Source organism: Leptopilina heterotoma, unplaced genomic scaffold (genome assembly GCF_015476425.1).
Source record: "Leptopilina heterotoma isolate Lh14 unplaced genomic scaffold, ASM1547642v1 Lhet_10, whole genome shotgun sequence".
Taxonomy (NCBI): Eukaryota; Metazoa; Arthropoda; class Insecta; order Hymenoptera; family Figitidae; genus Leptopilina; species Leptopilina heterotoma.
The window spans coordinates 1,617,808-1,689,896 of NW_025110813.1; the positions used below are offsets into that span (position 1 = coordinate 1,617,808).

A 72,089-nucleotide genomic window follows, 5' to 3' on the forward strand; every position below is an offset into this window, starting at 1 on the left:
TATTAGCATTTAAAGAACTAGTTCATAATAATAAAAAACTACAATAACAATGTAAAAGCTTTGGAAAATTTTTTTATTGCACTTTCTACAATTTTTTTGATTCGAATAATATTCTAATCAGGTATTGTTTAAATTTCATTTCGAACAATTAACACAAAAATTATTTTTAGTTTCTTTCTTTTTTGGTAGAATATTGACAAACTCGACGCATATATTATTCGTATTATGCTATTTTGTGTTGAGGGTGAATGAAATATTTCTTTTTCTTTACACGTCATCGCTCCAATTTCCCCTTTTGACATCGTGACAGTTTAACGTCGAAAGTGACGGGAAGGTAGTCGGATCCTTGTTTTTTAGTGAAACCCGATGGGGACTAACTCAAAGTAGGTGGCGCCGGAGAGAAAAAATCAAGACGTCTTTCAATTTCTAAATGTCAGGTTGCCATGTTTTACCATTAGCAAAGCTAATAAATGTTTGCGTTTCATTTCCGTTTTAAAATTCTTTCAAGAAAAAAAAAAGGAATCTGTTTTAAAGTACAGTAATTATTTTCTATTATTTATTTTTACAGTAATTCTTCTCTCGATTATTGAAAAAGAAAATATTTTGCAATTAAGAAAAAAATCTTATTATGAACAATTCTAAGTTTTTGGGGCCAATTCACTAGATTTTTAAATAAATTATATTTTGTCCACAATTTAGAATTCAAAAAATCGCAGAAAAAAATGAATATTATGTAACTTTCAATATTTTAAAAAAAAAATCTAAACTGTCTGTAATCTCTGCGCACTTCTTTTTTTCTAAATTTGATTTAGTGAATTATTAAAATTTACTAACTCAGAAGCAAAAAGTCCGTCACTAATTTCAATTAGTAAACATTTTTACTAATTTAAATTTAAAAAGTAAATCTTTAGTAAAAAAAAAATTAAAATTACTAACCAACTTTCTTAATCGGAATTAGTTAAAAATAACTAATGTTAAGTAAAATCTAGGCAAATTTTTTGCATTAGTAATTTAGAAATGAATTAGTAAAAGAATTCCAATTTAAATTAGTAAACAACAATTAATAAAAAATAAATAAATAAGAAAATAGTCAAATTTGACTAATTGAATAAGTTACAAAAAATTTCAGTTACTTTGATATAATAAAAGTGAATTTAACTAATAATTTGTAATTATTGACTATATTTAAATACCAAAAATATTACATTTAAATTAGTGACTGACTTTTCACTAGCCAATTAGTTATTTTTATTAAATTTGAATTTAGAGAGAATTACTATTTTTTAGTAATATTTTACTACAATTTTAGTGAATATTAAAACTAAACAAAGTAATAAAAGATTACTAAAAATTAGAGAAACCAAAAATAGTCACTTTTATTTTAAATTGGCTCAATTTTCATTAACTCAGATTTACAGTGTCAATTTTTACTATTTCCAAAGTAGTTTTAAAATTCAAATTTATTAAATTTATAAATTAAATTTATTCATTTAATAAATTTACCAAAAATGTATTTTCGAACTAGTAAAATTTACCCTACAAATAGTAAAAATAAAAAAAGCGCAGAAACACAAAAATAATAAAAAGTTACTTTATTCCTTTTCCCCGCGATTTTATCAATTTTTCATAGATTTTTTTTTAAAACACGATGACAAATTACACGCAGAGATTTATTATATCTAAGAATTTATAAAGAAGATTTGCTGGAAATTTTCGAGAATCTTATTTCTTTATTATTTATTTTTCTTTTATTAACATTTTTTTACTTTTGATTATCTATCTTTGATATTCGCGTGTCTCGAGATTCGTGTTCCATTAGGGGAATTGTTGTTTGAACTTGAATTTGGGGTGAATGCAGTGGCGAACACAAAAGTGGATGATAGGGCAGACAATAATACGGGAAACCATTGATGGCTTTATTCGCGGGATGAATTTGTGGTCCCGTGAGATGTCCCGGAATTTGTCCGGAACCACGAAGTGGTAATCCTCTCAAATGCTCGTCCGGATGTACCAACACTCTCACAGCCACACGTCTCGCGGTTCCCGAATTTACCAAAGTTCCAAGTTCCTGCTGTTGTCGTCTCTTGGTTTTATATCTGCGTGTAAAAGAAATTTCAAAATTTATTTTTCATTTTATATTTCGATTCAATTTTTGCAGATTTTTTTTTCACGAAAGTATCAAATTGATACAAAAAATTTAAATCAATTTTTGATTTGATTCACATTTTTGGTATCAATTCGTTTCAATTTGATACTTTTAAGTTAAAAATTTTTAGCTTTTGGTTTAAATTCAGACTTTTTTTCTTTTTAATTTAATATTTTATTTGTATTTTTGGATTTTAAATTTTTAATTAATTTTTTTGGTACAATGAAATGGTATTGGCAAATGGACAAAAATTGAAAAATTACCGTCGATTTTGAAACCAAATTTTGACTTGCGTCTCGGTGAGTTTAAGACCGCGTGCTAGATCCGCTCTTTCTGGTCCGGAAAGATACTTTTGAGCAGCGAATCTTCTTTCGAGCTCGTAAACTTGAGCGTGTGAAAATGCAGCTCTACTTCGCTTTTTTCGTCCCTGAAGACTCGAACCATGAGATTGTGATTCGTAAATGTCCTCCTCTATATCATCTATGCAAATAATATTGAAAATACAAATCGAGTGTCGAAATATTTTTGAATTGCCGAGAGAAATATTTAATAAATAATTTTTGATTTTATTTCAATCTCTTCTAAATTTTATTAAAAGAATTCTTTTATAGTTTTTTTGAACTTGAAAGCATTTTACAAAGAATGTGTATATTACCAATGGACCAATGAATAAAAAAAAATTCTGTACCAGATATTTGAAACTAGCAAACAGTGCCTTTTGATGTCCCGTCGCTAATTTTCTTCCTACATATTTTCTTTTTCACTCGTTTTTTCATCAAACGCACAAATTATAAATCTTTCACTGCATTTTATTTATTTATTTAAAAAATAAAGACCCTTTGAAGAAACATTTTAATTCTATTCTATCCTTTTAAGATAATTTATTACTAAAATATCATAAAAGTGTAAAAAATCAGAGACAACCAAAAACACAAGTTTCCTGAAGTCGAAAAAAATGAATGTGTGAGACATTTTGTAACTTTATGGACTAATTAAGTTTCTAAGTTATTATTAAAAAAATATGTTTATGTTTATCTTCATATAAAATTTTTGAGTGAATAAAAAAGTGTTAAAATACATTTTTAATGGTCTTGAAAAAAATGATGTAAATTTGGTTCACTAGTTTATATAGAAAGTGATAAAAGAGATTTTCCACTTCTGTAAATCTTGACACCGGGTAATATATGTTTAAGGATCATTTTAGGGTCCAGTGCATTAACTCAAAGAAGGGGTTTCACTTCGTCAATGAATGTAATCAAATAACTTTTCCCCTCTAAACACACATACTTATTATGACTTACTCCCCTCGTCGATCTTTTATAATTACAAGTGGCATTATATAGAAATATCGGATTCTGTGAATTATTTAACAATAATAATAATTGATAAATTGGAAAATTTTATCAATTTACTATATAAGAAGTTAGAATTATTCGAATTAAAAATTTTTTTAATGCCAGATTTAGAAAATTAGAATTTACTATTGCACATTTGACAGTTTATTTTTTTTAATTCACTGCAAAACAATCCGTATTTTAAATTAGTTACAATTTTTCCTAACCAACTCTCTAAATCTAAAGTATAGCTAATAAAATTTCAATCCATTTGAATCTGTCACTCTTTGCTTTCAAATCAGTTAAAATTTACTGATTTATCTGTAGAAAATTTTTTACTGATTAATTTATAAATCTGAATTGATTTGAAAAATAAAATGCAAGTGAAATTTATTGATTTATCAGTAGAAATTTTTTTTAATAATAAATCAGAAAATCTTAACTGTTTCAAAAGCAAAAATTCTGTCAGTAAAAAATTCCATGATTTTCCCATGATTTCCAGGTGATAAATGATAAAATTTCCATGACACGTTAAAACAAAATTTTTGTCAGTTAAGTCAGGTAAATGTCATGAAAACAATTTTTTGTCAGGGAAATTAAGAAAATTGAGACTTTTGCGACTTATTTTCAAAAAATTACTACTTTTTCGACTTTCCTTCCAAACATTGCAACAAAATACCACAATTTTTAGGAAAAAAATGCAACTTATTTTGATTTTTATAATGCAAAAAATAACTATAAACAAATCTTTCAAAAATTGTTTTTGAATAGTTAAAATTTTGTAAAATTTAATTGGAAATAATTAATTTATTTCCAGTATTTTGTTACAATTTTTAAAAAGCAGCTTTGGAAGAATTTTAATTGCAAATTTTTAAAGGTAAATTTAAAAATAAAAATTAGCTTCTAATTTTTTAAAATTCAATATTTTCAATTACATATTTCCAAAAATAATAACATTTTAGAATTATTTTTAACATTTTGAAGAAAACAATAATGTTCCAAATTTTTAATTAAAATTCATCAAAAAATTGATTATAGTTTTTTTAAATTACACAAAAATTCTTTTAAAAATATAATTATTTTCGAAAAATTACATTACTAAAATATTTTTAAAAACTAATTATTAGAATTGTTATGTAATAATTTTTTAAGATGTATTTAAATAATTGAATTCTAGAAGAACTTTTGGAAAATTATTTAAATTAATTAATTCAGAGATGAAGTTTAGTTGAAAATTGTAGAAAATAATTAAATTCAGGAAGAGTTATAATTGTAATTTTTAGAAATTATTAAAATTCATAAATTTTACTCATTTTCCGTAAATTGTCAGGGAAATTGAAAAACTAAAACTTGTGACAACCCTGAGTAATAAAGGAGCGCGAATTTCAATCACACACGGGTCCACAACAAAAACTAAAAAAATTCCATGAGATTTCCATGATTCCATGAATCAAAATAAAATCTCATGACAATTCCATGTTTCCCAGGTTTTCCATAAGTTGAAATTTCCACTAATTCCAAGGATCACATTAATTTTTTCATAATTGGCTATTAATAGTTTAAAAAAAAGGATTGCAATTTTATAAAACAGGATTCAATTTTAGAAAGAATTTGTCAAACAATCGAAACAAAAATTAGCCAAATGTCATAATTCTAAACTTCAAAAGAATAAAACAAATTAAATTTTAAGTTCGTTTTGCCCGAAGCCTAAGAATTTAAATTTTAATATTTTAAAAGATATATTTATCATTGACAAAAATTTATTATTTTTATTCAAATAAAAAGCGTTATAAATGTGCACTAAGAAAAGAATTTAAATTATTTCCACAATATAATTTTCTTAATTATAAAAAAGGATAAAATGGTGGTTTAATTTCTCCACTTGAGAACGCCAAGATTGTCACTAGGTGGCGAGAAATCGAGTTTTATCAACTGAACTGACATCTAGCGGTGACTCTGGCGTTCGCAGGTGGAAATTAGTTTTAATTTTTAATTTACTTTAATTTGTGATATTTTAACGCAATTTTTTTAGCTCAGTTTTTCTAAGATTATCAAATTTAGACAAAAACGAATAAAAAATGTTGCGAAGCAAAACGTTTTGATTCGTTTTTTGTCTCAATTTGATATCATTAAAAAGACTGTGATTCCTGAAATTCAAATTCAGAGAGAAGATTTCAAGATTTTCATTTTTTGCAATACTTTATAAATTTTGAGAGAGTAAAATTGTTTCAACATTTGACAAGTGATTGAAAAAAAATTGAAGTAAACAGTTTCGTTGTATCATGGTTTGATTACTAATGCGGCTATATTTGTAACGTCAGTTAACGTCATATTTTCAGAAATAGAATATACTTGACATAATGCATTTATAATTCACATTATCATAGGTACATTTGCAGTTTTATTGGCGGTTCTATTAGTTTCATTGGGGGATATTATATCGACAAAGTATAAATTTAAATCGTGTATGTGCGAATATACGTATATACGTGATAGAGAAGAAGAAAGAAGATTAGAGGAGGATGTAAAAAAGAGGACTAGCAATTTTCCATGAGTGCACCTTTGAATCGGTGCCAGCACGTTCCAACTCACGTACTGCCACAAAAACGCTATTACGTTGTAAACGACAGTGGGTGAGAACGCATTAGTTAATTACAGGTTTAATTTCATTGCTTTCGATTCCTGCCAGTATTCTTTTTTTTCAATTGTAGATTCATTCCTCGTTTTTCGACAAATCTTTATACTTTCCTCTCTGTAATTTTTGACTCTCTAAATCTGAATTGGTTAAACATAACTATTAGTAAAATCCTGTCCGACTTTTTTGCATCAGTAATTAGTAAAAAGTAACTATAACTATTTTGGTAGAGAATAACTAATTATTAGTAAATAAGGAAATAGTCAAATTTGACTAATTGAAGAACATCAGAATAATGATTTAGATAAATAAGAGATCGACATTTTTTAAAAATAAGTTCGAAGTTTTTGCAATAATAAGAATTCGTAAAAATTACTTAAGTAAGCAACGAGATTTTCAATTTTTTCGAAATATATATATGGAGGTATACATGAGAGTCGATCTCCCTTTTCGATTTATTATAGTGTTGTTTAAGTTTAATTGATTTTTGTTGAGATTAGTGAGAAGATTGTGTTTGCTGAAATAGAAGAACTTTACCCGAGAAAAGTAATTCTATATCTTCCCCATATTATACTCATACTTAAGCGGAAGTAGAGCGATCGTAATAGTTAATGACATAAAGGCATAGAAGGTGTAGGAATTTCAAATAGAATTCGTTTTATCAGGGTTGCCAAGCTTTTGCTCTTTTCAAATTCCCTGACTTTTCCAGGTTTTCCAGGTTAAAAAACGGAATATTTCCAGGTTTTTAAAACGAAAATTATTCGAAAATATCAATATTTTATAATAAAATAAATAATCACTATTTTTTCATAGAAATTAAGATTTTCAAAAATTTTTAATTCAATAACATATAATAATTAAAACTTATGCTACTTTGTTACTGTAACTTCTTTAAAAATTATTTTCATCATTACGATTATTTATTACTGGAATTTTCTACTAAAATTCTTCATTAAGTCCATTTTATAAAAATAATTTTTGGAAAAGTTCTTTCAGAATTTTTAAATTCTTTTGTTTACAATTTAATTTTACGAAATTTTGATTATTCTGAACCTCTTCAATTAAATATTTTAGAAATTAAAAACTTTAAATAATCAAATAAAAATTCCATTAAACTTTTTGAAAAAAATTAATTCTACAGAATTCTTAATTAAAAGTATGAAAAGGTCTAAATTTTCAAAGATTTTAATTTGAAACCTTTTGAAAATTTAATTATTTCTAAAAATCCACGCTATGATGCTTTCAATATTCAAAAATAATTATAATATAAAATTTTAACTGAAATTCATTTTTAAATCAATATTTATTAGAAAATTCTACGAGAATTCAATTATTTATAACTATAAAAATAAATATTTTATTAAATAATTGAATGTTTTTTAAAATTTAACTCTCATAAAGAATTTTATCAACAAATTTTTAAATAATTGAATTCTTTTAACAAATTTTAATAAAAGTTTTAAGAATAATTTCATTTTTCGAGAAATTTGATGGAAATTGTATTAAAAATAATTGAAATTCTGCCGAGAATTTTATTAAAATTTTTGAAAATAATTGAATTTCGGAGAAAAATTATATTATTTATAAAGATAATTGAAACTTTGACGAGAATTTTTGGAAATTTCTGAACATAATTGGATTTTTGCGAAGAATTATATTACTTTTAAAAATAATTTAATTCTTGAGACGAATTTTATTAAAATTTCTTTTTAAACAATTGAATTCTTTTGTGAAATTTTTTTCAAATAGTAGACATTGAAAATAATTTAATTTTGACGAATTTTTTAAATTAATTAAATTTCTACGAAGAGCTTTATTAAAATTATTTTGAAAAAAATTGAATTGTTACAAAGAATTTCATTAAAATTTATGAAAATAATTTATTTATTTGAAGAAATGTAATTAAACATGTATTGAAAATAACATTTATATTGTAATAAATAAATTGTAGCAAAGGCTTTTAAAATAATTGAATTTCTTTGATAAATTTTGATAAAATTTTTAAGAATAATTACATTTTTCGAGGAATTTCATTAAAATTGTATTAAAAATAATTAAAAGTCTGCGATTAGTTTTAATATTTATTTATGAAAATAATTGAATCCCTGTAAAAAATGTTATTAATGATAATAATTGAAATTTTGTTCATCTACTTATGAAAATTGTAAACGCAACTTTTTTTAAATAGAATTAATTTGGAAATATTTAAGTAAAATTAAATTTCAAGAATAAACACAACGCTCTAGAAAACAACAATTTTTCAGGATTTTGACCAAAATTCCCTGACTTTTCCAGGTTTTCCGGTTTTCCGGATGCGTGACAACCCTGAAAAACTTAGCTAAATTACTAACCCTAATAATGGAAATATATACTTTCAAAAATTTCTGTACATTAGGGAAGAAATATAGAGGGGTAGAATAGAGAATTATAGGAGAAATAATTCTCTGAAATTGGAAAGTAACTTTTAAGTATAGAAGCTGAATCTGTGTTGAATTCGCATTGAAAATGTGTGAATATCATTTCCGTGCAGAGCTTTTGTGAAACTTTATAAATTATTAAAAGTCGAAGAAGCTTTTGCTGCCAGCAGTCGAACAAGTGCAAGAAGTGGAGTAGCGGGCACTTGTGACGTCTGCCCCGTCAAGTGCCACTTATGCTACTAAAATTACATTCAATTACGTTATCTGTTCTCGGTTTAACTATATAAAACCCTTGAAAATTCAGTCTGTTGTGCCGGATATAATACCCCGAATGACCTATTAATTCAATGTTTTCTTGTTTTTCACGCTCGCACAATATATACTTAAAATTGTCTGCGTTTTATTATCATCATCAAAGTTTCCACTTATCATTTTGTCTCATAAAGTGCGTTTATAATGTCAGAGAAAATTCCAAGTTATTAAACCAAGATGCAATTTTTTTATTTTACCAACGATTATTTTTTAATAATCAAAGTCAAACGAAAATAGATTCAAATAATTTTTAAATAAATTAAAATGTGTAGAATGAATTATATACATGTAATTAAAATAAAAATGCCCTCTAAATCTGAAGTAGTTAAAATTCATCTAACTTATTTTAAATCAGTGTCTGAATTTTTTGCTTTTGAATCAGTTATTCTTATTTACTGATTCATTAGTAGAAAAAATTTATACTGAGAAATCAGCTAATTTTAACTGTTTTGAAAGCGAAAAGTTTGTCACTGATTCAATTCAGTTACAATTTTATCTTATTACGATTTAGAGAGTGAGTTATAAAATAAGAGAGCGTTGAATCTTAATTTTAATAGATCACAATTTTCTTTATTTAGAACTAAATTAATATAATTATGAATTAATATCAAGATTCTATGCTCAAATGTATAAATTCTGACTTATGAGGGTGTTTTCATGTTTTTTTCTAAATTAGAACCAATGTTTTACTTTTAAGACATACAAGACTTAAACCACAATTTACCTTATTCTTATACATTCAGTTCACAAATAGTGTAAAAAAACGGTAACATAAATCTGATTAAAAAATTTTTTAAAAAGGAACAAAATTAAAAGCTAATTTGAAACAGAAAATGCTAAATAGAAACTATGCTGAATTGAAAGAATTTATTTATTGATATTTATGATTATTATTCGTTACTATTATTACTGTATTTATTATTATTTCAATCCAATTACAGCTTCATTTAAACAATTTTGGTAACATTAAAGTAAGATACAACACACTAAAATAAAACACAACAGTAAAAGACAACTTTTAAGTTCATGTGTTTTTACAAAAAATAGAAGAAAACTAAGAACGGAATCTAATGATTCCTTAAAAAATTAAGTCATAGTCTTAAAAATAAGGCTGTTCTTTATTTAAATTCAAACTTGTATGAAAATAAGATATTTACAGGTCTAAATTTAAAACAGTAAAATTCAGATCTTTTTTATTATTATCTTAACAAAACACCTTCTTAAAAGGAGAAGTCAAAGTCAATGTGATTTTCTCATTGAAGCTCAATATAAAAATCGCAACGACTTTGATATCCCCTTAAAAATGCTTCTAAGTACAACTAATATCCTTAAACTCATTACCTACTTGAAGGCTTTGTCAAATAATTATCATAAATTCAGTACATCTAAAATTTTTCCTAAAAATTCAGAGGTCACATTGGATAATTAAATACACACACGCTCTTAAAAGAAAATCTTATTTTAAGATTATACTGAAAGTACTTTAATCTTAAAGGTCAGTTTAGTCTTGATTTAAATATTAATTTGTGAGAAATAAAAATATTTATAATCAAGAACGTGAAATTCAGACATTTGTGACTTAATTTAATAATAGCTTTGAAATTGATATAAAGTTAATGGTTATAAAATAAAATTGTCTTAAATTAAGCACACCAACAGTTCTACCATTCTGCATTGCAATAAATAAATATTACTTTCTGATCATTTTTTGACTAAAATCGCTCACATTAGAACCGTTTTTGACTGAGTTTTAGCCTTGAAAGGTCCTAAAATTGACTTATTCTATAATTTTAAACTCAAAAATAGACTACTTTTCAATAATTTTGATTTTAAGATGCAAAAAACACAGTTTTAGACTTTGTATCGTATCTGCTTATAGAAAATCAATGAAGTTTTAAAAATACAACAAAAAATATAACCAATTGGATTAAAATGTGCTAATCATAAGGCTAAAATTCAGTCAACAATAGGTTTTAGTCAAAGGTAAACTAAAACTAAGATTTATTTTTACAGTGTATTTTAATATCTATAAATCTGAATTTAATAGAAAGTTATACTAATAAAATGATGAAAAGTCGTCCACCAAATAATTTAGTAGTAATTTTATTATGACAATCAGTGATATTTTATACTAATTGTTATACTGAAAAAAAATTTATTTGATTCAAATAACCGATTAATTGATTATTATCAATTAAATATTTAATTGAATCAAATAATATTTATTGGAGTCAATTAATAAATGGTATTTGCTTCAAATATATACTAAAATTATTGGTTCAAATACCATTTAACTGAATTTAGTTGAATCAAATAATATTTATTGGAATCAATTAATAAATGGTATTTGCTTCAAATACTGAAATTATTAGTTCAAATACCATTTAATTGATTTCAATAAATATTACATGATTCAAGTAAATATTTAATTGATAATAGTCACTTAATCGGTTATTTGAATCAAATAAATTTTTTTCCAGTATAGTAGAATTTAAATAATTTTTAGTAGAATTTTACAAACAATCAGTAAAATTTAACTATTTTTTAGTAGAATTCTTCTAATTCAGATTTAGAGAGATAGCTAACAAAATTTTCTGTGATGTTACCACTTAAAAAAAACCTCTTTCTTCCCTCAAAATAAGAGTTTCTTTTAGCATTTATTTGTCTAATAATTTTAACTACTTCAATTTACATTAATCTCAAGTAATTAATTGAAATTGAAAATTAAAATAAATCTCAAATAATTAATTGAAATTAAAATTGAAATGCTACATACCGAGATATTTACTTTTACTCATATCAAGAGCCTCATCCTGCTGCCTCTGTCCAAATCTCGCTTCCTTACTTTCCGTATAAGGTACAACATTACCCATAGTGTCCACGTGTTTAAAATTCGTATGATTAATTTGCGTAGGTAGTGTACCAAAATTCGTTAAATTCGCGTGAACAATATTTCGCCTCAAGATCTCTAATTCTCTAGCCATATTGAGATCAGGACTCGATAGTCGCGATGATGAGAAACGTGAAATATGAACATCTTGCTCACTATTAGCACATTCAATTTGTCTCGTTGTTGTCTCATGTCCATCATCATTTGACTTGAGAAATTCACGATTATTTTCACAGGTGGAGTGTCGTCTTTCTGCAAGACCATTAGTGCTCTTACTTAATATATCCGCTATACTAAACGGAGTCGGTTGAACTGATTGTGAAGCCTTTGCATTATCGGAAATTTCCATCTTCTCTGTTTGATCCATTTTCGTTTGTTAATCCTTGGAGAACATTTATTCATTCACTCACTTTAACATTGTCCGCACACTTATTTTACGAAACGAACGAACACTTTTTTCCTATAGTGTTTGTTTTTTTCCGCTAATTTGTTCTAATTGTTTTGTATCACAGGCGCAAAAACACGATTGGGAAATTATTTTTGGCAAGAGAGTTAACGGTATTTAGCCATTTTTACGATATAGCAAAATACTGAGATGGAAAAATATTGAGGTGGCGGAATATTCAAAGGGTAAAATATTGAGATGTTGAAATATGGAAAGGGTACAATCTGGAGATGGTAGAATATTCAGAGAGTAAAATATTGATATGGAAAAATAATAAAGAGGTAAAATATTAAGATGGTAAAATATAGAGATGGTAAAATATTGGAGGGCAAAATATAGAGATGGTAAAATTTAGAGATGATAAAATATTAAGGACTTAAAACTTAAGGATGGTAAAATATTAAAAACGTAAAATTCTGAGATGGTAAAATGTTCAGGATGTAAAATAAAGATGAGGATAATTTATTGACGAAAAGGGTTTTGTGATTGAAGGTGGTTAATAATTGTGATGTAACAACTCTTTGCCAGTTGGGACCCTTCTGATGAGAAGTGCTTCGGTCAAGTGTGCTTGTCGCGCATCTGAGACTTATTTTTCGAATTAGTGCGCCACTCCGCCCCCGATTCGAGAATATGGTTATAGTTTAGTGTCTTCCTCTGACGCACATGACCCGAAGGGTTTCATGTGTGTCCCCTCTTCCCCAGTCCACCCTCATTGAAAAAGTGTCGATTCCCTCCCGTTTGACGCTCGCGACACTGTCTGCCTCTGGTGGTTGCGCTCTACCCAAAACCCCCCCCCACATCTTCTTTCATCAAATTTTCTCTCCCAACCAATGATGACATCCTCTCGTCTCAAAACTCATCAAGAATTCTCTTTCCGTTCTCTTATTCGTATGGCAAAGAGGGTTATCTAACCTACATACCACTCACTCTCTTCAGCATGAGAGTGCATCTATCTTTGTCATGTGTTTGGGTTTATAAAATAAGAAGCGAGAAGATGTCTCGCTTTATGTGCTTGGACGATTGGGAAGGTAGGAGGAGCTTTGGAGCACTGGTTCTTGGGGTAACCGGCGTTTTGGTAGTTAACGGTGAGCTTTCGGTGATACGCAAGCCTCGCCCTGTAACCAATCCGAATGGAGGTTGATGTCCCTCTTGGCCAATAAGAGTGGGCTTGGTGTGAGCTTTCAAGCACGGAAAGCGTGTCAACTGGCTGAATTCATAGTGAGTGAGAGAGAGTATGAACTTTGGATGTCAGTAGCTTTTAAAGCCCCACTTTATCATCCGATAATAGAACGTGATTCTAGATCGGAAAGGAGTGTATATTGGCGGGGTGTTGACCGCAGATTTTAGACCTCCACAAAGTATGGATTCATTGAATTTTTTTTTTAAACTTCCCACGCTTATCATGATGATGGCTGATTATTTATCTACTTTTTGTATGACGTCTTTTGAGAATGAGAAAACGAGAAAATAAGCGCGATGAAAATAATCACTTTTGCGTTTTCTCTTTCTTAAATAAATTTTTTAAAAAGTTTTCTAAATTGTTTCTTTGAATTATAATTTATTTTCAATTTAAGATCATTTCGGTGAATTAATAAATATTTTAGGGCATGTACAAAATTATTTAAAAGTCGTTTCACGCTTCAGTTTTTTCGATAAAAATTTTTGAGAGTTTAAGCCATTTTGTTTGAGAAATACTCACACCAATAAGTTCATTAAATTCCAAAAGTCAAACATTTCAAAAAAAACTTTCAAATTCTTGAGTTTTAGATATCTGTTCATCTTTGATTCGACTCAAGAATGGAAAACACTTCAAAGTTCTCAAAATTCAAGAATTTGGAAAAAATTAAAGTTTTTTGATTTACTGAATTCTTTAACCCCTTAACAGTCCATGGCCCATATATGGCCACGAAAAGTCGTGCCACCTTCGCGTCTGTGGCCATATATGGCCATCTCAAAAAAAAAATACTAAACATGATTTGATTTTAGTAGCGAAGTACATACTACTGTTTTTGGGGTCGCTGAATCCGAATCTGAAGTCAGATTTAAAAAATTCAAAATGGCGGACTCAAAATGTCGACTTCAAAAAATAAAAAAATTTCAAATTCGCTTTAAACTCGTTACTTGGGGGGTTTTCGGGGTCTCTGATTACAAATATCAGGTCAGATTTTCAAAATTCAAAATGGCGGATCCAATATGGCGGATAATTTCAAGATTGATGCGATTGGATTAAAATTCGTTTCTCAGGGGTTTTTGGGGTCGCTGAATTTGAATTTGATGTTCGTTTTACAAAATTCAAAATGTTAGATCCAATATGGCGGATAGTTTCAAAATTTATGCGTTTCGATCGAAATTCGGTTCCCGGGGTTTTTTGGGGTCACTGTATTCGAATTTGATGTTCGTTTTTCTAAATGCTAAATTGTGGATTCAATATGTCGATCAAATTTTTTGAATGTTGACAAATTTGTCTAAAATGTTTACTCAGGGGTTTTTGAGGTAACTTCATATTTTTTTCGCATCAATCTTGAAATCATCCGCCATATTGGATCCGCCATTTTGAATTTTGAAAATATGACATCATATTTGTAATCAGAGACCCCGAAAACCCCCGAGTAACGAGTTTTAAGAACATCTGAAAAAAAATTTTTTTTTGAAATCGCCATTTTGGGTCCGCCATTTTGAATTTTTTAAATCTGACTTCAGATTTGGATTCAGCGACCTCGAAAACCCCCGAGAAATGAATTTCCCTTAAAACTCTTTAATTTTAAAATTATCCACCATATTTGGTCGCCATATTGGATCCGCCATTTTGAATTTTCAAAAACTAACCTCAAATTCGAATTCAGCGACCCCAAAAACCTTATATATGATGAAATCATATTTTTTTGTAAACTTTTTTTTCGGACCGTTTTTGGACCACAAGCGATTTTCAACTAGACTGCGAAGGGGTTAATTTGTGTAAAGAAACCAAAACGTTCAAGTAATCGAAATTATATATTTAACTAAACAGTTAATAATAAATTAGCCTTCACTATAAAAATATGTTTTTTGTTTTAAACCCAACTTCAGTTCAAATAATTGATATTCATCCAATAGTGGCTTAATTTCAGGCCAGGAAACTGATTTTAATGTCAAAAGTATGGACTTACTTTTCTTTATTGAGCAGAAAAATTGTTTGAATTGTAAATTTAATACATTTTAGTGTTTTAAAATAAAAGAATGACAAATTTTTGTATAATTATATTTAAATCATTTTGCTTAATTTGAATTATTGCAGACAATATTTGAACTCTCGAATAAGTTGTTTTAGCCAGAAATTTTTTTAGCAAAGAAATCGAAGTCTCGAATATTGTTAATAAATTGTCATTAAATAGAGAAATCATTCAAAAAATTTTCATTTTTTTAGTATATAAAAAACTTATTTGTTTTGCAAATCAAAATTAAGCAGCTCTCTTTTCTTATCTTATTTAAAAAAAATTAGAAAATTGTTAAAAAATTAAGATTAGGGCATAGAAAATATTTTCCATATTTTCTGTTTCTCAATCGCAATTATCTTCACAAAATTGCCATTTCTAATCACAATTTTTTAACAAAAGCTGTTTTTCTTTGAAAAATGAAAATAATAATTTGCATCATTTCAGAGAATTTTCAGTTTCCATTGGAAAAATTTTTATTTGTTAATTACGCAATTTTAACGAAATATATTAATTTTTTTTTAAAAAATGAAAAATTTTATAATGTCTATTTAATAATCACAATTGTTGTAAAAAATTTAGAATTCTAGAACTCCATTTTAAAATTTACGAAATCAATTTTTAATTATTTGGGGCCGTTCAAAAAATACGTAACGCTATTTTTCGGAAATTTAGACCCCCCCTCCCCCATGTAACGCAATGTTGTATACATTAGCGCCATTTTTTCTGCTGACCGTAACAAATTACCCCCCCTCCCCCCTAAAGCGTTACGTATTTTTTGAACGGCCCCTTTGGACATTTATCGATTTGAAATCTTATTTTGCTATAACTAATACTAAATGATGAGTTTTTTTTCAGAAAGAGAATAAAAAATTTTGCAATATTCCTATTTCTAATCACGATTTCTTAACAAAGTTCTGTTATTTTTAAAAAGCAAGTAATTTGCACTATTTCTATTCCTCAATTAAAATTTTTTAACAAAATTCGAAGTTTTTTAGAAATGAAGGAAAAAGATTTTTATGAATCACATTTTTTAGAACATATTAAATTTCTTTTCGAAAAAAAGTAAGAGCATTTCCATAATTTCTATTTGTTAATTAAGATTTTAAACGAAATTATTTAAAAAATTTACATAACTTCCATTCATCACAGTTTTTAACAAAATATCAAGTTTCTTTAATAAGTCAAAAAAAATTTGCATAATTCCAATTTTTTAATCACGATTTTAAAAAAATTCTTTATTTGTATATTGCAAAGAGAAAGCAAAATGTTTATGTTATCGTTGGTATAATATACTTCGAGTGTAGCAAAATTTTACTTTGAAAATATAGTAAAATAAGTTGACAAAAATGCGCAGAAGTTTCAGTTTTGGTTTAATTTTGTAAATAGTAAAAATTACTCAATATTTTTCTTTGTGACGTATAGACTTCAGAGCACAAATATTACACCCAGAAAAAAATGTTTGTTGATTTAAAGATATCAGTTTCTTCTTTGTATTTTATAAAAAATAATTTTTTCTTTCAAACACAAAGAGCGTTTTTGATTCAAAGAAAACTTCTTTGATTTAAAAAAATTTTCTTTGAATCCAAGAAATTTTTTCTTTAAATTAAAGATATTTTTATCAGTAGGATCAAAAGAAATAATTCCTTAATTTGAAAAGGAAAATTTCTTTGATATACAAATAAATTATTTTTAAACAATATATATTTTTTTAAGCTAATATAATCTTTCTTTGAATCAAAGAAAAATTAATTTTCAATAGAAGAAACCATATTAGATCCGACATTTTCTTTCTTGCAAAAATAACTCTTTATTTGTATAATAAAAAAATTAAAGTAAACTCTAAACTGTAAATAATAATAATATATAAGCGAAAATAAGTTTCATTACTTTTCTTTCAAGGAAAAACTCTTATCTTAAGAGTTAATAATTTTTAAAAAGCACAATTATGATAATAAATTTTATTCTTAAATTCCATAAAAATTTTATAAATATTTGCAAGATTGAGTTTAATTTGAATTCCAGTCAACATCTGCTTTACCTACAGCAAGCAGCATATTATATCCCTCAGGGATAATACAGAAATCCCAAACTCTACCCACTTATTATTATATTTTAAATTCTAATATATACTAATTAGTTAACACAAAAATTCTAATGATAAAAAATGATATATAAAATAAAAATTCAACTTAATAACATTTCAGAAAATTTTTGAACTGTAAATTTTATTGTTCTACAATGAGGCACAGTAACTTTCTACAAAAAGCTGTGTGAGAAATTGGATTTGCTATAGGAATGGCTCCCGATCGCTTACGAATATCTCCGACAGTGCACGAAAACTCAATGATTTTTGTTATAGTAGGCAGTGTGTGAGTGTGCTGAGCATCAGTTCGTAAACGTGCTAAAACGTGTTGTATATTCTCAAAAAGTTTGACGCTATTATTGTTGCCTTGAAGTGTAGTTAAATAAACAAAAACCAAGTTTAATAAGTTAAACGTCTCCAGTTTATAATTATTCAACATTTTGTTAATAACAAAAGGTAAAGTATTGCAATTCATTTTCAAACCTATATCAAACAAAAAATATACATACTATAGTGGAAAATAACGGATAAAGTAAATTCTAGTACCTTAGTTTAATTTTCTCTCTTTGAATGTTAATAAAAAATAAAAATTATTTGTTGAAATTAACTAATTTCTCTTCTTACAACAACTAAAATCAAAATTTGCAATAAAATGTGTACACAACCTTTACAAATTTCAACAGGAATAGTACCAGGGCCGTAACAAAATTTCTTTATTCACACCGGCCGGTTAATTCATAGATTAGACATTTAAATATTAATTTGTTAATATTATGTAATTGTGTTATTTAATTGTTTTTCAGATTTAAATGTAATTTTTACATTAAACCGCATAAAATGTTTCAAGACGAGGGAACAACGATAAAAAGAGAACTTGAGGTAAATTAAAAAAACAAAAAATTGTAACAAAGAAATTACTAAAATTACTGTAATATTTTAATTTCTTTTTAAAAGTTCATTAGAAAAAAAAATAATTTAAAAATTTTGAATTAAGTACAGTGATGTTTATTAATGCATGTACTTAATTATTCCTAATTAGTAATTCATTAAGTACAATTGCATTGTTTAAAATTATTTTTAAAAAAATTTCTTTTTTTTAGGATGATGAATCAAATGGGGTTTTAGAAGAAAATGAGGTAGCATTAAAAAAACAACGGACTGAAGAGGTTCTCATAAAGGTAAATAAATTATGTTAATACGACTTTACTTGGGAAATAAAATTTAACTGATAAAGTACTAAAATTAATTATTATTTTATAATAATAATAATAATAATAACAAAAATAGTTGTTAAAATTGGATTTGAAAATATAAAATTCATTTAACAAAGTACTAAATAATTACATTTGTTTATTAAAACTATTTTATTTCAGGAAGAAGAAGTCGAAATTGATGAGGACAATTGTATCGAAAAATCAAATGAAAATAATGCAGAAGATAACTGTGAAGCAAATAAAAATACGGGAAACAGCAGCGAAAGAAATCTTCAAAACCAGAATCCTCTGGAGGATGTAAGTTTTCTATAAATAAATAATTTGTTATCTTAATATCAAAGACACTAACAGAAAGAAGAATTTCCTTAATTCAAATTATTTGTTATATTAATTGCCAAAGTAGTAAATAATTTTCTGAACCAAATTAGTTAACAGCATGTGATTGTTCGGTTCTCAATGGTAATTTTTTCGACCACTTTTCTCTTTAAATACTTAAAATAATAAATTGAGTTTAAATTTTGTACGAAAGTCTAAAATACAATAAAGAAGGTCAGTGATGTGCAAAAGTTTTAATATTTTTAAAATTAACTATTACAAATTATTTTAAAATTATTAGTTGTCACGGTAACTTCTAATCAATTTCTCGTCTTTACCTATTTAAAAATGTTTTATTATAATTTATTTTTGAATTATTAAAACTTTTGCACATCACTGCCCTTCTTTATTATATTTTAGACTTTCTTACAAAATTTCTCATCTCAATTTATTAAATATTTAAAGAGAAAAGTGGTCGAAAAGATTGCCATTGAATTTCTAAGAGTCACATGCTGTTAAATTAGAATTATAAAATAAAAAAAGGAGTTTATTTTTTTGAAAATGATTATTTCAAATATTTCAAAATATTCTTGAATCAATTAGTTTGTAGACAGGGTGGCCGCAAGTCAGGGAAAAACTGGAAATCAGGGAAAAGTCAGGGAATTTTTAAAAATTCTTTAAAAGTCAGGGAATTTTGATCGAAAGAAACCACGAATTAAAAAACTTTGATACTTAAATGTCAATTCAGTTTTTATTTAGCCGTTTTTATAATATAGCTCATTATAATGGTGCCGTCACATTTTTTATAAGTTTGGACCTTCTTACGGCTATTTTAATGTAGAATATTAAATAATTCAAAAATTTTTTAGTCAGGGAAAATCAAAAATTAGTCAGGGAAAAGTCAGGGAATTTTGAAAATAAAATTTTGCGACCACCCTGAGTAGAGATTTACAATCCTCTTTTATCTTAAAAAATTATTAGTTTAAAGCATAATATTATTTAAAATTTCAATAAGTGGAAAAAAACAAAATAAAAAGCTAAAAGTATAACAAAATTTCTATATTAAGAAAAAAAAATAGTAAGAGACTAAAACAATTATCCATTTCTGTAAAAAAAACTTTCAAACTATTTGTCCTATTTTTAAAAACATAATTAAATACACATTTTAATTAATCAATTTTCAGTCATTTTGGGTTCAAGATGGTCTGTTCTTTGAGGAACAAGATCCAATTACACTCACAACCAATAACTTTCCATCGATAGCAGAAAAACCCACAACATCAACGGGTGCCTCCACTTGTCAAAGGAATGATAAGGTAAATTTTAACAAGAAAATTTTTATTTTGCCTAAATTTTATTGCAATTTACACTCAGTTACTAGACTGTGTGTGGTATACCCGAAAACTAAAAACTAATCTACATACAGTATAAATAAAAAACAGGAAAAATATCGGGAATTATGTTTTTTCACGTCTTAGCTTAAGTTAATGAATGAATTAATTATTATAATTATAATAAATAATCTTAAGGATTATTACTACATCTCATTACGGAATTGTGAATGTTGAAATGTTACGTTAAAGTGTTGCATACCCAGTCTAGTGACAGTGTGATAAAAAGTGTTTTCAAGTACAAAATATTGCAGGTAAATATTGCTTTAAATTATTTATTCAAACATTTTTTAATTAAACTGATAACATTTTATTAATTTATTAAAAAATATAAATATAATTGTGACGTGCTCCAAAGAAACAAAAAGCAAATAATTTTAAGTTTCTGTTTGTGTCATCTTTACTTTAATTAAAAGTTTCTGATTAATTTAGTCGATAGATCGTATACGGTCATGTAAATTTTTCATGGCTTTTTCCTAACCCTGGAGAATATTCTGATTCACTCCAAAAATTATTAGATACTCAGAAAAATGTTCCGACTAAATTTATTTACGAATTTCTTTAATTGTAAAATTCATTTTTAAATAAATATATTTAATGAATATTATTTTTCCGTACGAATTAAAATTCTTCAAAACATTCAAATTCCTACCTTCTGAAATTCAATAACTTATGAGAATATTATTATAAAACATGAAGAAAATGATCACTTCAAGTCTTCGACTGTTTCTTAAAAACTGAATTTTTCTGAAGAATTTTATCAAAATTTTTGAAAAAAATTAAAATCGTTCGACGAATTTTAAAAAAAAAGTTTAAGAATAAATGTAATTCTCTATCATTTTATTTAAAATTGTATAAAAAATAATTGAAATTCTGCGATAAGTTTTGTTATTTATAAAAATAATTGAATTCTTGCAACGAATTTTATTAAAAATTTTTTTTTAAGAATTCAATTTCAGTAAAGAATTTTATTTGTAAAGATAATTGAATTCCGGAGAAAAATATTATTATTCATGAAAATAATTAATTTCTTGTGACGAATTTTACTCAAATTTTTTTACATAATTGATTTTCTCAGAATTTTTTAAAACTTTTTAAAAATAATTAAATTCCATCGAGAAAGTTCATTAAAATTCTTTTTAATAATTGAATTCCTGTGAAAATGTTTATTTTTGAAAATAATTGAATTCTTGGGAATAAAATTATTAAAATTTCTTAAATAATTGAATTGAATCGAAGAATTTTATTTTTTACAATAATAATTGAATTCTATGATCAATTTTATTATAATTTTTCAAATTTATAAAGCATTTTATAAATTCTCAAGAAAATTGTATTATTTATGAAAATAATTGATTTCTTGCGAAGAATTTTATTCAAATTTAAAAAAAAAAAAATTGGCAATTGAATTCCTATGAAATTTTTATTTAAATTTTGTTTAAATAATTGAATGCTTTTGGAAAATTTTATTAAAATAGTAGATATTAAAAATAATGGAAATGAGGAAAAATTGTGTAATTGATTGGAATTTTGCCAAGAATTTTATTAAATATTTTGAAAATAACTGAATTTCGGAGAAGTTTATATTATTATTTATTAATTTTCTTAATTATAAAGATAATTGAAATTTTGACGAGAATTTTCTTAAGTTTTTTAACATAATTGAATTTATGCGAAGAAGTTTATCACTTTTGAAAATAATTGAATTTCTGTAATTAGTTGTTCTTAAAATTTCTATATTTAAATTCATTAAAAATTGAAATTGTCTAAAATTTCAAATTGAAACCTTTGAAGTTAATCTATTTATGAAGACTGTAAACGCAACTCTTTTGAAATCCAATTAATTTTGAAATTTTCAAGTAAAATTATTCATTAAATAATTTACAAGTAATAATTTTATGATAGTTCTTCAAGAATTGAGTTATTTAAAAAGAAATTATTGGGAGAAATAGAAAAAAAATTGAACGTTTTGTATTAGAATTCTTGGCAGTTTCATAGTTTATGAGGCAAACAAAAAAGACAAAAAAATTCATAATTTTCTTATAAATTCTAATAATATTTTAATAAAAATCTTTGACTTTTCCCTAATTTCCCTGACTAATTTTAATTTCTCTGAATTCCTTAACCTTTAGCAACCCTATTCTTTCAAAAAATTACAAACATAGCCTAAAATTTTTTGCTTCTTTGATACCTTTCTTCGGAGAGCGTTACATTTATTAATATTAATAAAAATTAATTTTGTTGCGAATTCACCTTAATTTATTTAATATTACTTCAGGAGATGTTAGGGTCAGTTGACACTGTTAGGGTTTGGTTGACACTAAAGAAAAACTCAAAAAATGGTTATTTTATTACAAAAAAGTAATAAAAAGATAAATAAAATGGAAAGAAACTTTCATTTAATGCTAAAAGTGCGGTAAAATGACGCTAAATGATAAACAGTTGAGGACTCAGTCTACTACTGTTAAGGAATCATTTTAGTGAACTAAAATAGTTCCTTATTTTAATTAACAAACAATTTTTTCTCACCCTACTAGTATTTTATATACAGTGTATGTGTATGATCGCGATAAAAATATCTTTTTAGATACCTAAAAGTGAGGTTCATTTGGAGACTACTTCACCTGATTCGAAAAATGGTACGTCTCTAGAGAATTTAAGACATTTCAAATAATCCACATGACATAATATATATTTCATGTCTTTTGTAGCTATTGGTTCGTTGGTTGGAGAAAATGTAAATAAAAACACTAAACAAGTTGCCGAAGATAAAAAATCAATTAATAAAGATCAAGCAAATTTAAAAAGTGAGAATGCAGAAAACAGTAGTTCAGAACAAGTTGATATTACCGTAAGTTTTAGAGTTAATTTTCTAAATTAAATTTTCAAATAATAAACATATCTGTTTGATACATACTAAAAATTTATTGTTTATTTTGTGTAGGGATTGAAATCTTATCTTTGTTCCGATTTCGAGGGACTGGCAATTTTAAAAACTTACGAAAAAATGGGAATTTTAATGTCTAAACAAAGAGAATGTCTTGTTCATAAAATAATTAAAAGAGAAGAAGATATTTTATTCAATGCTCACATGAAAGGCAATGTCGATACTAAAAATATCAAACCTCCACTATTTTGGTGTGTAAAAATTAACATTTTTAAACATCCTATTGGGTTTTATTTCATAAATTTAAATTCTATTTGTATTTTAATAGCATAAAAACCAAAAGACTTCGCGATTTAGCGACAGATGTTGTTACGTTATTTCCAACCGAAATATTTGATACATATTTTACTCCTTTCACAACAATCAAAAAGGCAAATGGAACTTCTACTCGAATTAATGCTGCTGGAAAATTGTACCTTCACTTTTCGTACAGAAGAAATTTACTTATGGACGCAGGTGTTATTGAACCATTGAAAAAAGTTAAGGATCCCCTCAATTTCGAAACAGGTTTTAGAAAAGCGACTGGTAAGCAAAATTTTTGTACAACAACTGAGAGTTTTTTTCAATATAAAGGAGAATTTACGAAATCTACTAAATATTCAGACCTTCGAGATTTTTGAGAAAAAAGCTACATTTAAATTTTTTTACAGACAAGGAAGAGAGTTTGTTAGAATTTATTTGCAAAGCTACTGAATTAACTTCTGTTCTTTTGGATTATTGGAAACAAACGTTTGAAATTCGAAGAGCTGAATTTCATGAGGAAGAGAATAGAACTAGCTTAATATATCAGAAATACAAATGTCTACAAAAGGAATTTGGCTATGAATTGGTATGTTAAGAAGAAAAACTAGAATAGAAATGCTACATCTTGAATTTCCTACTTGCAGGAAATGAATTTTCTTTCATGTTTTCTTAAAGTAAACAAAATATCTTAAATAATTTCAGCTGCAAATTGATTTTAAGCTGTTGATTCCCAAAAAGGCAGATAGTTTTCTGAATAGGTGGCCTCTTATTAGAAGTAGAATTATAGAATTACTTCAAGGACCAAGAAAACCCAAAAAAGGACCTTACAGGAAATTAATAGAAGATTTAGAGTATTTTACTTCTGGTAAGTGCAAAATTATTTAAGAATAATTTGTTTTCGATATAATAAATCATGAAATAAATAGATAGAAATTCCTGGAAAATAAACGAAACTACACATTACAGATAAACAAGATTATGTAATTTTCTTCCTTCTTTCGACACTTATAAAACAAAAAAATCCAGGTCGCATAACAAAATCTACAGACGAAGAACTTCGAAGAAAGAAAAAACTTATAACTAAGGATTTATTGAGAACAACACAGAAATCATCTGATTCTGAAGTACGAGACGACTTTTTTTTAATGGTTAAAGTAAGTTGTTTCCATTATACTTTTCATTGTTATATATTTATAGTAATTTAGCATTTTATAATAAAAGTAATATAAATCTAATTTATTAAAATTCATAATAAACTATTGCAAATAATTATAATATCATAAATCAAAAAAATTAAGGTTAAATATAAAATTTTGAATTGTTTTATAGACTGCATCAGATATTGACGAAGCAATAAAGAAGAGGAATAACTTTCTTAAAAAACATGCATTATCAGTTAAAATTTTGCCTGTATTTGTCGGCAGTTTAGAAAAAATTAATGAGTCCTACGTTTATATTGATTCAGGTCTTCCTGACGGTTGTAAATATCGTGTTGAGAGTCCAATGCACGCTATAGATTTTTCTCTAAAAATGTTTTTTATATTTAATTATTCATATCCATTGTATGCTAGTCATATATGGGTGTTCATCCAGAATGTTGGCTTCACTATTGAAAACGCAGGGGATTCATTAAGTTCAAGCGCAAAAACCCTAAAGGGCGATATTGAATTTATTTTTGATGCAAGTTAGATAATATTTCTCAATGAATACATATTTTGTTAATAGAGAATTGAAGAGACTTATTATATCCTAATTGTATGGCGACACGAAAGCATTTAATTAACGATATTTTTAGAATTCCTATAAAGAATATTGACAAAGAAACAAATAAAAAAAATCTGTTAGCGCATAAACAGTACTGCTCCTTCAGTTTTGAAATATTTTCGACAAGATGTAAACTATTTTTATATTAACGCGTACTATTTATTTTGTAGTAATACCGTACGCAGCATTGTAAAAAAAAATAAAACTCTTTATTACTTTTATAAACCTTTGCTATTTATTTATATTTCTAGTTTTGATAATAATGCAATTTCTGTCGTGAATACAAAAAGATTGACTGTAAATTCTTATTTTTCTACTATTGTTACTGTAGAAAATTGATTTCTTTGTAGTTTGGTACTGAGTCCTCTACTAGATCAACTTGATTACTAAGAAATCTATAAAGATTTCAAACTATTATTGAAGATTCTTTAAATGTTCTGCACTGAGTCCTATACCACTCGATCTCTTATAAACTCTTACTTTGAAGATGCTTCACGCCTATTTTGCACGTAATTTTTGATTATTAATTCGCTCTTTTAAAACTCTATTATTCTCACAGGTGAAATATAAGTCTATAGAATTTTCGTGCAAAAAAATTCTTTCCGCGTGAGTATTAATGAGTCAACTAACGCTTTTTTAAAAGAAATTTAATTCCAGGGTGGTCACATGTCAGTAAAGTCAGGGAAATGTCAGTAAAAAAAATTTTAGTCAGTAAAGTCAGGGAAATGTCAGGAAAAAAAATTTTTTGTCAGGGAAATTTAGAAAATTTAGATTTTTTTCACTTATTTTTAAAAATTGCGACTTTCTCGACTGTTTTTTCAAGTATTGCAACAAAATATCATATTTTTTAGTATTAAATGTAACTCATTTCGATTTTTATAGTGCAAAAAATAACTATAGGTAAACAAATCTTTCAAAAATTATTTTTGAATCATTTTTCTATTTAAATTTTCGAAATATACAATTAAAAAGATTTTGAATAATTGAAATTTTGTAAAATTTAATTGAAAATAATTAATTTTTTAAAAGTATTTTGTTGGAATTTTTGAAAATCAACTTTTGAAGAATTTTAATTGTAAATTTTCAAAATAATTGAATTATCAAAACTTTTAATGAAAAATCTTTAAACGTAAATTTAAAAATGAAAATTAATGAAAATTAGGTTCTAATTTTTTCAAATTTAGTATTTTCAGTACTTTCAATTACATATTTCCGAATTCAAATACATACAAAAAATAACAACATTTTAGAATTATTTTTAACATTTTGGAGAGAAAAATCATGTTCAAAATATTTAATTAAAATTTATCAAGAAATTAATTAGTTTTTTTTAAATATTACAGAAACACTTTTGAGAAATTCAATTGGTTTCGAAAAATTACATTAAAATATTTTTAAAAACTACTTAATTCTTCGATTTTTTTTATCATAATTTTTTAAGATGTAATTATCTTTGAATAAAGTAAATAAAAATTTACTTTTTTTGGTTTATTAAAATTTTGGAGAAATCATGGTCATATTTGTAATTAAAATTCTTCTAAAATTTAATTATTTTTTTTTTTTTTTGAAAATATTATACCTTAATAAACTTAAGAAAAAAACATGGACAGTTACAATTATTATAAAAAATTGAATTTTGGTATTTAAATAATTTAATTTTTGAAGAACTTTCAAAATAATTGAATTCAGGAAGGGTTATAACTGTAATTTTTAGAAATTATTAAATTTCATAAATTTTACTCATTTTCCGTAAACTTTCATATTAATTTTCCTGTGAAAAGAATTTTGTCAGAGAAAATAATTTTAATGTCAGTAACAAGAAAAAAAGAGAGAATTCCAATGAAAATGATTCAGCGGCACTAACTACAATGGGTTATACAGCGCACAACAAATTTTTTACCAATTCGCAAGAGAAAAAATTAGTAAAATACTTGATAGCATGTTGGGATATTTATTTCGAACTCTCCACCATGGAAATGAGAAGATTAGCATTTGAATTGACTCTTGCCTATAAGCTAAAGAGGCCAAATTTCTGGAATCAAAATCAAGCAGCTGATTTGAATTGGTCCAGATCTTTTATGATAAGAAATCCTGAATTAACGGAAAGAGTCGCTCAAGCTCAAAGTTTACGAGTTTTGATCGAATATTACATCAAGCTAACATCATTTTTGTTTTACTGAAAATTACAAATAGATAAAAAAAAAAATTATGAGAAATTATTTAACGTTGATTTGAATGATCAGTTTTGCTCCAAATCTTCTAGTTATAATATAAAGGGAAATAGTAATATTATAGAGCTGAAAAAATTTAGGAACTAAATTGCCAAAAATTGATAAATAAAAATGTTGAAAAAACAGTGTCAACTAACCTAAGTCTCCTTCTAGTGTAAATTTTACTGTTATTTTAGTGTTATTTGTTTTTTTTAATGATCTAGAAATTTTCATCGTCTGTTCGTCGAGCCGCCCAATTGACTGAGACATTCGCAGAGCCGGATTATGAATTTGAAGATAACGCAAGTGACTCAGAAGCTGATATCGATGATGTTCTAGAGGAAAACTATACAATGGGTAATTCATCCGAGGATGAAGCTTCCAGTGAAAATGATGATGAGGAAGAAGAAGAGGAAGAGGATGACGTGAAAGACGCCAATGACGAGAATTTCGAACCAAGGAAAAAACGCTCTCTAGCATCATATTTGCGTACAAAACATGGTTACATTTGGTCGAAAAAGCCACCGCATTTAAAAGAAACAAACCTGAACAAACAAAATTACGAGTCATCGCCAAAAGGACCAGCACTCGAAGTAAGATCACCCATTGAAGCCTGGTCACTCTTATTGTCTGATGAAATTTTGAACATTATGGTAAAACACACCAACGAGGAAATCAGTCGTCATCGCGGTAGCACCGACACAAAAGATTTGAGTTACCACAAACAAATTGATTTACTCGAAATGAAAGCTTATATCGGTCTACTCTACTACACTTCACTATTCAATATCAACAACATTCTTGATTTATGGTCCATTCATGGTCTACCATTATTTCGTGCAACCATGTCACGACGTAGATATGAATATCTATCCATGTGCATACGATTCGATGATAAAAACACTCGCGAAGAGCGTCGTCAGAATGATAAATTCACCAACATTCGTGATGTTTGGGAACTTTTTCTAAATAACTGCAATGCATACTATGAGCCAAGCAGTGATTGCATAATAAAGGAGCAATTATTAAAATTTCGTGGAAATTGTGCCTTTAAAACTCACATACCGTCAAGAATGCATAGGTACGGTTTGAAAATTTTTACCATTAATGATTCATTGACTCAGTATATGTTCAACGCAGTTCCTTACATACCAGTAGCAAATCAAGATCCTATCGAGAATGTACCATCACTTTACATGAGTAAATTATGTGAATCCATTTATCATACCGATCGCAATGTCACGACAGACAATTGGTTTACATCTGTTTTACTTGCACGTAAAATGCGAGACGAATATAATTTAACAATGATTGGCAATTTACGTAAAAGTAAACCAGAAGTACCACCTTGCTGCAGAAAAGTTCCAGTCGATAAATCAAATTCGCAATTTTGTTACAACGATAATATGACACTTGTCTCCTATAATCCGAAAAGGAAAAAAATTTCTGTCTACCTCTCGTCATTGCATACAATCGGCAAAATGAATGAGACAGAGAGAAAGCCCGAAATAGTCCTCGCCTATGAAAATGCCAAGAATAATAGTGATAAATTCGATAAAAAATCAACGGAATACAGTGTAACGCGTAAAACCGCAAGATGGTCCATGCGAATATTGTACTTTATTCTCGATCAGAGTAACGTGAATGCTTTTATATTGTATTCTCTATGTTCGGCAAATAGTCTCGTTCAAAGGCGTAATTTCATTTTCAATTTGTCCCTAACACTTGTCAAGCCATTGCTACAACATCGTTTAACACTACCCACACTGAGACTATCATTGAGAAAAACAATTCTCGAATTTTTATCGCCTAATGAGAGACCAGATGATGATTTTGCAAGTGATGAAGTAATTTCCAATGTGTTGGACAAGAGGAAAAATTGTCAAATATGTCCTGCGTCGTATAATCGAAAAACACGATTCTTTTGTATTCGCTGTCGGTCAAATATGTGCAAGGAGCATACAGCGAGAATATGCGTAAAATGTGAAAAACACGTGTAAAATTACTCGACAGATTTTTTGTTCTTAAAAAATAATTTTTCTATAGTTAAACAAAATTTTCTTTTCTATCTAAGTTTTCTTTAAGAAAACACCTGTTCTATAAAAACTTCTATAAAAAATATTACGCGTTACATACTTTATACTTTTGTATTTTGGAAAATTGATACATTAAAAATTTGTAATAACTCAACAAGTCATTTATTTTTTTCGTGTATTTATTTATTTGAATTAACTTTGAAATACTGAAAAACACTGGAAACCGAAGTTGACTGTTCTGTAAATGATGACAGTCTAAATTTCTAAGGTTCGAGTGTATTGACTGTCCCTCCTACCTTTCTGAAATTCCTGTCTTTCCTACCCAAAAGTTTTGACGTAACGGAAATTTTCTATGCAAAAAAAGTAAAAATCTGTTTCTCACCTTACGTATAGCAAATAGTCAGGGCATTTATTTTGTAATTGTAAAACAATTTTGCAATATTTATTAATTAAAAATTCGATTATTTTAAAGAAAACTACCATATTCACTTTTTTACAAAATATTTCTTTGTAAATAAATTATTAAAATTAGGATGCGATCTGACCTCTTGAAAATATCCACAGTCTAGTAACTGAAACTTAATCAACTGTTTAATTATTTTTAATTAATATTTTATTTTATTAAAAAAAATACTTTATTTTTCCATTAAAGATATCTTATCAAGCTACCAGAAATCAAGAACTCACCAAAGGAGAATCAAAGTATGATAAGGTAAATTTTTCTTTAATAATATACCTAATACTATAACACCTATAATATACTCTCTAAATTTGAATTAGTAAAAATGTTAACTAATTTGAATTAGTGACTGACTTTTTGCTTTTGAATCAGTAAATTTTACAAATAAATCAGTCATTATTTATTAGTTAGTTATTGTCTATTATTAATTAGTTAAATTTACTAATTCAAAAGCAAAAAGGCAGTCAGTAATTCAAATTTAGTAAACATTTTTAATAATTCAAATTTAGAGAGTATTATAAATTTTTTTAATATTAATAAAATATAGTAAACAAAAAATTACATTGCTCCAAAAAAGTATTGTACATTTTAAAACTTTGCGCTCAATTTTATACAGTATAAAATTATAACGTAATTTATTATTATTTAAAGGAAACACGAATTTTTTAAAATGCTAAAATTCTTAAAAAGAATAATAAATTATATTTTTAAGAGAAATATTTATAATTAAATAAATAGAGATCATAGTTATGTTTATAGGTAACAAAGGGGATTTTAATTTTTAAAGAGGGGATTCAGTTTTTTTTAAGAATTTTAACTTTTTCTCTGAATTGCAGTTTCTCAGATTTTTTGTTGTATTTTATCCGTTTATTATTGATATTTTTACATTTTTATTCATAGTCTACGATTTTTTTTTTAAAATTTTTCAATCGAATTTTTTGTTAGAACGCTACTTTTACATTAAATTCCATGAATTTTACTACATCCAAAGTAAGTTTCAGTAAAAAGTAGTAAAACTTCCTCCAAAATTAGTAAAATTTGCTATATTATAAATTGTTATTTCCAGAATAACTTTTACTATTTCCAAAGAAAATGTCTTTATAAAAATTAGACAAATTTTCTTCAGAATTAGAGAAATTTACTCTGAAAATAATAGGTAATGTTTATTAACAATTCGCACTACGTTCAAAGAAAATAAAAAAAAAATTTTTTCAATAATTAACTGTGAAAATAGTAAAAGCTATTAAAAATCGTTCTTTCTGAAGTAAATTTCATAATATCCGAAGTAGATACTTTGTAAGAAATAAGTCTTAAAGGAATAATGAAAAAAAGAGAAAAGAATAGGTAGAATGGAAAAAATAAAACAGTAAATAAACTTATTTTATAAATAAAATAAAAATAAATACATATAAAGTAAAATTTAATTTTGTTTAAATTACTAAAATTGCTTTCTATTGGGTGTAATATAAAAATATTTTTACAAACAGGAGCTTTTAACTTATCTTCAAAACGACACTGATGGAAAAGGCATTTTAACGATATACGAAAAGAACAACAGTTTGACACCATCTGCTCGGAGGACACTGGTCCATTTATTAGTACAAAGGGAAAAAGATGAGGCACTAAAATGTGCAAAGCCTGGCGAAGTTCTTAAAGATTGGGAGTAAGTTTCTTTTTAATTACAAAAGAGTCACAAAAAATTCGATAATTAAAAGAATATAAAATATTTTTTTCCATTTATCAATTTACATAAAATTTAAAAAAAAAATAGAATTTTCTAACCAAGAAATTAATGGTAAATTCGAAAATTGGATAAGTAGTGATGCATATCGATACGAGATAGCCTTGCGTAATTTTCGATCTATTTTTATATCATTTCCCGTCTTGCTTCTTCTATTTTTAACTGAATCAAAACTTATCAGACATCTTTCTTATTTTCATTCACAAAAAAATTAAGATGACAACAAACAAATCTGTATCTCTCTAAATCTGAATCAGTAATATTCCACTGAAGATCAGTGAAATCTGACTGATTTTTAGTGACTCATCTTTTCTCACGATTTCAATCAGTGAAATTTCACTGAAAAACAGTTATGATTGAAATATCAGTCATTTTTCCCTGATTGAAATCGCGAGAATATAGTTATTGAAAATCAGACAAATTTCACTGATTTAGTTTTAGAGAGCACGTGAATAAAATTGCATAAAGAAAAAAAATAAGCCAAAAAACAAAGAATCATGCAATTTTCAGTGTATATTAACAATTTATGCATAAAAGTAAAAATATTTTTCAATTTCTCATTAATTTATCCTGAGTTTGTTTCAATAAATATAGAAATTCTCAAGAAGAAACGAAAGTTAATCCCAAAGGTAGAAAACGATTTGGCAGAGAACTTGATGAATCATTTGAATTTAATTTCGATGAATATGGTGTCAAATGGGGCAAATGCAAATTATGCTTAGCACAAAAACCACCAATTAACAAAACATTCAAAATGACTGCGAGTAATACGACCGGAATCAGACGACATCTACGAAAATGTCATCAAACCGAATTTGATGAAACCTATCCATTAGTAAAAAATTCGAAAAAAGTAATTATCAACTTTATTTTTAGTTGACTCTTTAAAAAAGAATATAAATATTTAAATCATATATAGTTTTTGACACTGAAAAAATATCTATTCAATACACGGAAAGACATTTTATTTCAAAACTTGATAAAAATAAGGGAACATTTTCATATAGTCGAATTTAAAAGGAGGCGATTCAGAGTACATTTAGAAATTAATGAAACTTGAAATTTCAATATGAAGACTCACTATAGCAAAAGAAAAGAAAATTTAATATAGTGACTTAGAAATATTAAAATATGTCTCTATTAATATTTAAGACAAGTAATTTATCGTAGTCTGCCTATTTAAATAAATGTAAAACAATTCTATTTAAAAATATTGAAGGGAACATAAAATGAAATAATCGGTGGGAAATACTAACATACCAAATAAGAAAAGGTCCTTAAAATAGCAGCAACAAGTATCGGTGTGAAGAAGTAAAATTTTCGGTTTAGAAATTCAATATCGGACACTATTAATACTTTGCGAACGATAGCTTCGTGGAAGATTGACAATTGCCAAATTCACTCCTACTATTAAAGTGTACGAACGAAAATAAATGTGCTTCAAAATAATTATGTGTCACATAGTGTATGTGGTTTTGTGCAGAAAGGATAATTATATAACTTAAGTAAGTAAAATAAATAAAAATTAGAAGTTTATATGTATCAGACACGTTAGAATTATGTACAAATTTTAATTTATTTTAACTAGATGAAATCAAAATTCAATTATCGAATTTCTTCAGTTTGTCAAAATTACAACGAGGTAAGCCGACAGCTTTCCAAATAAGTTTCGAAATTAAAATATTTACTCTCAATAGAAAGCCATTATATTAATTTAACCATATATTTTAAAGTTTTATTATCTATATATTATAAATTATTTCTAATGATTTATAATATTCAATTAATTTTTAGGAATCAATATGTGGACAACAAAATTCAGTCTCTTCAACTAGTGATGAAACTAACGTCCCTAAAAGTGAAACAAACTTCGAATTTCTTGATGTGAATGAATTTGTGGAGACTTCCGAATATGTCTTCAATAATAAAAATAATAGTACAAATACAACTCAAGATTTACTTGAAAAAGAACCCGAAAAATTTGCCAGTGTAAGTTGTATACAATTTCTGTTGATTCAAAAAGATAATTCAAATGTAATAACATATAATTAGCTTAATTATTTATATTATTTTATATTAACATTATTATGTTTTAGAATTTGATTTCCTTTTTGAAAAATGATCTCGATGGAAAAATAGTATTTGGTCATTTTAAAAGGCACAAGTTTCTGGACAAAGAAACTCGAGGAATTTTAGTCAGGACAATTATTAGAAAATTTAGAGACGATGCTTTAAAAACGATTCAAGTTGGGCAAAAGCTGAATAAATTTTTGTGAGTTAATTTACATGTAATTTTAATATTATTAATTAGAATTAATTTTTAATAAACATATTTTATTTTAATCAGCATTTCGACAAAAATGTTTGGGGAAATTTCGAAAATTATTAAGAAAACTTTCCCAGGAGAAGCGGAGTGTACTTACTTTTCTCCTTATAAATTTGAAAATGGCAAAACATTTCAAACTTGTGGGGCTCTTTGGTGTAATTATCAATACACTGTAAGCGTTTTAAGAAAAAAAGGCATTTTGGAACCTCCTAGACTAAAACAATCATCAACAGAAGGAATTACTTCGCCTTTGACTCCTAGTATGTTTAATATATATTTAATTTTATTTACACTCATTTTTTAGGAATAATTTTATTTTTACTTTATCACAAGGTAAAGTATTTCGAAAATATTTATATAAAAAAATTCTTTGCAGGCGATGAACTTAGGAAAGAAGCTCTAAGCAATCTAGAAAAAGGTTTAAACGAAGATACTCTTCTCCAAGATTGGATTACTTGTTTTATCAATAGAAAGAATTTACTTTCTGAAAATAAACTGTCTGTTAAGGAATATCTTGATAAATTCCCCTGTTTAAAAACACAACATGCCCTAAAATTGGTAAGTGCAAAGTTCAACTATACATTTCCATTTCTGAAATTTTATTCGCTTTTTAAAAAATATTCTTCTTTAATAGATTGAAGAGGATTTTAAACTACTGCAAAGTGAAAGCAAATGTAACACTTTTCGCACAAGATGGTCGACTATAAAAAAAGTCACTATTAACCAATTAAACATGTACGCAAAAAAAAGTATTAAAAAAAGAAAAGATGAGAATGTACTGGCTGATCTGGCTTTAATAAAATTATTGCCTTCTTTACATTCGAGTAAGAAAATTTCTTAAAATGTTAACTTGAAATAAAATTACTTTGATATATAAACTACATAAAATTCCTTTCTTTCAGATCAACAAGACGCGATTGTCCTTCACTTGTTACAACTTTTAGTTAATTGTAATTCTTCAATAGGAAGAAGAAAAAGAGATGGAACTTCAGAGGAATTTAAAAAATACGATTCATGTGAAATCCGAGAGTCATTCATTTATAATGTAAAGGTTGGTTAAATTATGAATGCAAAATAAAAATAATCATTAGAATAATTACTTTTAAAATTAAATGTAATAAATATTTTACAGAAAATTGAGGATTTGGAGAAGGAGATTGAATCCTTAAAAAATAAGTGTTTAGCAAGAGGAGAAATTTTGCTACCAACTGTCTTCATTATTGGTGAATTATCGGCAATATCGGAAGCTTACGTTATTTTAAATAACGAAAAGTACAAGTGTGATTCGATTATAAGTGCGTTTGACTTTGCTTTTAAAACATTTTTTTCGTTCAATTGTACCTTTCCAAAAGTTACCTACAGATTGTGGCAATTCATTCAAGTCGCTGGGTTCGATATTCCTGATGACAAATCGAATAAATCGATTAAGGAACTTGTCGGATTAATAGAAGAGGCTTTAAAAAATCCTGAGCAGTAGACATTTTTTCAAAATAATTTCTTTATAATTCAACGAGACGAAAATTTTTAATATAATTTGATTTTTATTAAACATGTAAAACTTAACATTTTGATTATGTTGGCAAATGAAATATACTATAACATTAACGAAAAATTTTTAAAATCCTACAGGCGAATGTTCATGTTAGTTCTATTTTTGAATGGAATGAATTTTCCGAAAATTTGTTTGACTGTACATTTTCAACTACTGATGAAGATGAATTACTTTTTGAAAAAAACAATTCCAGGTCTCGGATTAACTTTAAGACCCAAAAAAGATAATAGATTTTCAATAATATATAATTAGAAAATTTCTAAACAATTGAATTTTGGTAAAATCGTTTAAAAATAATTGAAATTTGACAAAATCTTTTAAAAATAATTGAATTTTTGAAAAATATAAAATAAATAATGAACTTATTCAAGAATTTTAATTATAAATGTAAACATGATTTTTCCGAAATTTTAATAAGAATCTAAAGAAGTAAATTTAAAAAAAATGTAATTTACTTTATTCGTAGATAAATAAATCTTAAAAAATTATGATAAAACAATTCTAAGAATTAGTGTTTTAAAAATATTTGGTATTATATAATTGAATTTCTTAAGACAATTTTTGTATAATTTTAAAAAAAACTAAGTAATTTTTTGAAGAATTTTAATTAGAAATTTTCACAATGGTTGTTTTCTCCAAAATGTTAAAAATAATTCTAAAAAATATTAATGTTTGTATTATTTTTGTACCTATGTATTTGAATTTTCGGAATTATATTTTTGAAAATAATTGAATTTTAAAAATTTATAATGAAAAAAATTTTAATATTATTTTTTAGAACCTAGTTTTCATTAATTTTCATTTTTATAACTTTTCACTTGAAGATTTTTCATTAAATTTTTTGAGAATTCAATTATTTTTCTAAAATTTGCAATTAAATTTCTTCAAAAGTTGATTTCCAAAAATTGTAATAATAATACTTGAACGAAATCAATTATTTTCAATTAAATTTTACAAAATTTCAATTATTCCAAATCTCTTTAATTGTATATTTCGAAAATTTAATTAGAAAAATTATTGAAAAATAATTTTTAAAAGATTTGTCTGTAGTTATTTTTCACACTAGAAAAATCGAAATAATTTGCAATTTATACTAAAATTGTGGTATTTTGTTGCAATATTTGGAAGAAAAGTCGAAAAAGTCGCAATTTTTGGAAATAAGTCGAAAAAAGTTGCATTTTTGGAAAATAGTCGAAAAAAGTCATAATATCAGAGGCCTGCAATTCTAAACATATAATATAATTCCCGACGAATTTTTACCGATATCTTCATACACTGAAAAAGAATTTATTTGATTTATTTAATTCAAATTATTTGAAGAATATTTACTTGATTAAACTAATTTTTATTTGGATCTAAAAAGTGATTCAAATAACTTGAATTTATTCGAATTACATTAATTTGAACCAAATAAATGATAATTGAATCAAGTAAATAATTAATTGAATCTAATAAATGAACTTATTAAACAGAAATAATACCTAATCAATATTCGACTAAAGTAACTGTTTATTTTATATACGATAAAATAAAATATTTAGGTTCAGTAAATATTTATTTACAAGTAAACCATTTAATTAAGTCAAATAATTTTTATTTGACTCAAATAAATTTTTTTTCAGTGTATATCTAGAAAAAGTAATAGAAAAAATAATATTTTTACAAACTACAGGTATCACCTTAAAACTTCCTACAGGTAAACAAACGATTTACTTTAATTTAGCAGGTGACGTAATGTGCGATAAAATATGTATATTTTATCGTTATTTTTTTTAAATATGAATAAAGTATTTTTAATTTTAGAAAGTCTGAATATTAATTTACATATGTATTTAACAAAGACTATAATTGTTTTAAATTTTTACTTTGAATAGCCCAACTCAATGTTAATTTAAAAGTATCAAATTGCAACGAATTGACACCAAAAATGTAAATCAAATCAAAAGTTAATCCAAATTTTAGACATCAATTTGCTACACTTTAGTATCAATTTGATACTTTCAAAAAACCTCTGTTTTAATATAGAAAAATATTAAATTAAGCTACCATTTTTATCGTTTTTCAACATACAATGTCTTTCCGTGTAAAAAAATTTTTTTTTGTTTTTTTACAACCACTTTTCTAATAAACTAACAAAGATATTTGATTATTATTAAATAAGTTTGTTGGTAAATTTTCTAAAGACTAGAAATTTTTCAGTCTATAATAAAAATAATAGTAGTAGCAGTAAAAATAATATTGTATAAAATTTTGCAGATTTTGGAACAAAAATTATTTGAGGATAGAATAGTTGATTGGGCATCAAAAAAATATTTACCCATGAACTTTTTCGATGACGAGGGAACTAGAGAATTATTTCAACATTTAAATCCAACAGTTGAAATTCCCACGGAAAATAAAATGACAACGATGGTATTAGATAGATTCGAAAAAATGCAAAATAACATTAAACTAATTTTACAGAGCAATAATTCGAAATTATCGTTCAGTTTAGATGGTTCGTTTAAAATTAGAAAAAAAAGTTTTACGAAAATCACTTGTCATTTTATCGACGACAATTGGGAATTACAGTCAATTTTTATTGATTTCGTTCCAAAGGAGACAGCACAATCGTTTCATGACACTATTGAAAAATTTCAAATTAGTGATCAATTTCTAGGACTAACTTTAATGAACACGAATGCGAATTTTTATTTTATAAGAGAATTAGAAAATTTAATGACATTCGACTCTAAAAGTCAACATTTTCCATGTTATCCAAACATTCTAAACTTTTCGATTCAGGAAATGATGAAAAAATTAGGATTTGAAACAAACGATGACGAGGATAATTTTACAAATAAAGACGAAGAAGATGATGATGACGACGACGAAGTAACAAATGATGACAAAGTAAACATAATTTTATCCGATATTGAAACAACAACTCACACATCTCCACTATCAAAATTAAGATATCTATTCAAATTGTTAAAATCATCCAAACAATGGAAAACTAAACTTCAAAAGTGTTGCGATAATTGTGGTATTAAAAGATTATCGACAAATATCGATTTAAAAATGCGATGGAGCGCTACGTGTGCTATGATTAATGTAGCATCGCGAATGCAACAAGCATTAATTTTACTTTGTGGGAATAATAATATTCTTCTGAACAAATTAATTCTCTCTGATAACGAATGGAATCTCATGCAGGAAGTTAATAAATATTTGCGTTACTTCAGAGTGTTTTCAAAAACTCTAGATGGAAAAATGTATCCAACACTTAATTTCTTCATCGTTGGATTTCATACCTTAATTTATAAACTAGAAGTCTCAATTAGTTACTTAAAGGAAAAAGTACGATCAAAAGAGGAAGAAAATGTCAAAACGGCATTGGAAACTGGAATAGAAAGTTTATTAAAATATTATGACAAAACAAATTGGGTCTATTGTGTCGTGTTAATTTTAGATCCACGTTATAAACTAGAGTCATTTGACGCAACTAATTGGGGAAAAGAAATAAAAGCCTCGTCATTTGAAGTTTTTAAAAATATCTTTAAAACTCAATACTTCAAAGCACCTCAATCAACAACACTGGTAAATAAATTTTAATAAACAACAAAATTTCCATAAAAATCACCAGGGTTGCCACAAAACTTTAATTTTATTTTTCCTTGATTTCCAGTCAAAATTTTCATTTTTTCCCTAACCCTGAAGAACATCAATAACTTCTTTTTTATATAAATATTTAATCATTATTATTTCTCTATAGGAATTAAGATTCTCAAATTCAATAACGTATGAAAATATTATTATAAAACATGAGGAAATCGGTCACTACGAGTCTTCGACTCGGAATGATATTTTATAAAAAATTTAAGATGACAGAGTGATAAAATCATTATTTTATATCATAAAAATATTGTAATTATAAATTCAAATTTTTAAAGATTTTTATTTGAATTCTCTTCAAAATTCAATTATTTATAAAAATTTACACAATAACTCTTCTAATATTAAATTATTATCTAAAATTTTACTTGAAATTCATTTTTTAATAAATTTTTGTTAGAAATTTTTTTGAGAATTCAATTATTTACATACAAAAATAAATAATTTATTTAATAATTGAATATTTCTTAAAATTCAATTTTTATAAAGAATTTTATAAAAATTTTTTTAAATAATCCCACATAGCACAATAGTATGAGGTAAGGTTATGTTGAGTACTAATCGTAAGGCACATAAGGTTACACAATATTGCTGCGGTAGACCTGAGGTGAACTAAAAACTTCCGCCATGGAGGTAAGGTTACATGTTAGGGTGTGGTGAGTATATATGATAAGGCCATGGTAACCTTACACGTTAAGGTTAAGGTAACCTTACACGTTAATGTTGATGTAACCTTACACGTTAAGGTTGAGGTAACGTTACATGTTAAGGTTGAGGTAAGGTTACATGTCAAGGTTGAGGTAAGGTAATTATTAAGTTGTAAGGTTGAGGTAAGGCTAAGGTAAGGTTGTGATAAATTTACCAGTTATGGAAAATATTGAAAAAATAATTAATAAATAAATATTCAATTAAAAAGTTAGTTTGTTGCTCCTCTCTATTTTGGAAACCTGACATGAAGCAGAAAATTTTGAAAACAAATTTGGGGGGACTGGGATTTGAACCCGGGATCGACGCGCATAAACCTATCATTCTAACTAACTGAGCTAAGTAGAGAACTGGTAGAAGGAAAATTAATATTGCCTTTAAGGAGTTAATCATCTTCTTGGTTCACCTTAAAGGCAACATTAATTTTCCTTCTGCCAGTTCTCTACTTAGCTCAGTTAGTTAGAATGATAGGTTTATGCGCGTCGATCCCGGGTTCGAATCCCAGTCCCCCCAAATTTGTTTTCAAAATTTTCTGCTTCATGTCAGGTTTCCAAAATAGAGAAGAGCAACAAACTAACTTTTTAATTGAATATTTATTTATTAATTATTTTTTTAATATTTTCCATAACTGGTAAATTTATCACAACCTTACCTTAACCTTACCTCAACCTTACAACTTAATAATTACCTTACCTCAACCTTGACATGTAACCTTACCTCAACCTTAACATGTAACGTTACCTCAACCTTAACGTGTAAGGTTACATCAACCTTAACGTGTAAGGTTACCTTAACCTTAACGTGTAAGGTTACCATGGCCTTATCATATATACTCACCACACCCTAACATGTAACCTTACCTCCATGGCGGAAGTTTTTAGTTCACCTCAGGTCTACCGCAGCAATATTGTGTAACCTTATGTGCCTTACGATTAGTACTCAACATAACCTTACCTCATACTATGGTGCTATGTGGGATTGAATTTTTTCGGTGAATTTAAAATAAAAAAATGTTAAGTGTAAATGCAATTTTCTATCATTATATTTAAAATTGTATAAAGAATAATTGAAATTCCGCGATAAGTTTTGTTATTTATGAAAATTATTGAATTCTTGCAACGAATTTTATTAAAAAATTTTTTTAAAGAATTCAATTCCTGTAAAGAATTTTATTTGTAAAAATAATTGAATTCCGGAGAAAAATATTATTCATGAAAATAATTAATTTCTTGGGAAGAATTTTATTTAAATTTTTTTAAATAATTGAATTTCTCGGAATTTTTTAAAACTTTTTGAAAATAATTAAATTTCATCGAGAAATTTTATTAAAAAATTGAAAATAATTGAAATCTGACAAAGAATTGAAAAAATTCTTTTTTAAATAATTGAATTCCTGTGATAATGTTTATTTTTGCAAAGAATCGAATTCTTGGGAAGAATTTTATTAAAATTTCTTAAATAATTGAATTGCTTTGAAGAATTTTATTTTTTACGAAAATAATTGAATTCGTTCCAAGATTCTTACAAACGTTTTTGACAATAATTGTATTCCTAGGAAGAATTTTATATTTTACGAAAATAATTTTATTCTACGACCAATTGTATTATAATTTATCAAATTTATAAATCATTTGATCAAAATTTTTTTAAATAATTGAATTCTCAAGAAAAATTTTATTATTTATAAAAATAATTTATTTCTAGCAAATAATTTTATTCAAATTTTTTTTAAATAATTGAATTTCCATAAAAAAAAATGTATTATTTGTGAAAAAATTGAATTCTCAAGAAGAATTGTATTGAAAATAATTGAATTGTATAGGGAAATTTTATTAAAATTGCAAGTTTATTAACTAAATCTTGTAAAGAATTTTGTCAACATTTTTTTTGAATAATAGAATTTTAAAAGAATTTTATTTAAATTTTTCGAAATAATTGAATTTCTCAGAACTATTTTTTTCATTTCTCTGAATATATTTCAATTCTTTGGAGAAAATTCATTAAAAAATTAAAAATTATTGAATATTGGTGCGAAGAAATATATAGAAAATTGGTATGCATTTGAATTCCTGTGAAATTTTTATTAAAATTTTGTTTAAATAATAGAATTCTTTTTTAAAATTTTATTTAAATTGTTGAGATAAAAAATAATTGAAGTGAGGAAAATTTTTGAAATTTTGACAAGAATAATTTTATTAAACAAAAAACACAAAAATTCAGAATGTTCTTATAAATTCTAAAAATTTAATTTTTTCCAGTACTTTTAATAAAAATCTCTGATTTTTCCCTGATTTTCCTGACCAATTCTAATTTCCCTGAGTTCCCTGACTTGTGGCAACCCTGATAACGTAACTAAGAAAACTCAAATTTCATCAAAACGAAAAGTAATTTTATTTGATAACTTTTCCTCACTACACTATAAAAAAAGTGCTAAATTAGAGCTAATTTCGGTATTAAAATAGAACCAAATTATACGATTTTGTACCAAAATTGGTACAAAATTGGTACATTTATTGATTTAAAAATAGTTTTTACAATTTAAATAAAGTCGCTTTTTCAGTTCAAGTAAAAATATTTCTTTTAAAAAAAAAAATAAAACAAATGAAAAAAATTTAGTTAAAGAAAAGAATAATAATTTAATAATCTATTATATATAAATAAATTCTAACCATTTCATTCTAAAACTATGTAGGTCGATCCTCTCTCTGTCGAAATCGCCAATCAAATGGAATGTAAAATCGAAGACGATGAGGATTTAGACATTTTTGTCTTATACGAAGGAAACGGAAAAACCTCAACGCCGCCAACGAATAATGATTGGCAAAAGGAATTAAATTTGTACCTCGAAGAAGAGCGAGCCAATGCGTCAGTCGATATTCTAAAATGGTGGAGATTGTATGCAGAAAAATATCCCAATTTGTCACGAATGGCTCGTGATTTTTTACCCATTTCGGCATCATCCGTACCGCTAGAACAATGTTTTCCGCAAAATTCATTGGCAGTTAGAAATTATCGTCACCGCCTTACAGAAAAATCATTCAGATGTTTAATTGGTGTTAACTCATGGATCAATTGTTCTCTTGCACAGAAAATAAATTCTACGTTATAGTCAAGTGTTCATTTTTTCCTTTTTATTAAAAAGTATTATAAATTTGTATTTAATAAGTTTAACATGTTCTGTACAATTAAATTGGCCTTTTTGTTAATAAAATAAAAATACATTTTTCTACAATTCAAAGAACCATTTTTCTCTTACAGTAAAAATCAAAACGTGATTATAATGTTTATTATTTATTTATTATTTATTAATGTATTAATATTATTATTATTATTATATAAATAATATATCATATTATTTATACAGAATTATATAATATTATAAAAATAATAAACCAAATAATTCAATTTAATGTGTTCATTTAGAAATAAAATTCGAAAAGGAAGCGTGACGAGATCTCGACAATCGTGTTGTCTGTGATTTCATTATATTTATCAAATTGCATCACTACGTATGTAATTCGAAGATTTTAACTAATAATTCATTTAACAAAAATTCCAAAATTAATCAATGTATTTTTGAATTAATTAATTATTTTATTCAAATTCAATTTACGTGGCAAATAAAATGTTCGCATTTTTTCCAATTATAATAGAAAGAAAAGAACGATTAATTTTTAATAATTTTTACAGTGTTCCTTCATCGCGCTGGATAAAAGTGGCGCAGGATGTTGAAGATTTATTCAAATCGGAAATAAAAGAAGTCTTTTATTCACCCTTTCGCAAGGAAAGTAAAGTAAAAGTGTTGGCAACTGGAAAATTATTGGATCATTTTTATTACGTAAAACGTGTAATGAGGGAACAAGGCATTCTAGCAGTAAATATGAAACGTAGAAGAAAAAATGAAAATCAACAAACTGGAATTCTTGGTAAGTTGCATTTAGGGTTTTAATCAAATAATCCTAAAGATTCAAAATTAATTTACAGGGTTGCCACAAAAATATATAATTTTATTTTTCCTTGACTTCTCCCTGATTTCCAGACAAAATATTCACTTTTTTCCTGACCCTAAAGAATATTCTGATTCACTCTGAAAATTATTAGATACTCAAAAAAATGTTCTATTACATTTATTTACAAATTTCTTTAATTATAAAATTATTCAAAAACATCAATACCTTCTTTTTTAAATAAATATTTAATTATTATTATTTTTCTGTAGGAATTAAAATTCTCAAAACATGAAGAAAGCGATCACTCCGACTCGGAGTGATCGCTTTCTTCATGTTTTGTAATAATTTAAATTACCATAAAATTTAAAAAAAAAAAGTTAAAAATTGACAAAAATCCTAATAAAATCCTTCGCAAGAATTCAATTATTTTTACAAGTAGTAAAATTTCTCAAAAAAATTCAATTATTAAAAAAAATGTAATTAATTAATATAATATAATAATTAATATAATAATTAATAATTATTTATTTTCATAAATAATAAATCGATTATTCGGTAATTCATTTAGTATTTTTAACTAAAATTCTTCTATCAATCTAGTATTTATGAAAATTGTAAAAATTATTCATTAAATAATTTATTAGTCATAATTTTATGATAGTTCTTAAAAAATTAAGTTATTTAAAAAGAAATTATTGTCAAAAATAGAAAAAATTGAATGTTTTGTATTAAAATTCGTGGTAAATTCATAGTTTACGAGGCAAATAAAAAAACATAAAAATTCAAAGTTTTCTCATAAATTTTAAAAATTCAATTTTTTCCAGTACTTTTAATAAAATTCCCTGACTTCCCTGACCTGTGGCAATCCTGAATTTAATTTGCGATAATAATATTTAAGTTAATTTTCCTAATAATTAAATAATAAAAAAATTATAAAAATTCTTCTGTTGGATACAGCAATTTTAATTTTTATAAATTTATTACTTGAGTTTGTGTAATAATCTAAATATGTATTTAAAAAAAGTAAAGTAGCTAATTTTTAAAACATATAGATCAATCAGAGGAGGGCAATCTAAATTATGATGTGAATAATTTAGATGCATATTCTTTCAATATAGATGAATCGCAAGAAAGAGATCTCGAATATCTTGTAAATAATACTGAGCCTTTCGACGATGTGAAGGAGATTTTTATAAAAACACGAAATTTAAGAAGAAATATTACAAAATGGAAAAATATAAGTATTTCGGAAAATTTAATGAGCGTAAAAGCGCTAAGACTTGACGAGCCAGGGCAAATTTTGGTAAATATTTTTAATAAAAAATTTAATGATACTTAATATAACCAATAGAATAATTAGAAAAGTGTCTCAAATTTGTGTTTTTATTTCTAGATTCATTTGGACTTTGATGACAAGTACAATGACAAAAAACACAAATTGTTTGATAAGTGGCCGAAAATTAGAGAACATCTAATGAACGTTTTGAGGCATGAGACGAAGGGAGTTACTCACAATGAATTTAATTATATTGCTCTACTAAAATCCATGAGTTCTGGTAAAAAACTAAATAAATAATAATTATTTTCGAAATTAAAATTTAATTTTTTTGTATTATTTAGTTGAAATTTCAATTAATAGGTATAATATAATTAATATATTTTACTCAGAGCCAACTAGACTTTTTATTTGTTTCAACTAAATTTTATTTTGTAAAATAAAATTTTATTTGGTTCAAACAAAAGCTTTATTTATGACTAATAAAATTTGTATTTAAAACAAATAAATAACCTAATAGTTGGCTCTAAGACAAATGTACTTTTATTTAACTCAATTTATATTTGGAATTTGGTTTAAATAAAATTTTTCTCTGGGTGTATGTTGATTGTTACTAATAGAAAATAAATATTTCAGAACAACAAGACATTATAATTTTTTATCTCTTGCATTACATCACGACAAATGTGCAATGTAAACGAAAAAAGAAAACTAAAATCTATATAGACATCGAAACACTTCGTAAACTAACCAGTGACGAAAAGCGACAGTCCTATCTTTTACACGTTCAGGTAGAATTTTATTATTCATTTGATTATTTAAATTGCGAAAAATTGTTTATTTCAAATTAAGTGTTTTTCATTGTCAATGTAAGAAAATAAATATTTCAGAACATTGGGTAAGAAAATGTCATTTACTAACGCAAATTGTTTTTGCTTTTGTCTATAGAATAAGGATGAGTTGCATTCGTCAGTAGAAAAATTGAAGGATTATTTGCAACAGAAAGAATTGCCATTCGAACCGATAGTGGCAATTGTTGGGCCCTTATTGAATATCGAATCATTTCATGTGATAGTGGACGATATTGTGTATACGACAAAATCATTTCTTGAAGCAGTTGATTTAAATTTTAAAGTATTTTACGTCTTCGATCGCGATTATCCCCCCTATGTCGATGATTTATGGAAGTTTCTTCAAAATGTTCTTTATGAAATACCTCTAATTGGCGAGAAAATGTCAATGCAGCATAAACTCTTAAGTGGAAAAATTGAAATGCTTTGTAAAACGTAATCAAATTTAAGTTTAGCTACTTTTTTCTTCAATTTCAGAGTTACAGACAATATTCAATTTGTTGTAATTTTTTTTGTTCTTCTAATTTGACTCTAATAAGACTTCTCAAAAATTTTTGTTTATTCCACAATTTATGTAATTTTTATATAAAAATTCATGTATTTAATTCATTTAATTATAGTAAATTTGTTTATATTTGGAACAAATCCACTCTATTCAATCGTTTAGAGATAATTAGAACGAAGTGAAAAACAAATAAAATTATTTTCTATTATCAGATTGCTCTATATAATTGAAAATTAATTTTTCTTTCGTTATTTCTCAAATTTGTAAAGTGATGTGAATTGTATTTTGTATAAAAATTTACGTAAAATAATTGACGTACTCCATTTTACGAAATGCAGAGATAGACGAGTTTGTATTGATATAAAAGTTTATTGTAACTAATACTTTTTCTAACAATGCAAAAAGATATTAGATTTAAGAAATAAATTGTTTAATTTATTTAAAAATAAAGAAGTTTCTTAGATAAAAAAATATGTTTATATCAATTATAAAACCCGTCAAAATTATAAATAATTTTTTTTTGAGAACTCCCAAGTAAATTGAAAACTATAATAATTATTTTTTATAATTTGTAGAATTAATTCAATAAAGTAAATGCGAAAATTGTTTTAAAAGTAGAATTTTCACTAAAAAGAAATTGTCAAACTATTATTTTTTTATTCATTTAAAATGTTATTATTTATTTTAATGGATATTTTAAATTTTTGTTCTATATCGATTGTTACAAATAGAAAATAAATATTTCTGAACAATGAGACATAATATTTTATCTCTTGCAACTATTTTTAAATAGTTGATTGGTTCGAAAATAAGAGAATATTTAACGATTCTCTTCTATTAATATTCAACATGATGATGTATTGTTGAAATAAAAACCAAAAACTGGTTTTAGTGGACTTCAACTAGGACATCTACAGTAAACAGTAAAAAGGAAGTTGAAAATTTAAATAGTTTTATTTAAATTCCCAACTATAGGTGTGTATTCTTTACAGAATTATAATTCAATAAATAATTTATATAAATAAAAAAATTTGTAAGAGTTAAAAGTTTTAACAGTTGAGAGTAAGGAAAAAAAATGTACGAATTTTGTATCTTCTCCAGCAATACATAAGTTAAAAAAAAATAAAATAAGTAACAAAATTTTAAAAAACTACCAGCAAAAGAAATATTTTTAGAAAATATTGCTAACGACATTTTTATAGAAATCTGTAAAGAGTACACGACAGTAAAAATTAAATCTTATATTAAGACAAGGCAGAGATTAATTGAATCTTGACAATAAAATTTAGTCGTAATTTAAAATTTAATTTCTGCGAAAATAATTTTAATATAAATAAATATGAAATAAAGTTCAATTTTACGAAGAACGTGAAATTTAGATTTAGTTATAGATTTATTAATTTAACGCAGCCACTGTCTTAAATTCAGCCGAAGGCTAATGATTTTTCTAGATAAATCACATTTAAATTAAATAAAAATCAGCATTAAAAGTCTATTCTGAAAATCAATAAAGAGTGTCTCAAAAATGTTGCAACCTTAAATAAGACTCTTTCTTCCTTAAAATAAGATTTCCTTTTTACAGTAATCACACAAGTACAGTACAATATAACATGATACACAAAATTATCAAAATATCATAAAGGAACATAGTTAACAACATAGTGACAAAAATAAGTTTCATGCAAAGTATTCACCTTATTACTGATAAATCCAGTAATTGCAACTCAAATTATGAGCGAAAAGGATCCATCGATACTGGTAAATTCCAGTAAATTGTGACTCAAATTATGAGCCAAAAAGATCCCTCGGTGCTGGTAAAGTCCAGTAACTGTGGCTCAAATTCTTTGAGCCGAAAGTATTTCCGATTTTTCCTACCTACAACTAGTTCTACCTACCCGATTTCTACCTTCCCGATAATTTTTCGTTTATTTAAGCGTCTATTTATTGGAAATCTATTTCTAATTCACGAACCGCCTGTAAAAAAAGAACTCTCTCAATCACACTTTTAAAAATTACCTCCCACCCTATAAATAAAAATTCCTACATTTTTGATTAAATAAAATGCATTCACTCCACGATTCTCTCTCATACCGCCAAGGTGCAAAAAGCCTACACTAGGGATAAAGGGGCACGTTAGGCTCACCCATACGTCCCGGGACGCATCCGCCACCTTAGCTCAAAAACACTCAAAAAAAGAAAAACAAAATTCCTGAAAGAAAAACACTTAATTGTATCTAATAAATGCCATTTGCCAAGTCTCCAAAGTTCTGAGCGTTCAAATCAATGAACGAAATATTTTTTGTCAAAAATATTTTCATAAATTACAGATTAATTTTCCTTGATACCAATGAATGAAAGTGATAAACTTTACATTTAGAAACTATATAATTAATTTTCTTTATAGTGACGCAAATATATTGTAACAAAAATTTAATTTGAAGAAGAAATTAACAAATTTTGTTCATTTGAACGTTCAGTACTTTTTAATTATTATTTGCGAAAAGTTCAACTTTAAACCAAGAATTGAATAAAATATATATTAATCGAATAAAACTTTAAATAATTGATTAAAACGAAAGAATTGAATAAAGATGGAACGTACTAAGACAAATTTTAATTGCAATGAATTTGAAAATTACTAAAATATTACTTGAGATAAAAAATGAAAAATAGAAATCTACTTTTAATAATTCTTAATAATAGAAAAAAGTTACTTGTTACAATAGAAAAATTGGCAAAGCATTGCAAATTAAACAATCGAAAAGTCATAGATAGCAAATAATATAATAAACATTGACAAAAATATTATTTACGTTGTATCAGAAAATACTACGAAATAATAAAAATTGGCAATGGTGTCACTATGTTGTTTTTGTTCTTTCCCTGTTTTAAGAAAGTTTCTAAATTTAATTCAATTTAATTTACTTTAATTTAAGTTTCAAATCGAGCAATATAAAAATTTTAATTTAGTTTTTAAAAATATAAATTTTTTGAAAAGTTTATAATTTTAAAGCAATATTTAAAAAATTGATTTTTGACTCTCAAAATTAATTTACTCTACTAATTTTAATAGCAAAAAATCAATTCAAAAAGCGTAATAAACAGGGAAAAAACATTGAAAAAGAAAGTTTGCAATATTGAGTCGATCGTTTAATCGACTCACTTGTTTAGTGGTATCACAGTTTGTGATAAACCACTTTGGGATTCCCACGGTGGATGATGAGCCCACGTTGTGGCGATGGGTTCCCTACATCACCCCTTCTGGGCCACCCCTGAAGATCCCTGGGTCTTGATCGCACTTCTGCGCCAGGTCAAGGGCCACACGGAACCGTGAAATTAAAATTTAAACAAAAATAAATAAAAAATAGACTAAATACACTACTTTAAAAAAATAAAAAAATAGACTAAGTAAACTACAAAAAAAAAGAAAAAAAAAACGGCAGTGTGCAGGGACCACTTTTCTTCTCCACATCTTTCGAATTAGACACTGAAAGAGAAAACTGATTAGAAAATTAAACAACTTCAACCTTCTACCTACTTAGTTGACCGTTACCAAAAACAAGAAAAAAAATACAAAAACTTTAGGGGAATTACATTCAAAAGCACCAGAATGGGGATCAGTCAGCGTAGGTAGAGGGTTAAATTAAAACTAAAAAGGATTGAAATTAAAAAAATGTTCTTCATCAGCTTTTGAAAAGCCATATTTCACTTACAACAGGTGCCTATTACTAAATTCACAAAAAGAAACAAATATTAAAAACTTCTCAAAAGTATTAAAATATTAAAGAGTTTTGTATTTTTATCCATAATTTTAAAACTATAATTTTTAAATTTTAATTTTACCAATAAAAAAAATACTCACTATTTCGAATTATAGGCGTCGTAGTGGAAGATCTGCATATTTTTTCCATGAGTAAAAAGAATTTCCTTTTTTGCAGCCCAGCTAAAAGAAAATAAGCAAAATTAATTCATTGTAAATAAAATAAGAATTTAAAATTCTAAATGAAAAATATTTTCTTTTTTTGTTGCGTTATTTGACACTTGATTAAAATGTTCATTAACTGTCATACCTATACCGCAAAGTTACCAAACCTTTGCGCGGTTTTACCGCATTGTGATAAAAATACCTTCTTCTGAGCCATTTTCATATTGATGACATTTTCTTCCTTGAAAAAAAATCCACTAAACTACACTCAGCTGTATCTGATCTCCTCAAAAGAGCAACTCCACAAAAAATTTTCATCCTTCAAGAAATTGACTCATGTAAATTGAAAGAAAAAACTATTTAAATATAACATCTCAAGCAATGTTTTAATTCGTTTTTACTCGTCAAAATGGAACTGAATTTTGATGGGTAAAAACAAGTTAAATTATCAATCTCAAGATTAGTGTTACTGTCAATAATTTTTTTAAGTAACAGAACAGAAAAACAATTTCTATATCTACAGGGTGTCTAACCAGGATTGAGAAAAAAATTCCTAATCTCCCTGACCGTTAGACACTCTGAAATTATTTTGTATGTTTAGAAAATTAATTCTTAGTTTAATTATGATTAAAATCTATAAATAAAATCTATACTCCTTTTGATTTAAAATAAATTGCAATAAAAAAGTATTCAGGGTTGTCATAAGTTTCAGTTTATCAATTTCCCTGACAATTTACTGACAATAAAATTATTTTCTCTGACAAAATTCTTTCTACAGAAAAATATGAAAGTTTACGAAAAATAAGTAAAATAATGAAATTTAATAATTTCTAAAAATTACAATTATAAAACTTCTTGAATTCAATTATTTTTTATAATTTTCAACTAAACTTCATCTCCAAATCAACTATTTTGAATAATTTTCTAAAAGTTCTTCAAAAATTCAAATATTTAAATAAAAGAATTCCATTTTTTTTAATAATTGTAGCTGTTCATGTTTTTTTCTTAAGTTTTTTAAGGTATAACATTTCCAAAAAATTATAATAATAAAATTCTTACAATTAATTTTTTAAAAATATTTCTAAACAATTTTTAAAAGATAATAGTTTTTCAATTATACACAGTTAAAAAATTTCCAAACAATTGAAATTTGGTAAAATCTGTGAAAAATAATTGAATTTTTGAGAAATATAAATAAAAATAATCGAATTTTTAAAGAATTTTAATAATAAATATGACCATGATTTCTTCAAAATTTTAATAAGTCTTAAAAAGTAAATTTTCATAAAATTTTATTTACTTTGTACGAAGATAATTGAATCTTAAAAAATTATGAAAAAACAATTCTAAGAATTAGTTTTTAAAAATATTTGAATGTAATTTTTCGAAAATAATTGAATTTTAATTAAAATGTTTGAACATGATTTTTTTCTCCAAAATGTTAAAAATTATTATTGTTTTTTGGATGTAATTGAATTTTTGATAATTCAATTATTTTCAAAATTTGAAATTGAAATTCTGACAAAAATTTTGTTTTACTGACATTTACCTGACTTCACTGACATGTGGCCACCCTGAGTAATTTGTATATTAAGTAGATTAATTTTCAATTTAACTAAAAATTTTATAATTTATATTATTCTCTATTTTATATTAAACAGTAATTTTTGAAAATATTTAAACAAATAAATTAGATTAATTTAATGTTCAAAACTTTGAAAATAAAAAGCTGAAAATTCTGTTTCAATTACTTATTTCAAGAAAGAAAGAAAATTATAAATTATGTAACTTAAATAACAAACATGCATACAATATATAATATAAAAACATTGACAAAAATATTTATTTTCATAGTAATAATCGATACTAGGAAACAATATATTTTGTCAATGGATCACTGTTGCGGTTCCTTCCCTGTTAAAAAAATTTTTTTGTATAAATAAAATCAATACGGTATAATAAATTTTTCTTTTTTTTTAAATTAAAAAAAACTTATTTGAACATTAATTGGAAAACGTGTGCAAAATATTTAAAAAATGACAACTGAGAAAGTCAACTTTTAATTTTTGCTATTAAATGAACTAAAGAAACTGAAACAGTATTTAAAACAGAGAAGGAATTAGAAGAAATAAATTGAAAAAAATAGGATTAAAGAAAATAGAAATAAAAAAATTAATGCGTCACAGAGCGGTGAACCCCACGTTGGTCGATGGATGCTATGCCATCGCGCCTCCTCTAGGAAAACAAAAATTTTGTCTTCCACGTCCTTGCTTGCTTCCGGTTCTTTCTTCAGGAATTTTCTGCTTCCATATTTTTACTAAGTCTCGATTTTTCTTCGTAAATGGAACTGTGAAGCAAATAATTAGCATTTAAAAATGTTGTCGAAGAATTAATTTAATTAACAATTATTTAATGTTCATATCGATCACATTATTAACATTAATTATTAAAATTGAGGATTTTTTAAATTGTAGTTAAAAATAATAAATAAGAAAAGATTTTGATAAGCTAGCAAAAACTAATTATTTGTCATTACTGTAGACAATTTTAGAATAATTTGTTTGTGATTAATTAAAATCATTATTTTACTTTCATTTAAAATCTCAGTAATCGTAACTCAACAAGCAGCAGTACTGAAATGAATGCCTTCTTTTCAGTAAAATTGGATCTGCAAATTGTAAATGAAAAGAATAGGGTAAGATATTTTAATTTCTAATTCAGAAAGCGATCAAATTCTGATTACTCATGCCTGTTGATTAAATTAAACTGAAAATAATGAACACAAGTGTTGTCAATCAAGTAACATATTTAAACAGAGCAAAAATTTGATGAAAATATGTGATAAATAAACTTAAATCAATAATTAATTAAACCTGTTGGTTTAATTAACCTACAAATTTAATAAATTGAATTAAACCAATTAAACTAACCTTGTTTCAAAAGAACACTAACTTGTATACAAAACGATATAAAACTATTAACAATATTAAATATTATTCGTAACGTGTATGTAGGTGTCAATTATTTTTCGAAACTTTAGAATGGGATATCCTTTTTTTAATTTAAATGTTAAAATGTTTATGAAGCCACCAATAAGAATTATCATAGACACAATTAATTCCAATTCAATAGTTGATACTTGAATTCTTTGAACACATTCCAATTAACGACTAAAAACATTACCACCGATCAAATACAAAACAAATTTTTAGGTTAGAAAACCATGAAGAAAATAAACTGCTAATCAAAAATTATAAACTCCACGAGCTCTACGTGAACGAATTTATTACACAGTATAATAAAATTAATTATAAACAGTTGATTACTTCCGTAATAAACAATTGATGTTGATTATTTAACAAAATTAGAAAACACAAATGATCCGACTGAAAAATTTTATTTTTCTGATATTGTCAAACCTGTCTTAGTTATTTTTTCAAATATAATAAAAAGGTAATGATTGATTTGCTTCTTGAACTGTACTTAATTTACTAAAACTGTCTCATTTCTCGTTTTGATATTTGAATATTAATCAGCAATCACAAATGTAGAAGTGGGAGGAAAAATCAATATCGAGAATCAATGCATATAATTATGCCGACAACAGGTAAAAATCAATAATGGAAATCAATGTGCGCATAAGTGTGAATGTCAGTTCATTAACACAATTTAATTGGTAAACAAGTATTAATAATTTTATTCAGAATTATAATATGAATGCAAATTGCAAGGAATAAAGAAAAAAACGATTGACAATTACCGTAAGATCCATTGCTAGAAGTCAAGAGAGCGTAGTCAATCAGCAAGCATTACTGTAAACATGTAAAAAGCTGGTAGAAAGACAAAAAACATTTTCTTCGAGTTGCGCAGATCTTCCGTCGTGAAGCGCTAGTTGCGAAATGCTGCCGCTGGGAAAAAACGCCGTGTATTTATACGTGGCCGGAGAGTGAGAGCGGACAGCCAATGAGAATCTTCCGGCGCTTTCTGATTGGCTGCGCCGTCTTTCTCCCCGGCAACGTAAATACACGGCGTTTTCCCACAGTGGCAGCATTTCGCAACTAGCGCTTCACGACGGAGGATCTGCGCAACTCAAAAAAAATATTCTTTGTCTTTCTACACACGTAATTGAACATGCTTACAGTAATGGTTGCTGATTGGCTGCGCTATCCTGACTCCTAATTGCAGATCTTACGGTAATTGTCAATTGTTTTTCTTTATTCCTTGCAGTTTGCATTCATTATTTTAAACAAGAAGTTCTAAATTAATTAATTAAATGATATATTAAAAAATATGATAAATATTGACGGCATAAAAGATTTTACAAGAAGATTTCTGCTGTTTTTCTCAATGTGGTTAAATATTGTAATATTAATACTTGTTTATCAATGAAATTGAGGTTAATTAACTGACATTTACACATTCGCACGATTCACATTTATACGCACATTGATTCCATTATTGATTTTTCCCTCTTTGTGTGTGTGATTACAGATAAAGAAAATGGCGGCCAAAGAACTGACAGTCTGTTACTATATTCAATCAATCGAAGAAGCGAATCAATATCTGCGCATTTAAACTAGGTAAATATGAAGTGAAAATATATTCTTTATTTTTCAGGATTGATTACATAAAAATTGTGCATAGGTAATTGAGGCAGGGTTGACAATTACTTGAAATAAAATTTAACAATACCGCGGGATTATACCAATTTTGTTTATAGTTGCCACAATCATGGCAATTGTTGTTTATATCTAAAATTATTCACTTCTTTACATTACAATTGGTAATGTTTGATTAATTATAAATAATTTTGCAAAAAAATTAGTTTTTTCGGTAAGTTTTTATGACAGGGTGAAAGAATTTTCTTTGTAACTGCGTATAACCTAAAAATTTGTTTTGTTTTCAATTGGTGTTTGTGCTGAGAATATTTTAGATTCGTAATTTTGCAAAAAATTCAAGTATTTGTTTTATTGGAATCATAATTATGATTCAAAGAAAAATTTCAATATTCTCAATAATAATATTTATAGTTTTCATGATTTTCTAACATAAAAAATTTGTACTGTTTCCTATCAGTGCAATTGATTGTTCGAGTTTCAAATTTCGAAAAAAAATAACAAGAGTAAATTATTTCGCCCGTCATGAAAAATAAGTAAGTGGGGGAAAACGGGCGAAATAGACACTGCGTAAAATTAAAATAAGTTTTGAATCATAAATGTAAATTGTTTCTCATATTTTCTTCACTTTTTACAATTATGAAAACTGATTTTTCTGCATTTTTTTTAATCAGAACTCAAATATTTTTTACTTAATTATATTTATATTTTTTTATTTAAATAAGTTATTTAAAATTTAATTTTATTACACTCTATTTAATTATATTAACCTTATACTTTTTTTGTAGGTTCCATTTATCACGAATCAATTTAGTGAGAGGTTGGAGATAAAGTTTAATTCAAGATGTTTGGAAAAATTAATTATTACTTCCAATGACAATATTACTGTGACCAGAAAAGGAATATAGGTATGTCCATTTCAATGTGAGTAAATCAAATTTTTGTTTTTGTACTATTTCTTTGCATTGTTCTTGTTTTATTTTAACTTCAGCAATACAAAATCATATCACGCTGAGTAAATTCTCTCATTTACGAATCAATCAAATATTTTTATAGATTGGTACTGTTTTTTTCAATTGAAAATTCTTTCGTTAAAACAACTTTTCGCATAAATTATAAGTTGACACAATTTTTCTTTTTTATAAAATTAAATTTTGAATTCAATATTCAATTAATTGGCTTTAGGATCCGTGAAATATTAAGGATCAATTAAAACATCAAAATGTCATTTAATATTTATATATTATTTTTTTTAGTCTTTTTGCGAATAATATTTCAGTTTTTTTTTAAGTAAAAAATAATTAAATTTTTTGAGAAAAAAATTGTTATAAACTACTGTAGGAAATCTATTGCAGAAAATAAATAGCAATCGCCGGATGTGTGTTCGCGTTTCTTTTTACGATCAGTGACATAATCCAAATGTATATTTTCAACATTACATCCGGTTTATCACTCTTCCGTACCATTTTCTGTTAAGTAAATCAATTTTTAATGAACAATAAATTAAAATTTATTGTGCCAATTATTAGTAAACAGTGAAAATGGAAAACATTTAAGCAATTAAACAATTTAACAAAAAATAATTTATTTAAATAATCAATGCTTTTTAATAATTGATTTTTATTAATTTTATAAATAAGAAAAATTGTGGAATAGAATAATTTGAGAAAAATAATTTTGAAGCTATTTGTTTAAAAATGTTAGTGTTAATTAATAAATAATACTATTTAATTTAATAATATATTGTTTAATTGAATAATGTATTATTTAATTAACTATTATCATTATTACTTAATTAATTAATTACTATAATTTAAAAAATATGAAGAACAGAAACTGTTTGACAGAAATTTCTTGTTAGACACTTTAAATTTTCCAAGTTCTTGTCGAGGTTCTTTGCGAAGTTGTTAAAGTAGATTCGCTCAAAGAGCGGAAGTGAAAAGTCATGCGACAATTTCTGAATTGCAACTAATGATTTTTGCAAGTTTCTTTGGTATAAGTTGACATTTATTCGCGTGAATCTGTAACCATTTATACATATATATATGTGCGTATACTTTGTCGGTTCTCGTATCGTAAAACACAGTGTGCCATGCAGAGGGTGTACTTTACATGACAATTGACGCTAAAGACTTGCGCAGCATTGTCCGCCACGTGCGAAACCCCCGAGTTCCTATGGGGATTTAATTAAGTGTGAACCACAGAAGCGTCAGAGTACGCCTCACTTGATCCGATGATGGCCCGTACACGTTCGAGATATCGATGTAAAATAATGTAATTCCTGTTGCTGAGACTCCTTTCGTTATATTAATATATTCGTCATGCTCTTATACGAATTGAGCACCGAATTACAATATTTAACATATATAACATAAATAACTATTTATATAATATAAATGTAATATCCACATACGGATGTGAATATTTCTTTTTCAATTTAATTAATTTTTATTTACACCCAGAGAACAATTTTATTTAAACCAATTATAATTTATTAGAGTTAAATAAAAGTATAATAATTTGTCTCCCAACCAACTATAAATAAATTTAAATAAATTCTCATTTATTTGGAAATTTTTCAATTAAAAATCATTTTATTTTGAAAAAATGAAAATTTATAATAAAAATATATTAAATATATTACAATAAAAATAATTTAAAATATTTTTAAAAATAGTTTTAAGAATTTTTTTATTATAATATTTAAAATTTATTTACTTTCAAGATTTTCGATTATATCACCCAGAAAAAATATATCTGGGTTGCCACAGGTCAGGGAAAGTAAAATTGGTCAGGGAAATCAGGGAAAAGTCAGGGATTTTTATTAAAGTACTCTACTGTCAAAAATTGAATTTTGGAGAAGTTACAAATGATTGCAGAAATTCAATATTATTTTCAAAAGAAATAAAATTCTTTGCAGAAATTCAATTATGTTCAAAAATTTAAAAAAATTCTAATCAAAATTAAAATTATCTTTAAAAAAATAAAAATTTTCTACAACATTTTTTTTTAAATTTTAGGTAATAAAATTCTTGGCAAAACTTCAATTATTTTAAAAAATTTTCTTTAATTCAATAATTTTCAATGTCTACTATTTTAATAAAATTTTCCAAATGAATTCAATGATTTAGAAACTTTTTATAAATATCTTTGCAATAATTCAATTATTTTTCTAAATAATAAAAAATTTTACATATTACATATAGATTCAATTATTTTCATAATTGATAATTGAATTATTTCAAAGAATTTTAATACAATTTTTGAAAATAATTACATTTTTTATTTTTATTATTTCGGAGAATAATTGAATTTTTACAATGAAATTTTATTACATTTTTTTTTAATAATTTAAATCCTGTGAAGATTTTTATTATTTATGAAAATAATTGAATTCCTGCAACGAATTTTATTACCTTTTTTTTAAATAATTGAATTCTTTTGAGAAATTTTATTAAAATAGTAGATTTTGAAAATATTTGAATTTTTGAGATTAATTTCATTATTTATGAAATAAAATTGAATTCTTGCAAAAAATTTTCAAAAACAATTACATATTTCGAGGAATTCATTTTAAATAATTGTACATTAAAAATAATTGAAATCCTATGAAAAATTTTATTATTTATAAAAATAATTGAATTCTTACAACTAATTTTATCGCATTTTTTTAAATAATTGAATTTATGTGAAAAATTTTATTACTTGTAATAATAACTGAATTCTTGCCAAGAATTTTTAAAAAATTTTTGTAAATAATTAAATTTTTTCTGAAAAATGTTATGGAAATTTAAATTATTATAAGTTGTTGAATTTCAAAAAGATTGGAATTTAAATGTTTTGAAGAATTTTAATTCCTAGGTGTGAGAAAATAATAGTGATTAAATATTTATTTAAAAATGAAGTTATTGATTTTTAATTTTCACAGAATTTTTCAACGAAACAATTGTTATTCATTTTTTCATAGTTTAAAATTTATTTTTCGAAGTTATTACATTTTTTTGATGTCTAATAATTTTTAGAGTGAATCAGAATATTCTTTAGGAGGGAAAAAGTGGAAATTTTGTCTGGAAATTAGGGAAAAGTCAGGGAAAAACAAAATTAATTTTTTGTGGCAACCTTGTATATATTTGACTCAGAGCCAACTAGATTTTTTATTTGTTTCAAATGAATTATATTTGATTTAAATAAAAGTTTTCTCAGTATATTTTCATTAACTCACCTTATAATATCTTTAAAGAAAAATCATGAAGCGTTGCAGTGACTATTATTATAAAAAATTGAACTTTTGTATTTAAACAATTGAATTCTCTAAAAACTTTCGGAAAATTAATTAAAAATAATTGATTTAGAGAATAAGTTTGTTTAAAAATACTTGAAAATAATTTAATTTTGGAAGGAGTACAGTTTTAACTTTTAGAAATAATTAAATGTCGGAATGTTTGAAATTAAAATTATTCAAAAATTTCAAATTCTTGCGGAAAAATAAACAAAATAAATAACAAGTGTTTAAATATTTTTATTTAGCAAAATGATTTAATTTTCGAATACTTGGATTTAAAAAACCTAGAGAAAACTTTTATTTAAACTAAATATAATTTAATTGAAGGAAGTGAATTTATCATTCGGTGAAAAGTTTAAGTTTAGGTTTAAGTTTTTTTAATTTTTAAATATAATTTATTTGAGATAAATAAAAGTATATATTTGTCTCAGAGACAACAAGGTTATTTATTTCCTTTAATGAAAAATTTTATTTGACATAAATAATACTTTTATTTGAACCAAAATAAAATTTATTTGAAATAAAATAAATAAAAAGCCTATGTTGGTTCTGAGTCAAATATATAATATATTTATTCTGGGTGTGAGTATTGAAAGCAAATACCATTTAATCATAATAAAAATTAATATGAATAAAACAAATGAAAATACTTTATCAATGAGAAAGCAATTGTTTGGTACAAATAAATATTTATTTGATAATTGGCAAGTAATATGGTTTATCTGAATCAAATAAATTTTTTTCTCATTTTGCAAGTTTATTAATTTAAAGAAATAAATTAACATCTTATGACCTCTTTTCTTTCTGTCCTCACCTCGCAGAGGAAAGTTATCTGAGGCAATCTTTAAAATCCAGGGAAGGAAAAGGCGAGTAGCTGTGTAGCTTTTTTCTCTTCTCTTCTCTTCGATTCGATCTAATCAATAATAAATTATAGGGAGTTGTCGGTACATCTCTCCCCTAAAGCTAAGGTCTGACCCTCCCGCTCAATTGGTCGCAATTCTTAAAGACCTTAATTGGCGCGGAAAATTATACCTTATTTCAGAGACTCAAAACCCAGACCACCAGTTCTTCACATTTTCCCATCCACTCGTTGCTTCTTCTCGTTTATATATATCTTTGATCGAATCCTTCTTAAATGCAGTATTCTGCTTAAACTTTATACAGAAACTTTCCTAGTTCATCTTCTGCTTCTTCTTCGTCTTCATCATCATCTTCTTCTTTCTAAAAGATTACGTCTAAAACTCTAAGTACACCTATTTAACAATAGAACTTTCCAAATTTCAACGTTTATCAAAACTAAAACGAAAAAATAATACAAGATTAGCTACTGCTTCGATACTTATTTTAAATTTGACACTAAAAGCTACTTTTACCTATTTTTGAGAATTTGTATTACTTTAAATCCGCTAATAGTTGGAATAAAGAAATTATTCTTAAGAATTTTAATAAAATTCTTTTTAGAAACAATTAGAAAATTTTTTTTGAGAGAATTAATTTATTTTCACAAATAATGAAATTCAAATATTTTCAATATCTATCATTTTATTTATTTATTTAGATATACATATATTTCAATAAAATATCTCAAAAGAATTCAATTATTTTTATAAAAAATTTAATAAAATTCAGAGCGAAAATTCAAATAATATTAATACTAAAATTTCCACAGTAATATAATTTTAATAAAATTCTTTGAAAGAATTCAATTATTTTAAAAAATTATAAGAAAATCGTTTGTAAGAATTAAATTATTTTCATAAATAATAAAATTCTTCAGTGGAATTCAATTATTTTCAATACAATTTTGACAAAATTTGTTTATAATAGTTTTAAATTATTATTTCCATAAATAATGAAATTCATCGCAAAAATTCAATTATTTTTAATCCAATTGTAATTTGCAATTAAGTTATTCGAAATATTTGAATTATTCTTTTAAATTTTTATAAAATGAAAAAAGAGAATTCAATTTTTTCTACAAATTATAAAATTTTTCCCAGGAATTCAATTGTTTAAAAAAAATTTAATAAAATTCGTTACAACAATTCAATTATTTTCATAAATAATAAAATTCGTTGCAGGAATTCAATTATTTTTATAAATAATAAAATTCGTTGCTAGAATCCAATTATTTTTATAAATAATAAAATTCTTTACAGAATTTGAATTATTTTGAATACAGTTTGTAATGAAATTCTCGAAAAATGTAATTATTTTCTAAAATTTTATTAATATTCAACGAAAGAAATGAATTATTTTCAAAAATTTTGATAAAATTCTTTTTTAGTATTCAATTTTAAGAAACAATCAGTTATTTAGAAAATTTAGAAAAAGGTATAAAAAACCTGGAAATAGTACGGAATTTAAAAAATTTTCTGGAATTTTGCCTGTTTTTGAAGATTTTTGAGAAAATTTTTTTCTTTCCATTGTTTAGGAACAGTACAAAATTTTTTGACCAACAATTGTTAGTGAACAGAAGATAAAGTTCGCTCAAAAAATAATTCTTCATCTTCTGCTGATTATCGGCTGTGGTTACATTTTATGAATTGTGAATTAAATTAATTTTGATGACTCAGATATTAATTGAAATTATCCTAGTAATAGTTTGGGACAAGTAAAAAATTTTTTGACTAACAATATTGTTCGTAAACAAAAGGTAAAGTTCGATCAAAAAATAATGCTACTTTTTGATTCTTTTCTTCCAGTCTTAAAGCTACTTATTGATACTTTTTTAAAACAAACTATTGCATGCGAAGCCTGTGTTCATATAATTGCAATTGTGTTTAATTTTAATTATGTAATTAAATAGTTACATAATTGCAATTAGAAAATTGGAGAAAAAATAGAAAATACATTAAGAAGTGTAACGAGAAGAACTGATTTAACGATTCTGACGCTTTTGATCGTAAATCACTGAGAAAGTGACTTCATTTGACGCAGAAGTGCCTGCATGTGGAGGTACATAAGTTAGGTGTGATGTTTAAACACAAGCAAATACACTCGTATTAGAGTCCACATAGGAATATACATTAAGAAAGAAAAAAAAGCTCAGGGAGACCGGATGACTGTTGAATGTTTGTTAGTCTTGGGCTTTAAAGTCCGTACGTCTGTCAGTTCAGAGTTGTAATATTAGTGCGCTTAGTATAAAAGTCGGCGCTCAATCATTTATTCTTCTTCTGCTTCTTCTTTCTTTCTTTATCTAAGAATTGCTTTTTTGTATACATGGTTTCTTCATCTTTCAAAACTACTCTCCATTTCTCTGTATCTTCTTTAAAGTTACTTTCCACTGACTTTACTTTTGATGTATATATACTTACTCAATAGGCGTTTACTCCAAGTCCTGTGGTTAAAACTGAACGAGTTCTCTTTACCTCGAATTGAAAAGTCAACTTCCTTTTCTGACAAATTTCAGTTTGATTATTCTTGAGTAAATAAAGTGGGAAATTGACGTGAATATTTTTACTTATTTATTTTTTTTTTAATTGAATAGAAGAGGTGAATTACTGAAAATTAAGTTTACCAATGTCTATTAATAGTTGTTTGGTAAACCTGCATGGGAATATTATTTTTTAGAAAGTTTGTTGGACAAGCTTGTATAGAAAACTTTATGTTTTTTATACTCATATATACATTGAAACAAAATTTACTTGATTCAAATAATCGATTACTTGTCTATTATCAAATAAATATTTACTTGAATCAAATGAATTTTATTTAGATCAAATAAATTGTATTTGAAACAATAATTTCAGTATTTGAAACAAATACCATTTAAATTACTCAAATAAAAATTATTTGATTCGAGTAAATATTTAATTGATAATAGTCAAGTAATCGGTTTATTTGAATCAAATAAATTTTTTTTCAGTGTAAATCTGAATTAGTAGTTTTCTACACTGTGAGAAAAGAATAATTGAAGTAATAATTTTTTCCAAGATTATTTTTAGTTAGTAAACTATACTTCTGCTAATAATTGGTTGGGTCTATCATTTTTATTAGAAAATAAACTTAGTTATTTTATTAGTTGATTCAACTATTTTTTTTATTATTCCACATAATTCGTTACGTTACGTTACTCTCAATGTAGTGATTACAAAGAAAAACAATTTATTTGATTTAAATAATCAGTTGCTTGTGTATTATTAAATAAATATTCACTTGAATCAAATAATTTTTATTTAAATCAAATAAATTGTATTTGAACCAATATTCTCAGTCTGTGAAGTAAATACCATTCAATTGATTTAATTAAAAATTATATAATCCAAGTGAGCAAAATACAAAGTATATCTAAAACCAAAAAAAAGATTTATATTTGATTTAGAGCCAACTAAATTACTTATATTTCTTTTAAATAAATTTTATTTGGTTCAAATAAAATTTTATTTTATTCAAATAAAAATTTAAATTTTACCAAATAAAATTTTATTTGTGTCGAATAAAAATTTAAATTTTACCAAATAAAATTTTATTTGTGTCGAATACATTTTTTATATAAAACAAATAAATAATTTAGTAAGCTCTGAAACAAATATTGTTTTATTTTTATTAACATTTTTATTTTTATTAAGCGTGGTAAAAATAAATATTCGTAAAATAGAAATAATTTTTTTAATAAAAGCTAAAGAGAAATGGTTATAAATTATTTTCATATTACTTTTTACATAAAATAATTTATATATTTGTTTATAGAAATTAATTTTTCTAATATTTAATATTTTTCCTTATTATCGACAATATTATCATTTTATGATACAATATGATAATGTAGCTTTCTGTCAGGAATTATATTTACCGAGAGAAACATGTTACCATATGTGATAAATATTGATGGTAATACCCGCTTTTTCTGAGGATTCTTCGTTACCTCGAAACGATAATAAAAGTTTCAGTTTCTAAAAATTACAATTTGAAATGATAATATAAAAAATTTTTAAGTTTTAAAAATTTGAAAATTTATATTATTTTTGACTAATTCGAAATGATAAAATAAAAAATTTTTTTAAGTTTTAAAAATTTGAAAATTTATATTATTTTTGACTGATACAATTAATAAATTGTTTATGTTTACTTGCTGGTAAAATAAAATTTTCTAAAAAAGAAATATGTACGAAGCTAATAATAATTATGATTTGAGGATCAATTATTATTAGTATCAATATTATTTCATTTAACTGTTAAAAAAACTCGAAATGAAATCTTGTTAAATAAGCACATTAAATTTTTATTTAAAGAAAGTTTTTTTAACATTAATTAAATGCTACTGTTATTTTTTTTACTTTGTATATGTAAATTTATATAACAATTAAACAACATTTGTTTTCTGGGGTTGCATCGACATTATCATATAACTTCAATCTTTGCTCATGAGTAAATAAAGTATAGAATTTCAATGTTGATCCAACTGTGATTGATTATGAATAAATGACCTAGTAATGGATATCACAATGAATGTGTACGTTCATCGTAATAAATTTATTTATGTTATAAATCCATTATACATTCCAATTAAACAAATATTTTTAAATTCATTACTTTATATTTTACACATTTGATAAAATCAATTGCAGCTAAAAACTAGAGATATATTTGTCCTAAAATCTACTAACTTATTTATTTGTTTCAAGTAAATTTTATTTAAATTAAATAAAATTTTTATTTGCGCCAAGAAAACAATTTATTTATGTCAAACCAAAAATTAGTTTATTTGAAGCAAATACATTTTTTATTTGAAACAAATAAATTTAGCTATTGTTGGCTTTGAGGTAAATATATACTTTTTTTTAACTCAAATAAATTTTATTTGATTCAGATAAAATATTTCTTTCCAATGTGGATGGAAAGGAATTTAAAATTGCTTGTTTAATTAAATTGTATTTAAATTAAATTAATTATTATTTCGACTTCAATTATCTTATTCGCAGCTAGTATTAATTAATTATTCTCACCCACAAAAACGGTATATTTTACTTACAGTCGACTAGACTTTTTATTTGTTTCAAATAAACTTTATTTGGTTTAAATACAATTTTGTTTGGTTCAAATAAAAGTTTTATTTAAACCAAATAAAATTTCTATTTATTTAAGTGAAATAAAAGTATAATATTTGTCTCAGAGCCTATTAAATTATTAATTTGTTTTAAATAAAATTTGTACTTGAGGCAAATAATTTTTTAATAATCAAATAAAATTTATTTGAAATAAGTAAACAGTTTAGTTGGCTCAAATACATATTTTTCTTGATGTAGTAATTTTTTATTAATTTTAATTACAATAGTAATTCTTATAGTTTAAATTCAATAATTATTTTATGCAGTCAAATTATTTTTTTTAATGCGATCAATTAATTTGTCTGTAAAATTAATTACGAGTATATTGATTTGAACTTGCTTGAACTTCGTAACTCATAAAAACGCCTATGTTTTCACATATCACTTAATTTGAAGTTAAAAGAATCGCGACCCATGAATTAAGAAACAATTTTTTAAAATAGACTGCCAGTTTTATCAGTAAGTTCCCATGGATCTTAATGGCAACGGTAGCACCGTGAGCGCGATAATAATGTATGTATACAGCTTGCAAGAATTCAATACGAATGTATCATGCCTCTTGACTGCCAGATGACCCCCAGTGCTTGCGAGATAACCTAAAAGCCTCTGTGGTTTAACTCAAACTGTCAGAGCTTTACCTATTTATAAATATGATTTGTTTGTATATTTGCAATTTTAAATCCCCCCCATTCCACCATGCATATGTACCTGAAGTTTATTTTTCTTTATGAAAAATATATTTTTAAAACATAAAAGAAAATTTCTAATTAGTTTATGAAGAAATAAATTTTCTTTTAATTTTCAATTAACTTTTTAAAAATTTTAATGTTTGATAACTATTTTTTTATATCCAATAAAAAGTCGAAAAGTCGAATGAATTCGTATATTTTTGAATTAATAAATAGAAGATTGAAAATAATGATTAAAAATGTAAAATTAAATTGTTTAGAAAAAGAATAGGAAAAATAAAAACTATAGCTAACAAGAGGTGGTTACTTTAACACGGTTTTTTTTATAGGTGCATAGGATTAATTTTCAAAATGCAGAATTTATCGCAAATAGAATATATATATTTTTTTTATAATTTGTACAAGTTTTTTAATTTCAATTTCAAAAATATAAAGTACAGGTGTCCTTTACACTGGTTTCTTTTTTATTTCACTGGAACAGCTTCCGTTAAAGCCACTTACAACTCAAGAACGATTTCCGTTTCGAAATTTTCTTGAGCCACTTTAAATTTTCCCAAAAGAAAAAAAAATTAAATTCTACCCCGTAAAGGGACATCTGCTATTTTTTCTTTTTTTCTTTTTTTTAATCTTAAAGTCTGCTTGATAATTTATTCCTAATACTTAACAAATATACACAAAAAAAGACAAAGTATACAAGTATATATAGATTTGCTATGTACAAAAGCTTCTTTGGTTGTAATATTTTATTTGTCGTTTTTTGGCTCACTTTTTTGGTTCATTAATCACTTAATACCCTCGTCCCTCCCTTCGATGAATAAAAGAATGTTAATTTTTACAATCAATTTAAAAATAGTTGAGACATTATAAAACGAAGTTCTAAATTATTTTCGAATGAAATTATCTTAGAAATCGATAGATTGAAATTAAGTCAAATTTTTCTGAAATTTCAATATTATAGGACTTTAAAAAATCTTACTTTCGGTTCACTTTTGATAAATGCCCTTAAAATTAGATCTATTTCTGACTGAATTTTAACCTTTGGTTTTTCTTTAAAACATTAATTAACATTTTCTAACAATTCAAAGAAAAAAAACTTCACTTTTAATATAGCTACAGGTTTCACTGTATTAATAAAATTTTTAATTCTTTAAATTAAAGCTTTCGCTATTCTAGAGCAACATATTGCTTTTTAAGGTGAAGCTGTTTTCCATGCTGAATATAATTTTTTGAAATAATTTTTTGAATTTTGAACAAAAATTTATATTAATTAAAATTTTAGAATCAAAAATAGGCTGAAGTTAAGTCTTTTTTTAGTGTGTAGAGTTTACAGAGGTCCCTGAAGTTAGAGTCGATGTTAAGCATCAAAAACAATTTTTTTCACGAAATCGAAAATTATAAAATAATTTTTTTTCTAAAAATTTTAGGTAGAAAAGTGCCTTGAACATTTTTTTTAACTCTCTAGATTAATAAAACAGGGGAAATTAGTAGCATTTTTGTCTCTAAAAATCCCAAATAATAGCTTTCGACGCTAATTTCAGGGACGCATCTTTACAGTTTAGTAAATTTTTTGAACTTTCAAGTTCAAATTAACAATTAATAATATTATTGTCTGAAAATAAAAATAAATATTAAGAAACATTTTCGATTTAAATTCAGAAAAATTTTGATTTAATATTCAAATCAAGAACTCCCTGAAGTTGGCGTGGACGCAAAGCGTAAAAAAAATTATTTTTCGCAAAAACGAAATGAATCAAATAATTTTTTGAATTTTTCAGATTGAAAAACTGCTTGAAAAAATAATTATGCCTTATAGGTGAATAAACAAATTGAAATTAGTGACATTTTTATCTCTAGAAACTACGAATAGTAATGTTTGCGAGGCTGAGCGTCGATGTTAACTTCAGGGACTTAAATCAAGTGAAGTCAAGAATTAATTACTCGATCATATACCCAGAGAAAAATTTTATTTAAACCAATTATAATTTATTTGAGTTAAATAAAAGTATATCTGTCTTAGAGCCCACAAAATTATTTGTTTTAAATGGAAATTTAATTTGGCACAAATAATTTTTATTTGAATCGAATAAAATTTATTGGAAACGAATAAAAAGTTCAGTAGACTCTGAGTCAAATATATTTTTCTGGGTGTAGATGATTGATTGTTATTCTCGAATCTCGTTTGGACATAATATTGTGTCTATTTTTTTATGTGAATTTTTTTATTGAAAAATAATTTAAAGGATTAACGTGAGCATATTCTTTTTAAAGCATTATATATGTAATAAACCGCGAATAACATCACACAATTGAATTTGTTTTTATCGCACTAAAATTTCATAAATCTCTACCATAGTCTTTGAATATTTTGATCGTTCATTTGATCCATATAGTTGACATATTGCATTTGAAAATTCGATGAACCAAAATAGTTTGGATAATTATAGTCTCCATTAGATGAATCCATCACTGTTCGATTATCAATAGCCGACGATTTGACGTCATTTACTGCTCTTGAATCTGGATACAAGTCACTTGTCAGATAAGATTTATAATCCGTTTTCACAGATTTCATTTCTTCGTGGTCAATTGTTGGACGTAGTTCCGGTGAGAAATTACTCTTGTAATCTGAACCGAGAACAACGTGACGATGAACATTCATATTGATTGTTGATCGATTGACAATTTCTGTATTCATGTCAATTCGATAGTCGGGGGAGAAATTGTTGTCGATTTTTAATTCCGTTGAATTCGAACGAAAATCGGGACTTAGGCGAATGTCGTTTTTTTGATAATCCGTTTGCATTGAAGGGGGATTGTTGATGTCTGTTCGAAAATTTGACCAATAGGGATTGTAGGAGTCTTGAATATTTGGTTTGCCGTCTTTTATTAGAACTGGGATTGAAATTTTCTTTAGTGGTTGACTGGTTTTTTGGGTTTGAATTTTTTCCGCGTCCTCGAGACGTGCCCGTTTATTTTTGTAGCGACGATTTTGAAACCAAATTTTCACCTGTGTGCTTGTTAGTTTTAAATTTTGGGCCAACATCTCGCGTTCTGGAGCACTCAAGTAGCGCTGGTGCTTGAAACGTTGTTCCAGTTCGTAGACTTGTGTCTGGAAAAAACAATTTTTTTAAATTAATTTCTAAAGTACTAGAGGTAATGGAAATAATATTAAGTTAGTAGGACCAAAAAATAGTCGCTGTGCATTTTTGAAAAATGAAATTTTTAAAGATTGTTAAAAAAGAGTAAATTTTCTTTTCTGTATTTACTATGAAATTGGAACCAAATTATATTAATTAATTATTGACTTTATTGATTAGTCATTTACAAATTGTTAATAAATAATTTATTAAGTTTAATGAATCATTCAGTCATTAATTAATTGTTTATTAATTATTCATTAACTTATTTCTTATTTACTATTTATTAATTATTATTCATTAATTATAAATTTTACAACTGCTTTGGTTTTTACAACAAAAATAATATAAGAAAACACATTTTTACTTACTTGTGAAAATAGTACTCGGGGTTTTCTTTTTGTTCGTTTTCCCGACTGACTTTTCCGCAATTCAGTTCTGCTTGAGGTGACAACATTGCCTAAAAATTAAAATTTATTTATTACTAATTGCCAATATAAATCATTTATATTTACTTTATAATATACGCGCGTCTTATCATTATCTGTCCGAATTAAAAAAATAAAATAGAAAAAATGTTAACTTTTTAAAAATGAGGAAAAGAGAAAGAAAAGATAATTTTATAAGTATTAAAGATATGTAATTAAAGAATTATTTTATTATTATCTGACATTTGCAATTGTGAACTTGATAAAAAAATTAAAAGTAAACTAAACAATTAAAAAAATTTTTAAGGAAAGTAAACACAAATTAAACAAATTAAAAATTAAAATGAAATACGAATTAAACAAATTAAAAAATAAAATGAAACACAAATTAAACAAATAAAAAAAACTTAAGCATACATTAAATAAATTACAAAATAAAATCAAAGGCAAATTAAACATATTAACAAATAAAATAAAACACATATTAAACAAATTAAAACTTAAATAAAAACAAATTTTTAAAAAATGAAAAAATTTTAATAAGAAATTTAAATAAAATTAAAACATAAAATTGAAAACAAATTAAAATGTAAAATTAGAAACAAGAATATTCAAAATTTAAGAAGCAAAATTGAAAATTGAAACTTTTAAAAACTTAAAAAAATTATATTATTTATATTGTTAATATTAAAAAATTAACAATTACACATATTTTTTTTGAAAGAGTTAACACTTTTTTAAATTTAATTTTTGTTTTTATAAATTAACATTAACAATAACAAATACAAATTAAATCATTTAAAATTAGTTTAAATGTTACTATTTAAATATTTAAATAGTCCAAATTCAACGTAAATGTAGAATGAATAATTGTAAATTAGTTTACAACATAAAAAGTAATTATTTTAAATGAATAGTTTGCATTAAATTAAATTCGTATTTGTTTATAGTGCAGCAAGTGGTTAATTATTTATTAAAACAAACCTTCTTCGACAACAGGTGATTCGTGGTAGGGTGGCACAACTTGACTCAACTGGTGAACGTGGTTCATTTCTTGATAATTTTGATAGCTGGTAACTGTTTGCTCCTTGTATTTATTAACGTTCCAATTTCCATCGGGTATCATGTTGTACGAATAATAATCTTGATTCCCCGATGAACAATGCGTCTGTGTTTCACTTTGTTGATGAGGGGGGTAACACTCCATTGTATTTAATTGTTGATCCCCGTTTAAAATGTCACGAACACTGAAAGGTGTTCCCGATACCGATGTGGGCAACATCCTAGCACATGCTTTTGTTAAAAACGAAAATAGTGTCAATAATTGTCCTTTTTCGAAAAGTTTTCTCTTCACCAAAAACTTGAATTCGCAAATTGCTTTTTCAAACTTTTCCCGGAGTGAAAAATGTCAAATTTACTCAAAATTCTTTTGAGTTAGCCACTGTTATCAGCACTTTTTTTTGTACTTAAATTTCGCAAACAATACAAAGAAAATGTATTTAGTTAGTTAACTTAGTAAACAGAAGTTAGTTAACAGACTTTGTTAACTTGGCTAATTAATTAATGAATAAAAATTGATAATTCTTTGATGAAGTTTTGTCAATTTTCCGAAAATATTTCTTCACAAAAGAAACAAAAATCTAAGAAAATTAATAAACAAGTTTTGTTTAGATTTTGTAGAGAAAATGTTGTTTTTACACTAAGTTTCGCAAAAAATTAGCTATATGCAAACTTGAGTGAAGTGTTTGTCAATATGGTATCGATTTTTGGATCGCCACGGAGGGTGATTTTGCTTTTGTAAGCGATCAGGTCGGAGGACAAGCGTGTAATGTGACGACTTTAGTCTTCCCTCTGAATAGACAAGTTTTGGTTTAACTGAGAAGAAAATTTCATGCGCGTGCGCTTGTGTGTGTGGGTTGGCCGGGCTATCGTATTTCTACTAAGACAATTTAAAAACGAAAGATGAATTTCAAATCTTAAATGTACATATGAATAAAACTTCATGTATACATCATGGCACGAGTTGATCATGGTGGTCCTTCAATTATAAAGTAATAAAAATAACATCCACTAAGATCCTCAAAGATTCGCCCATTAGCTTAAAATGATTCAAATTATTTTTTCATCTTGTACTTCATTTTAAAGTTGTTTTTGAAACTTCAAACATTTTTTTACATCCCCTACTTCATTACAAAGACTTTTTTCTTTTGAAAATTAAAAACTTCTCAATTAAGGAAAAATTTTGCTTTAAAGAATTTTTTGATTTCCTTAAATTTTTTTCTGAATTTTTTAATTTAAATTGATTTTGAATGAAGAACTTAAACATCAGATATTTGATTCTTTCAATTTAATTTTACTTAAATGAA

The 72,089-nt window shown here is 25.4% G+C and overlaps 3 protein-coding genes across 10 annotated transcripts; 1 reads left to right on the forward strand and 2 right to left on the reverse strand.

Moving 5' to 3' along the window:
- Positions 1 to 1,612: 1,612 nt before the first annotated feature.
- Positions 1,613 to 18,109, reverse strand: LOC122497832 (homeobox protein bagpipe-like). Of its 3 annotated transcripts, XM_043605183.1 has the most exons (4): positions 18,003 to 18,109; positions 11,621 to 12,226; positions 2,410 to 2,626; positions 1,613 to 2,096 (listed from the first exon to the last, which is right to left on the reverse strand). In XM_043605183.1, exons 2-4 carry the CDS (start codon positions 12,099 to 12,101, stop codon positions 1,763 to 1,765), a joined length of 1,032 nt encoding a protein of 343 aa, XP_043461118.1. In that variant the 5' UTR covers positions 12,102 to 12,226; positions 18,003 to 18,109; the 3' UTR covers positions 1,613 to 1,762. The 3 variants fall into 3 exon arrangements, with proteins under 3 accessions (XP_043461118.1, XP_043461127.1, XP_043461110.1); XM_043605192.1 differs by lacking the exon at positions 18,003 to 18,109 and having other exon boundaries at positions 11,633 to 13,507; XM_043605175.1 differs by lacking the exon at positions 18,003 to 18,109 and having other exon boundaries at positions 11,621 to 13,507.
- Positions 17,632 to 47,067, forward strand: LOC122497809 (piggyBac transposable element-derived protein 4). Of its 6 annotated transcripts, none has more exons than XM_043605132.1 (13): positions 17,702 to 17,912; positions 18,260 to 18,335; positions 18,557 to 18,634; positions 18,830 to 18,967; positions 20,170 to 20,301; positions 30,229 to 30,288; positions 33,572 to 33,766; positions 33,874 to 34,049; positions 34,125 to 34,363; positions 34,480 to 34,661; positions 34,738 to 34,927; positions 35,006 to 35,154; positions 35,236 to 35,860. In XM_043605132.1, exons 2-13 carry the CDS (start codon positions 18,294 to 18,296, stop codon positions 35,578 to 35,580), a joined length of 1,926 nt encoding a protein of 641 aa, XP_043461067.1. In that variant the 5' UTR covers positions 17,702 to 17,912; positions 18,260 to 18,293; the 3' UTR covers positions 35,581 to 35,860. The 6 variants fall into 6 exon arrangements, with proteins under 6 accessions (XP_043461049.1, XP_043461067.1, XP_043461087.1 ...); XM_043605143.1 differs by lacking the exons at positions 30,229 to 30,288; positions 33,572 to 33,766; positions 33,874 to 34,049; ... (3 more) ...; positions 35,006 to 35,154; positions 35,236 to 35,860 and adding exons at positions 22,964 to 23,015; positions 23,088 to 23,227; positions 23,321 to 23,514; ... (3 more) ...; positions 24,533 to 24,720; positions 24,896 to 25,555 and having other exon boundaries at positions 17,715 to 17,912; XM_043605152.1 differs by lacking the exons at positions 33,572 to 33,766; positions 33,874 to 34,049; positions 34,125 to 34,363; ... (2 more) ...; positions 35,006 to 35,154; positions 35,236 to 35,860 and adding exons at positions 31,524 to 31,699; positions 43,705 to 43,940; positions 45,017 to 45,267; ... (1 more) ...; positions 45,877 to 46,031; positions 46,189 to 47,067 and having other exon boundaries at positions 17,713 to 17,912.
- Positions 47,068 to 66,568: 19,501 nt separating this feature from the next.
- LOC122498509 (homeobox protein Nkx-2.3-like) lies at positions 66,569 to 71,640 on the reverse strand. The gene is made up of 3 exons (XM_043606279.1): positions 70,708 to 71,640; positions 69,667 to 69,755; positions 66,569 to 69,267 (listed from the first exon to the last, which is right to left on the reverse strand). The coding sequence occupies exons 1-3, from the start codon at positions 71,003 to 71,005 to the stop codon at positions 68,503 to 68,505; spliced, it is 1,152 nt and encodes a 383-aa protein (XP_043462214.1). The 5' UTR covers positions 71,006 to 71,640; the 3' UTR covers positions 66,569 to 68,502.
- Between the last annotated feature and the right edge of the window lie 449 nt (positions 71,641 to 72,089).

Bases quoted from the DNA above. Each gene is read 5' to 3' on its own strand.
- LOC122497832 (XM_043605183.1), bottom strand. From the start codon at position 12,101: ATGGATCAAACAGAGAAGATGGAAATTTCCGATAATGCAAAGGCTTCA. The intron at 2,627-11,620 runs GTATGTAGCATT...TTATTTGCATAG, and splicing joins GAGTAAAAGTAAATATCTCG to ATGATATAGAGGAGGACATT. The intron at 2,097-2,409 runs GTAATTTTTCAA...TTTTACACGCAG, and splicing joins ATTTGGTTTCAAAATCGACG to ATATAAAACCAAGAGACGAC.
- LOC122497809 (XM_043605114.1), top strand. From the start codon at position 18,294: ATGTTTCAAGACGAGGGAACAACGATAAAAAGAGAACTTGAG. The intron at 18,336-18,556 runs GTAAATTAAAAA...TCTTTTTTTTAG, and splicing joins CGATAAAAAGAGAACTTGAG to GATGATGAATCAAATGGGGT. The intron at 39,235-42,706 runs GTAAATAAATTT...AAAACTATGTAG, and splicing joins CACCTCAATCAACAACACTG to GTCGATCCTCTCTCTGTCGA.
- LOC122498509 (XM_043606279.1), bottom strand. From the start codon at position 71,005: ATGTTGCCCACATCGGTATCGGGAACACCTTTCAGTGTTCGTGACATT. The intron at 69,756-70,707 runs GTTTGTTTTAAT...TTTAATTTTTAG, and splicing joins ATCACCTGTTGTCGAAGAAG to GCAATGTTGTCACCTCAAGC. The intron at 69,268-69,666 runs GTAAGTAAAAAT...TGTTTTTTCCAG, and splicing joins CCCGAGTACTATTTTCACAA to ACACAAGTCTACGAACTGGA.